General features: G+C 44.0%; 1 protein-coding gene across 1 annotated transcript; it reads right to left on the bottom strand.

Moving 5' to 3' along the window:
- Nucleotides 1-23138: 23138 nt before the first annotated feature.
- On the bottom strand, nucleotides 23139-65448 carry rtn4r (reticulon 4 receptor). The gene is made up of 2 exons (XM_084550810.1): nucleotides 64874-65448; nucleotides 23139-25164 (listed from the first exon to the last, which is right to left on the bottom strand). The coding sequence occupies exons 1-2, from the start codon at nucleotides 64893-64895 to the stop codon at nucleotides 23780-23782; spliced, it is 1407 nt and encodes a 468-aa protein (XP_084406936.1). The 5' UTR covers nucleotides 64896-65448; the 3' UTR covers nucleotides 23139-23779.
- Nucleotides 65449-72089: the final 6641 nt, after the last annotated feature.

Raw genomic sequence — 72089 nt, 5'->3', positions numbered from 1 at the left:
TCTACTCGACCGGCCTCAAGCAGATGGCTCCTTGCCACTGTCACTTTTGCTCTGGGGGTTTCAGGCTCTGGGTTCTGTAAAGCGTCTCGTGATGGATTGTATTCGATGCTATGTAAATACACAAATAGCATTATTCCATGTGGCAAGGAGGGAGAAAGGGAAAACATGTTGAAAGCATTATGCAAAAACTGCAGCTTCAACACGTTTTCCCAGAGATGCACATTTTGCATGAAGCTGCGAAACACTGTCACGTTCGGCCTTATTTATTGCCCATATGTCTAAGACATATTGAAGCATTCATGAATATCACAAATAAGTTAAGCAGGCCAGACACAATTTGTGCAAATAAATACATTTTAAAAAAAAGTCAACACTAATTCTTGCACAGCATGAACTGTGGATGCAATTACTGCACGTGACGAAATGTTAAAATGCAGCCGGTTGCAAAGAGTCTTCGTGAAATGACTCCAAATAAATCGTATTCAAATGCTAATGGCATTTAAACCGCGTCAGGTGAATGTGTAAATAAATAGTTTGCTAAAGTGTTGTACAAAACACAGAGCGTGTCAGTCTTCCTGTTTTCAGCTCGCTTCTCCGTGAAACGAAAACAAAACAAAGGAATTAATGCAGCTTTAAAGTAACGCTGAGGTTTCTGATCACGGTGTTAAACATGCTAATGTGGACAGCAGGTGGTCCAGCACCTCCTGTTCTTTTCTAAGTTCACTCTTGCCTTCTGTTTAGAATTTGTTACACACTAATAGGCAAGCTTGAACTAAATAGTTCTTCATTCAGAGAGTATTGCTTAGATAAAAAAAAACAAAAAAAACGCATGCATAGGTTCAGTGCAAAGGGCTTTAAAATGAAAATGTTGTACAACAGCTCATGGCTTAGCAGTTTAATTGATGTGCCGTGAGTAACTGGCAGAAAATGTCTTGAAGGCAATGTTTTACTTGTTGGGGAGATTTCCACCTGATGGTGCTGCGGTGCTGCCTGTTTTTATACCGGCTATACATATCTGCAGCTCACAGTATGTAGCACATGAGCTGTCTGTTCTCAGCATATGTATTCAGGTCAAGAATATAGTTTTCATTAATTTCTACTGTGTTTTTATTAGTGACGTCATTAGAGACTAGTCGGTGTCGACTTTCATCACATAACAGTCAACTTTAAAAAACCTGAACTCATGCAACCCCTAAAACATACTCACCAAATTAACCAGCTCTTAATCTCTGCAGCAAAATGTTGTTGTACAACAGCCCATGGCTTTGCGGCTAAATTGATGTGCTGTGTTGAGTAACTGACAGAAAATGTCTTGAAGGCAATGATGTACTTGTTGGAGAGATTTCCAGCTGATGGTGCTGAGGTGCTGCATGTTTTTATACCGGCTATACATATCTGGAGCTCACAGTATGTAGCACATGAGCTGTCTGTTCTCAGCATATGTATTCAGGTCTAGAATATAGATTTCATTACTTTCTACAGTGTTTTTATTAGTGACGTCATCAGAGTAGGTGTCCACTTGACTTTCATCACATAACAGTCGACTTTAAAAAATCTGAACTCGTGCAACCCCTAAAACATGCTCGCCAAATTAACCAGCTCTTAATCTCTGCTGTACAACAGCTCATGGCTTTGCGGTTAAACTGATGTGCTGTGCTGACTAACTGACAGAAAATATCTTGAAGGCAATGTTTTACTTGTTAGGGAGATTTCCTTTGTCACCTCTGTGTAAAGCGGGGACCAATCGCGCAGTTGTGCTGACATACAGTGATATTTCAGCCTCCAGCATGAAAATAGCAAATCTCCTCCGTGAGTCGAGGCTCATCCGTCTTTAATGCCTTCTAGTCCGAGATGTGCTGGTGGGGTGAGCGCCTCTCGGATGACCTCCGCGAGCTGATGAATTCATCCACAAAAACACCCGGTGGTAATGCGACAGCACTCGGCGCAGTCATATTGAAAAGTCATGTTCTGTCGGGTGCAAGTTAAGCTATCATCCATTTAGTTTTTATAAAAAAATGACCTCTCTGTCTTGGGTTTAATGGAAATCTGGGACAGTAATATAATGCTGTCTCTCTCTGAAATAGAGGATTGTTGATTCCTGTTCAGTGTGAGCGGTATTTACAGGGCACAACCATTTACACTGTGCATTATATACAGTGGGGACCAGTAGAAGAATAAATTTCCCCCAAGCTTTACATAAAACATGTGTAGCAAACCAATTGCAGGCTTCATTTTTTCTTGCTTTTCAAGAGTCAGACATTGACAGATGTGCTGTTGGAATCTTCTGCATGTATACACTACAGTCAACTAAAACTGAGCCAATCCGATATGGCATCTGTGACCCGTTGACGTGCAGCATGCATCCATATGGTTTGTTTTTATCAGCTTACCGAGGTGGTAGATGGAGCTTGGCAGGGTGTAATGGAACTCCCACAGTACCCCTCATCCCAGGGGTTGAGATCTGTCTGATACTATTAATAATGACATTCTGCTCCGAGCCAATTAATCAGCAGCTGCGGCGGAAAATAGATGCGCTTTGCCGAAACATGGGCGGACGAGGAGAGTTGCTTATGTTGCACAATGCACTTCATAGATTCAATAGAGAGCTGGCAGTCCAGATGAGGAGGAGACAAATGGAGGCTGTAAAGTTCAACGGCGCTATTGTTGGAAGGTTACAACCCGAACGAGATCAATTGTGTTTCTGCCTGTACAATTACTTATTTCAGAGCCACGGCTAAGATTTAGTTTTTTATGAGCAGCTGTTCTGTCATTTATTTTTAAATAAAGAAACATTCGGTCTATTAAATGTAAGAAAATACTGAAAAATAGCAAGTTAATGCCTTTTAAATGCTTGTTTTGATTAGTAAAACAACCAGTCTAGTAATATTATGCACGTTACGATGACAGACAACAGAATAGAACAGAGAACATGCACCGCTGTGGACATGGAAACAGGCTTTTTTTATATATTTTTTTTTATATTTTTGCATGACAATCTATTAATCAGCCTAAAGACTTGAGGATCAATACTAACTAATGGACTCATCGACTTTGTGTTTCAGCAGAACCTAACCGTTTCATAAAAAAAACGAACCTGGGTGCTGCTAAATCACCATTTAAAACGCTAAAACCACAGGAGTATGATAAAGTTTCCATGCTTACTTGCAGCATTCATCAATTCCTTCACTGACACGTGCTATCCGATGTGATATCATGAATTTACCGTACCCAGTGGGAACTGCTCGTGTGCACGTGCAGCCCGTTGGCAACGCAACGCACTTGTCCTGCCAATCGTTTCAGGCTGTTCAAGTAATATACAGGCGGTGGAGGAATGCCAAGATACATAGAAATGCCCAAGCAAATGCAAGGAATGAGAAGGTTTCAAGCTTGCTAACCTGCTTTTAGAGTATTTTGGCAAATACATAATGAAGGTTTGTTGCAGGTCTAGCAGCTGTAAAATGTTTCCGACCTGCTTTGTCGCCTGTTAATCATCTTTCCTACATGCGAATAAATACATTATGCAAAACGGGTTTGCTAGCAATTGTTACAGCAACGTGCCTTTACAGTAGCTGTTGCCCTGGGCATGCACCTCCCTGGGGCACCTTGCAGGCTGCCCATTGCTCCCAGTGCGCTCACTACTGTATACAAATGAATGGATTAAATGCAGAGAATGAATTCCTTGTAAACGCACATATATATATATATATATATATATATATATATATATATATATATATAGTGTACAGTGCACCGCCAATAAAGGGGATTTATTTATTTATAGATTTTTCCTTGGGTACCACATGCACAGCTCAGAGTTGTCCTTCTCTTAACTTCACCGTTTAGACAGCAGCTAACATCCTAAGTGCCCCGTAATGATTTTCAAACTACTGTAATGTTTGGGCACAAAGATAAAGGACTCGTCTTACTGCTGAGTGGAGCATAGTGGTGATATGAGGAGGTTCTATTATGATTTAAATCCCAGCTTTGAATTAGAACTTAATTTAAAACTGCAGTTTTAGCAGAAATTGCAGAAACTTAAAAGGGAGCCAGATACCAGCATCGTATAAAAGGCAAAAACTCTCCTCCTGCAGTACAGTTCGCTCTATTAACACGTTTAAGAATGAGACATTAAATGCATTGTAAATAAATGCAGTCCGGGGGGGGGTTTGTGTTTTATTTCTCTGTTTTTATTCCTATTGTGGAGGGCCAGAGCCCGGTAACCTTTAGTCTTTAGTATTGATCAACTACCTCGTTAGTGTTATCGCCTTCAACATATATTACAAACATTTGGTGCAATGGGGCAATAAAAGTTGTACTCATCAGCACTGAAGGGTCCCTGAAATGGGACTTTTACTGGTGACAAAGCTTGCAAATTAAATAACCGCTCACTAAAATTATGTTCTCTGGAAAATAAAGATCTGAAACGCAGGCTCTGTGTTAATGGAAAGTTGGCGAGCTAACGGGCCGCCCCTGAAAATGAACTCCTGCATAAGGCTCTTGTCCTCAGAAATGTGAGGCAAAATTCATCCTGTCAGGACGCTGTACCCCCCCTCCACCCCCACACCACTCTGAACTCTGAGGCCACGTTAAAGGACGGGGATGATGATGGCTGTGATATTTTGAGCCTATTCTAATATTTCCAGTTTTTCCCTGTCAGCTATCATCACTAACGTTTATGAGGACGATGGAACATGACAGTTGTTCTTTTTTTATTTCGGCCCCTGACAAACCATTCTGTCACGCATATTGTCTGAGCAGGACTCGGGACATTTAACATCATGTCTGTCACTTGAGCATTTTTGCAGGGAACGTCTCGCACGGCCTGCTTCACTTGCATAAAGAAATCCACTGATCCAGCCGTGTTTTTCTTCACAATCCCTCCGATATGAGCCTGGCTTATGCCGCTGTAGCTGTCTGTGTGTAATAGCTCAGGCTCAAATAGGGGCAATATATGCATGCCTCTGAAACAATCAGTCTTGTTTATCCAGAGCCCTTGAACCTCCAGGATCAGAAAGTTTCTGCAATGAATTCTGATTTGCCAAATCCCTGTCCAATAAATTGCCTCAACTCTGCACAAACATCAAAACAACTCTCTTCCTTTTTTTTTTTTTTTTTTTTTGGTGCCACCAGCTGTTAGATCTGGGTGAGAATAACAGAAAGGAAAGATTGGATGATAGAGACATGGAGGATTCACAATTTGTTTATTAATGTCTCTTTCCATTTCACCCTGAGTCTGCCTCCTTCCCCTTCATTTCCTATTTCAGCAGCGCTTCCTAACCGTGAGGGAACAGTAAAATTTGGATAGACATCTTGCTGGGTGCCTTAGCAGGTGGATTCATTTGAAAGTTTCCTAAGTCGAGTCTCAAAGTACAGTCAAGAGTTATATTTGGGGTTGGTGAAATTCTGTTTCCTGCATATCTGTGAAGTTGTTATGAGGCGACGACGCACGGGAGCATGAATGCATAATTTCGTATCTCAGGTGCTCATTGAAGTGCACTCACTTGGCTGGAGTGGCAGCATTGCCCAAAGTGTAAAATCTCACTTTATGGCGCAGCTGTCCTTTTACAGCTTTGACGGAAATAGAAGGACATGGAATTAAAAGTGTCAGATTTAGCACTCACAGCGCGATTCATCGCTCAGGCTCCCAGCGGACGTTTGGATGTTCGCTTCCTTATCATTGTCTCTAATTAAAATGATAAACAGTCAGTCATGCGCAACTATTTCCCTTTAGATTTGGGGAGGGTAGTGCAACAATATTTTCCAGAGATGTAGCCTGGTGATCTGTGTAAGATGAAATAAACCCCTGATCAGAAATGTTTGGTCTTACTTACTAGCATTTACATGTGCTAAATGCTAACACGACCATGCTACCATATAGCGATGCAAAGCAGGTGAACTACATATCATGTTCAAATCCCATTCTAGGATGCTCTACAGCACCATGTTGTGATGTTGAGTGATCACAAAAGTTGCTGTGAACTGGGAACATTAACGTCTGTACCAGATGTTACGTCATCCCATCTAGTTGTTAACATATTTCACAAAAAAAAAGTGAAGGTTTTGACCTTCTAGTGGCTCCAGGGAAAAGGCCAAAGTGATTTATAAAATGTCAGTTATGCCAGATGAGATATCACAATGGTGGTTTAAGCCCATGGCCCACTGATGACTCAGAGCATTGCAGCACTTTATTAAAAACTGGGTGTTTGAGAGGACATTCCCAGGGAGAAGACCTTTATATGGGCTTTATATAAATGGACGTCTAGACCTGAACGCACAATGCTAAATCAGATGCTAGCTGACAGGTTCAGAAGCTGCTACTAATGCAAACCAAGAATTTCCTATTGCTGTGAATTCATATTAAAAGAACTTTAACCAAAAGAAACATCGGGTAACTTTGATCATGGTGCAGTTGCAGAAACAGATTTTAAAGAGGCTGCACACCTCCAACTTGTCAGCCGCATAGACTGTATATAAATATGGACGACGTGTCCCCACTTCCTTGCACTGGCCAAACTGATGCTATCTTGCAACCTTGGAGGCAGAGTCTGGTCCGAGAGTGGAGCCACGTCGAGGCGCATCATCAGTGACCCGACCATGCTTCCTCTAGATTTACGTTTAAATAAAGCGCATTTTAGTTTAATTAATTCTTTGCTCTACCAGTTACAAGGAAATGTTGGATTGTCCACTGTCACCATTATGTCACATCTGGTTTCTATAGCATCAAATAACAAATTAGGTGTATTTTAATGTTTTAGTTTGGCCCAAGTCCCACCCACTAACATAGAGGGGGCGGTGCTTATGACCTGTACTGCAGCCAGCCACCAGGGGGAGCTCTACCTGCTTTTGCTTCACTGTTGAGGAGCAGTTCCTCCATCCATCTTTATACTGTCTATGGTCAGCCGGGTAACCATCTCCTTTCACTATGCTCTGCTGTTAGCAGATGTTGTGTGCAGCATAAAATCCTAAAATTGTGAGAAATGCCAAATACTGACATACGTCTTTACTAAAACTGCAATACTTTGTTTTGCTGCACTCAGAGCTCTGAAATCTGTTTTATGAAACTGGATTCACTGTTACCAAAATTAATTGTAGATCTTGCCAAATCAGCCAAGACTGAAATGTACAAACACTGCCGCTTTAAAAAAATATAAAATGTTCATATTTAGTACACAGCATGCTATGTAAACTCTGCTAATGCTCCCTTTAACTTTCAATAACGGTCCGTCCCTGCAAGAACATTTTAACAAGCTTGAATTCTCCATTTGGTGTCGGGTTTGATCTTTTGCCAGATCCCAGGCGTCAGATGCTTTTGGACGAGATTCAACAGTCTTTTTGATCTGAAGATGGCTATGGCTGCACATCACCTAGAAAATTCAGAAGAAGCATCTCATTCTTCCTCTCATCGCAGCTTCAGTGTTTTAACTTCCAGAAGGGTTATTTGCATTTTTTCTTGCATCTAGTAGACAAGATCATTCGGAGGGAGAAAAAAAAATGCAGCCAAGAGGAGAAACTCTGGCTGTGAAGTGATATACTGAATATCAGTCTATACGGACCTCTCAGATTACGCTTTTTAATCACATATCCACACCAGCAGGGCATTAGGAGGTGGATCTCATTGCAATGACGAAGCATTACATTAGGACTTCAGTTGCATCGGATATTCCATCACTGAATTTCCCCACGGCTGTCCAGAAGCCTGCGCTGTTGCCGAGTTTATCATAACAGCTTGAGAGTAGATGACCCGCCAGATGTTTGTAATCTCACACCGAGGAGCTTGTGGCTGGGGTCACGATCAGATAAGGGAACATAGGAAGGGATTATAAATGGTGACAGTCGGGAAAAGGCTATAGATTCCACTATAATCACTGATAGGTGGCGGATGCCCTACTTTTTTTATTTTTTTGTCCTTAAAGGGCTCACTGTTTTTACACCGACCCAATAACTGCAAAATTCATGAGACCATGGCTTTTGTTTCTCCTACTGTCTTTAAAAAGTCCAAAATTATGATGGAAAGAGATCATGTGTTTTTTTTATCACTACATCTTTACATTACCGTAATAACAAGAATATTGGATTTAGCATCAAACAGCGGCAGCATGTGCACTTCATATACAAGAATACTAAACAAAATGCTGTTGAGACGTGGCATTCTATGTGCAAATGTGTGTAAGACTGAATAAAGTGTCAGCGAATAAATCCAATTTATAGTAAACAAATAAAGTAGTAAAAATTAAGCTAGTCCAACTTAGGTCTGGAGTTGTTTCCTTTGGGTTTTGACCAACTCTCTTTAAATAAGTGTAAATCTCCATGGTCTAAAAAAATCAAGAGCACAAACATCGTGTTCTAAAAAGTGGATGTATTTTTATTAGTAGCAATAATAATAAAAATAATAATAATACGTTTTATCTATAGGCGCCTTCCTAAACATCCAAGGACGGCGTACAGAGTAACACAGGGTTTAAAATACGTAACAGACATCGAAAGCAGTATAAGACACTGAAAAGATAAGATGAAAAGATAAAAGATTTGGTTAGAAAAGGATTAAAAATAATCTGGAGGAAAGGAAGTGCTGGGTGTTGTCCGCATAGCAGTGAAAGTGAATATTGTATTTAAGGAATATGTGACCAAATGGAAGGAGGTAGATGATAAAGAGCAGTGGACCGAGGACAGAGCCTTGGGGTACACCAGAGGAGATGGGAGACGGCTGAGATGCAACAGTTTTTAATTGAATGAACTGAGTTCGGCCAGTGAGATAAGCGGAACCAGTCCAGATGTGTGCCAGATAATCCAGTGGATGCCAGTCTATGGAGAAGGATGGAGTGGGAGATAGTATCAAGAGCTGCGATCAGGTCAAGGAGGATGAGAATAGATAAGAGTCGGCTGCCAGGAGGACATCGTTGGTTTCTTTAACTAAAGCTGTTTCAGTGCTGTGATGAGGATAGAAACCGGACTGGAACTGGGATCTGGACCAGGTTTCTTGAGAATTGTAGTTCTATTGAACATCACAAGTAGCTTCTCATGCTACGTGAGTTGTCTGATACGTTTTCTCCGTCAGGTTAAATTCAGAACAGAGCAGGTCAGCAACTGGTCTATGTGTGGAGGGGGGAGGCGGGAGGGAGATATGCTTTCAGAAGCAATAGGAAAAACCACGCAAGCTCAATGTTGTTTGAAACGTGCAAAAATATTTCCTATTCGTTATGAGACCATGGAATAAATTAGTCCCTGGTGGGCCGCCATAGTGTTAACATTATAGGGGAAACACTGACTGAAAGCGTAGGCCTGTTTGCTTTACAGTACCTAAAAGGACAGTCTTGACGCTCAAGCTGCGAAATAAAGCGAGTGAATTTCAAACAGAGGGTGCAAGCTCATTTCTTTTTGCTTGTTTGTAAGGCCCCATTGAGAGTATACGGTTGTGTGGGCAGGTTAATGATATCAGCTTGAGAGTGGTTTTTAATCACGAACAGACTAATGAGATAGGCCGGGCTGGAGTTACCCCAGCAATAAACGGCATCACAAGTCACTCCCTCCCTCCCCTGCCCTTCTCTCTCTCTCTCTCTCTCTCTCTGCTCCCCCATTTTTCTCCCCGCTTTCTTCACTGTCTAAACCCGAGAATGAAGAGGCTTAAGAGAACCCGAGCGATGAATGAGTACACAATGGTGCGGATTAAAAGGAATCAGTCATATTTACAGGAGTGAACAGCAGGACAGATTCAGTCCTGTGGAGAGGCACTGGCAGGTTACTGGCAGTGGAGGATTAGAACTGAGAGCCAACCCTGGTGAGAAATAGAAAATTATAATTACAAACAGGCTCTGATTGATAGAAAGAGGTCCTTGTTTACATATCCTACAAGGTGTAAGATATGGTTGTGAACCGGAGAAATAAAGTAAAGATCTGGTTAAATCACTTCGGTAGGTTGGTCTTTAATCATATAATTATCCACATTAAACAGACTCTTACTGTTTTATGACTCCATACAGTGCTGCAGTGCTGTAGGCAACAGTAGCTCCACTTTTTTTTTTTTTTTTTTTTTTTGAACTCCTTAGTACTGAAACATGTTTCACTCCATTAGAGAGTGAAAATTGGAGCCATGGAAGTGTAAAGAATTGGACATCAGTCCCCCTAAGCCCCCGAGGTACATCAAGAAATGTTGGCTTGCCAAGCTCTCCCAGTTAAGAGCATGTTCTGCCCGTGAAGATGGCTTAGCAGCAGAGAGTACATTAATGCAACATGTAGCTCCGCGCTGGCTGACTCATGTGGTTATGTTTCATTCTGTAAGTTATGGATTTGGGTGGTGGCCGGTCTTAATGAAAGAACTCACACTCCCACGGCTCTCCCAAGTTCTATTTAAAAAGATGATCCGTGAGATTTTCACATAAATAAATTATATTTTCACTACTTGATGAGACTTAAACATTCGGCATATATCTAGCTTATGAATGAATAAGCATTCAAAGACGGTGGTTTGGAGCAAGTTTTATTTTACTGTAAATCAAGAAGAAGAAGAACCGTTTTAGGAAAGAAGAAGGACAATGTGGCTGATTTATTCATAGTTTGTACCACAAAAACCATCGTGGAGAAAAGCTCAGAGCACTGAGTAAAAATAAAGTGTGGCTGTGACCTTCTGTGGCATGAACGGAACATGGCCTCTCTGCTTCTGATGCTTCGCAAGTTTCCACTTGAAAGTCCACAAAAAAAAAAAAAAGAGCTAAGGCCATGGATAATTTTCTAGTTTTACAGGACTTCTACTCCCGGATCTGCCAAGTCACTGGCCAGTTATTCTTTTTTTATGTATATCCCCCTATTATATTTTATTAAATGTAGGTAGTTTTAGTTCATTATTTACTTGGCAATTACGCCGATCAGGCATAACATCATGACCACCTTCCTAATATTGTGCAGGTCTCCCTTGTGGTGACTCATCAGAGAATGGACATGGGCCTTCTGAGGGTGTCCTGTGGTGTCTGGCAACAGAATGTTGTTAGTGGGGGGGCCTTTGAAGGGAGGGGCCTCTGTGGATCATCCCACAGATACTTGATCAGTTTGGGATCTAGTGAATTTGGAGGCCAGGTCAACACCTTGTGCTGTTCTTCATGTTTTTTTTTTTTAGTTGTTCCTAAAGTGTTTTTGTGTGTGTGTCTGTGTCAGGCTGCATCCTGCTGGGGATGGCTGCTGCCATCAAGGAGTGTCATTGCTATGGGGTGGGGGTGCCTGGTCTGGTCTAGGCGGGTGCTACATGTCTAAGTAACATCCACACCAATGAATGCCAGGTCCAGAAGTTTCCCAGCAGAACATCGAATTGTCACAAGATGGTCGATGTTATTTACCTGTCAGTGGTCATAATGTTGTGGCTGATCTGTGTCTGAAGCGCCGAAGGGAAAACAGCACGTAACTGTGCTGTCTGGGCTGAATTCTGAGCAGACAGAAAAAAAGGACCACCTCTTCCACTGAGCCTGCATCAACAGTGCCTGAGTGACAAGTCTTTGTGTTTTTCCTTTTTTTTTTTTCTGTGCAACCACCCACACAACAGTTACTGACAGCAGAGATTGGTGAAGGAAATTAAGACGAAAAGAAGAGAAACTCTCCACGCAGTAAATAAACTGAATTTGCAGAATATCATCTCACATCCATTCCGACTGATTTTGTGCTTGTGTGTTACGTCACAGTGTTTTTTTATTTATTTATTTTATCAGCAGGCACGGTGTGAGCTCTGCTGTCTGACTGTGGACATTTGGTTTGGAGCAGATTAAAGGACTCTGCGTGTGCTGCTGGCCTTGTAAGTATAACCTCACATCAGCGCAGATTGCCACACCAACATGGCATGGAACTGGGTAATGTGAAAGGCCTCCTGGTAATGCACCGTGTGTGTGTGTGTGTGACAGAGAGAGGGGAAATGGGAGCATGTGTATACGGGTGGCTTTATTCTTTTTAATCATATTACGTTGGATCATTAGATGGACCCATTTACACAGTGCTTTCATGAGGTGTGCGGGACCAAATCCGATTGGATATCAGCCTAATCTACTGCAAAAGCTCTGCGGCTTCCAGTTCCAGCTTTGGCGGGGACTCGGTGTCCCATGCTCCGGGCCTGCGCATGAACATACGTGCGGCATTAATTTGGCTGAACTAGGATTGGAAACAAATTGCCACTCTGCGTTCTCAAATCCAGGCATAATTGAGAAATAATGAGCAGCTCAGCTCACATAAATGGTTCACAAGATTATCCCCCTTTGAATTATACAGCTCACCTCTGTCCTGGCCAGTGGCATGGTTTCGCAATGTACAGAAATCAGAAATACCATGGAGATAACACGCTGGTGTAAAGACAAGTCCTCGGCATTGACGTCAGTGTACCTATAGTTCTTCTGTTTTCCCTATCTATAATAAATGTATATTTGAGAAATGTTTTCCAGATCCTGGCTCAATTTAACTTCAAATATCGTGATAGCGCCCGTCGGCTTTGACCTTCCCTGGACGTTGAAAGCCTCATTTTCAGTTCACCCCCATCTGAAAAGCTCGAAGATTATCCCTTTTGGAGCATCGCATGCTATGATAGCACTAATGGCAAAAATAGAACCACAATCCTCATCGTTTAAAAGAGGATCAGGATGAAGGTCCTGCTGACATGACCTTTAGAGTGGGCTCCGGGGGCTAAAGCCAATACAGTCACAATTCTAAAGTGGACTCAGGAGACCACTGGAGCTGATGAAGGGCAGTTGAATTACATGATCCCATTCACGAATAATGGATGGGATTCAGTATTCCACTGGGATGGCAAAACCTCTGGATCAGAGGCACATGCAGTAGCTAACAGAATGGGTTCATATAATGTCTGGCCTAACCTGAACTTAACCGAATACCACACACAGGCACACTCCACCCACATACATATAAGCATGTGCAAGGTAGCTTAGCGTAATATGAGTCTGGCAACACGCCGTTTGGATTTCATTATGGGTCATGGGTTCATTGTGGGTCACACTTTGGCACAGTCCAACAACCAATCAGAGCCTTTTTGAAGTTAACTAATTTAACTCCAGGGCACTTAAAGGCTGTTACGTACTCTGTCATTTTGTTCTTGCAGCCCTTGTTTTCTCATACGGTGCCCGACAACTATTCCGTGATTGGTCAGAAATTGGAAGTGGGCGTGGTTTATGCAGAAAAGCAGAAATGCTAGCGATCACTCTGTATACTGTAATATTCGCAGTGTGACTGCTAATCTCTCTTGGACTGAGATCGGGACACTGGGTGCACGCTGAATGAACGGCGTGATCCGACAGACACGGTCGTCAAAACGACTGGCCGACATCTGAAAAATAATAAGAAAAGTGCCTCTCGTCGCCCATCTCATGCATTTCCCACAATGCTTAGCGCTGCAGTGGGAGGGGCCTATGAGGACGTCCCCTGGAGTTTGGCACTTGAGTTTCTCATGTCTCAGTATAAATGACCTGAACTTTGTTCGTTCTGGTCAGGTGTGATCTTTACCAGAATATAATCAGTTCCCAATGGAGTGAAGAATTATTCCTTTATTGATCCTTCATAGGGAAATTATTTCTCTGCATTTGACCCCACACAGTAGTGTGTACTGTGTGGGGTCAAATGCTAGGGCCTCTTGTGTAGCGCCCAGGAAGCTACTTGGGGGTTAGGTGCTTGCTCAAGGCACCTTAGCCATGGTCACAGGAGGGATGCAAATATGGGACCCTTCAGTCCCCAGCTGCTTCTCTAACCACTACGCCACAGCTCCCCCAATGAAGCCGTTTACGCCCAGTTTCAGACTGGGGAGGCGTAGGTAATAACCACTACGCTAGGAAAAGCCTTGTGAAACCAAACTGCATTGGATTCAAAGGAGAGTGACTTTTATTTAAATGTTCATTTACAATTTTTGCTACCCACTTCTCAGCAACTTTAGCAGGGAGGATACTGATTGACAGATACAGTACGAAAAAAAATTCCTTTATTCGTCTTTCCTTCACACATGGAGGGTGAAGCAGTCTGTCACTGAAGCTGCTACTCAGTCCCGTCAGGTCACCGTGCAGGGGGTGGGACTCATTGTCCAGCATGGAGGACAGTTTACTGAGTCCAAGGGGCAGCCCAGGACAGAGCTGGACTTCCTGATGATCTTATCCAGCTTCTTCCTCTCCCTCTCTGTGATGCCATTGCTCCTCCAGCAGAGCACTCCATACAAGATGGCTAATGCCACTACAGAGTCATAGAAGGTCTTCAGGAGTGCCCCTTTCACTCCAAAAGACCTCAGTCTCCTCAGAAGGTAGAGCCTTCTCTGTCCCTTCCTATAGAGTGCATCCGTGTGGTGAGACCAGTCCAGTTTGGTGTTGAGGTGAACACCCAGGTACTTATAAGAGTCCACTTGCTCAATGTCCATTCCCTGGATGCTCACTGGTGAGGGGAGGGCAGAACGACGTGTACGGAAATCCACCACCATCTCCTTGGTTTTCACCGTGTTGATAAGGAGACGATGGGACAACTTTTTGCTTAAATGATAAGTTGACCGTGCATGCTATTGGTGAAAGTAAGGATTCTTTGCATAATTTGAGAACGTTTGTATCCAGCCCATGGACATCCTTGGCTTTAGAGTTCTTTAGTGAGCCAGCGATGTTAGCAACTTCCAGCTCTGCTAATTCTCGTAGAGGAAAAAAACAGGCTGTGCAGGATTGATGGGCCTGGCAGTAAGAATAGACGGTGGAAACATTTCCGTTATCTCCCTGACTGAGTTAAGGAAAAAAAAACAGTTAAATTCATTAGCTAGGACAGTTGGATTCGTTGCCATTGCATTGTTAATTTTGAGCTCAATATTTTTGCTTGAGTCTTTCATTTATTCGCCAGTTAATTTATTAAGATTTTGCCAGATCTTTTTGGCGTTCCACTTTGCTTCGACAATAATATCCATGAAAGATTTTGCTTTAGCCCTTTGGAGACTTTGGGTTACTTTATTTCTTAAAAATGTGAAGACCAGTGAGACCAGTTTTCAGTGATTTCATGTGCGTATGAGTCAGTCAGTAGATGTGCCTGACTCATCTCGACCTTTCCTCCTTTCAGTGCATAACCCAGGCCGGCATTAATGTAAACCTGCAGCATGATGTAAACATTTCACACAGCGTGATTTCCTTGGTAATGTTTTCGTCTCATTACATTTGAATGAGCTGCTCAGTTAGCTTCAAACATTTTCTTGTAGATAATTTCACATTTTCCGACCTTACAAACCCCCCCGAACACATCAAACACTCATCTGAATGGTCGGTTCTTTAGATGTTGTAATTCAAAGAGATTTATCAAACATGAATTATATAGCTGATGTATGCCGGTGGTGAAAGGTGAGAGGGAGGTGGGCGGGTGAGGAGATTATGGGGAGTGACAGAAGCAAATACACAATAGCAACAGAGAGGGGAGTGAGATTTGATAGAAAGCGACTGTGACGGTTTTGGAGCGTTTGGTATGCGCAACGCGGCTCAAACCAGCTTTAGCCCCTCCGTCGAAGTCTGGGGCTCCTCTGCAGCGAGCTGCCCGAACCTTTTCATATGAGCCTTCGCCTCGAGCCACGATCTCAAACATTTCAGTCACATTTGCTGAAGCTCAGGAAAAAAGAAGAAGAAGAAGAAAAAAAAAACATCTTATTACTTATGATCAAAGGTTGGTGTTTTCTAGAGGAGACATAGAGTGTCTGCTGGAATTTGCATTAGCGGTTGAAGGCGGGTCATTTTCAGTGAATAAAGAGACATCCAGAACCAGGCGGGGATTGGTTGTTTTTGCAGCTTTTTAAAGTTGCTTCCTTTGAAGAAAGTTTACACGGGTAATCACTGCTGAGTGAAACCTAAATATGAGCTTTAGAAATGAAAAGATATGTTTAAGACACAAAAAGCTTTCCAAGTAATAAAGCAGACTTTTTATTTGGCAACACATTCGCTGCAAATGCTCACAATGCAGCCAAATACAGAAACACAATACAAATAGCCCAAACATCAATCAATATACATCTCCTATATATCTCCAGTTGACTCCAAAAGGTGATGAAACGGGTCAAAATGAATGTTAAATAAATTAAAAGGACTTATAGGCTTATAAGGACTCATACGATCAGGATCTTGAATTAAAAAAAAACACAAGTACAACACGTGAAGAACTCGTAAAGATTTTAAATAACAAGCAGGCCCCAGCTAGGTTGATTGGTTAGATTGGTTCCAGTGGAAAAAAAGAAAAATCTGTTTCTCCTTCTTAAAGCCTTTTTTTGTGTGTGTGTATTTGCAGGTGTTGTGGGTAGACCTCTGGGCACAACGCTATCGCATCTGACTCCAGTGGTGTAGTGGTTAGAGAAGCAGCTTGGGACCGTTGTCCATGGCTGAGGTGCTTTTAGCAAGCACCTAACCCCCAAATTGCTCCCCAGGCGCTAGCTGAGTGGCAGCCGACTGCTCTGAGCGTACACATGGACGGGTCAAGTGCAGGGAAAGGATTACCCAAGAGGGATCGATAAAGGAATAATTCTAATCTATTTGCATGTGTTTTATTGGTTGCAATGCTTTCCCTGTACTGTACCTCAGATGTGACTCCTATCCATGCAAACAATTTTTTTGAACTGCATTTCCTTATGGTATTGTCTCATACTTCTGTCCAGATTTTGGCCCGTCCTCCCAAAAAAAACTACACATTTTGTCCGGTGACGTTGTAGAATCTATGCAAGGAGGGAGAGGTCATGCAGGATAAGTTGTGCACTGGTTTGGCTATTTATAAATTAACCTGTAGTCAAGTATGCAAAAAGTCAGGACTCAGAACTCAGGTGGTGGATGGAAGGTCTTTGTCTCAGCCTACTTTTGGAAGTCCAAATATAATGAGGGAAATAAGGTGCAAAGCATACAAGAAAAAGACTAGAACAATACTGGGATGGGGTACAATGATGAACTGGCAAAGGAGGAAGGAAACACGGAGGCCAAATGGGAGGGAACAATGAGGCACAGGTGAGACACATCAGGGCGGGGCTAATAATCAGGACCAGCAACCACACGGGGGAAATGAAGACATCTGGTGTCATGGTTCTGTGTTTAAAGTTATTCTAAGTTCTTCCTTGGTTTCCTGTTTAGTGTTACTCCCTGTGTTTTTCCCTTTTGATTGTTGGATTGGTTTCTCCTTGTGGCTCCGCCCTCATCAGTTTCACCTGTTTCTCGTCACCCCTCTGCCCAGGTGTGTGTATATATAGCCCTGCCTTTCTCTTTGCTCTCTGTCGTGTCGTCTGTAATCCTCTCATGTTGTGTAGAACTTCTGTCCTGTTATCCTTCCCCGTATGCTTCTTCGGTCCTTCTCTGTTTTTCAGTTCTTTCCTGTTTTTTGTATTTGAGTTTTTGGATTATCATTAAAGCGGTTTTGTTTCTAACTTCTGCTTCATCTCCTTATGTCCTGTGTTTTAGTGATGTGTCATGCACAAAAGAGCCGATTCCCATCGAGCGAGAGCCGGCTCCCCGCTGTTTTTTTTTTTTTTTGCCTTTTGCCTTTTGCTCGTTTTTCTCCGCTCGGGTGAAGACAGGGGTCGAACTTTGTTTTGATGGGCACGCCATGTGGCTAACAAACACAGTAGTTACGAGTGACACCAGTAAAGGAAGCAGCATCTGGCTAAAATTTAAAGACACTGGGAATGGCAGAGCAGAGTGTCCTCGCTGCAAAATGAAAATATATTAAGAGCAGGTTCCACCACAGACCTGCACAAGGACATTTATACCGTTTTTTTACTGAGTTTGGTTCTGTTTGATTGCAGTGTTTTGTTCATTTGAAACATTGAATGCAATTTGTATTTGCTATGTAGGGCTAAAACATTAGGCTATGAATGATATTAAATAAAGAACCGTTCAGGAGCAGAAAGAGCCGCCTCTTCTTCGGGACCCGTGGCAAAGGAGCCGGCTCTCAGAAAAGAGCCGAACTTCCCATCATTATTGTGTTTGGGTCCTACCTCAACACCGAAAACCCTGACATCTGGAATGATAGAGAGTTAGTGACGTACAAAATAAAACAGGAAATGCCCAAACCCAGGAACATGACGTAACATCCCAACCCCTCTTTCCCCAAACCTATACAAACCATAATCATGGCAAAGGTAAAGATTTGGCACCGATTCCTCATCCTCAACTGTCATTCGGGAAGGCAGCTACAGCTCACAGGTGTTGTGATAGAATTTGAATTTCTTATTAGATGTCCATGAGGCAGGCACATCCATCAAAAGGCTCTGAATCTTTTCATTCCAGCTCCCAGCACAGCCAGTAGCATCCACAGATAAGCCATAAAATGCACCATATACGGCTAATTTCACCCAAATTATGTCGACCACGCCTTTAGTTTGTCCTCTGCAGTCCTCCCCCCTCCCCCCTCCCCTCAGCCAACCACATACCCCCAGTGAACTCACGTTAACTTGTGCAAGCAAAGAACTTCTCTCCACCCTCTTATTTTCTTTTTGCCCTTCTAGTTACAATGAAGATAATAAAGAAATAACATTTGAGCTGAGTGTGAATAATTTATTGAATTATTTCATCATTTAATGGTTAATATTTAAATACGCCTGTATTAACATGAATATTTTACAGTGTTTTATTTATGTATTTAATGTAGGCTATTTTGGAGTTTCAGCAGCCAGCCTTGTGCACGCTGGTAATGTTGGTTTCTGAGCAGACTGCAGCAGGGAGCGTACGGCTTTTCTCGCCGCTTCACAAAAGTCTTTGGGTTTTCCTTTCACAAATGCACCACTGCTCAGCTTACTTCAACTTGAAGTGGCAGTCGGTAACATCTGCCTCGCCCCAACTAGGCGGCTTGAGGATTTTTAGCAGCTTTCTAAATCTGCTTGGAGGCTCTCTGACAAAATCCAAGGGAGTCAAACACTTTGGAGTGATTCAGTTCCATGATGTCAATAGTTTCTAACAATTAAATTTAAAACGAAATCAGGTGAAATGATGAACAGGTTGTGTTTCATCTTTTGCCATGCTTAGTAAGATGACAGCCGACGGGGGTTTCTTTCATCCCAGACTATTTGCATTCAAACCCATAATTCACGTGGCTGCAGAACACCAGCTAAATGCAACATTTTGCTTTGCAGATTGTTTTCCTTCACCACAATTTATTCCATAGCCTGTAGACATTTTTGTTCCCTGCCAAGATGCTAATCTACGTTGCATCCGGACCCTCGCTGCAGACGGAGTGCCTATAATTAGCTTCATTTCCCTTCATCAGTGCAAAAGGAGGGTAAGAATATAAGACCCAGAAATCAACTTTGACTGAAGGGTAGATTTCGGCTGTCGCACCATCGGATGAGAAAGTTTTTGACATCCTGCAGCAGCCTCCGGGCTCAGGTCAGCGTGTTTCGAGGCGCTGGTAAATGGACTTGGGGGTCCCCACGTGGCACAGTTGTCAGACCTCACAGCCACCTCTGGGAACGTTTGGGACTGGTAAAGAGGCCAAAGCTGATGGGTTTTTAGTCTCTTTGGAGGACGGCTGGTAAAAAAAAAATAATGGAATGAGTCTGTGTTGTGTGTGTGTGTGTTAGCGTGTGTCTGCATGGCGGACATGCTTACCAGCTACAGAGGACGTGTATATATGTGCAATGAGGTTACATTAAGAAGACACAATATGCTTTATGCATTATCCTCTTGCCATGTACTGCATATACTCCAGCATGTATATGGACAGAAGACATGCATGCATTTCTGTTTATGTTCCGTGCTTGCATGAAATTCTGCACAAGTGAACTTTTCTCACATGCAAAGAAGTCGAGCTTCACAGCCGTAAAGGCCCATTTCTGCTAATGTGGCAAAAGATCTCCAAAACAGTAAGATATGTTCATCAAATTAAAGACAAACCTTTCTGCTAAAATAACAACAGTAATCAAAAAATGTTAAATAAATCCCTCAGCATTATCCAGAGAGACCTGGAGTATGGGATCAAGAATTGAGAGCTTGAGAAACCATGAAATTCAGTTATTATGTATGTGTCAGTGTGAATGAGATTGACTGTATTTGTAAGGGTAAATCCTTGTATCTCGCCAAATGTTCCACATTTCATGGGACTCTTGTTAAAGCCTAAATTCCAAACGCCTTGTGTTTGTGAGTATTGATATGCCTCTGATGATCAAGCACATTTAAAGGTGCACTGTTAACGTCGAGACATATAAGAGTCAGGAAAGTAGTAGCGAGTCCTTCTACTGTGTGGGAAACGTTTCACGGTTGCAAAAGCACAAACACTGATTTTTATTAAATAACAATGAGCAGCAGTGGTTTGTCTAAAATTAACTGAAGGATAAACATGTCAGCATGTGATACGCCGTCATAGCTGAATCATAGCTGAATCACAGATAGCAGGCAAACATGGAACCAGCATTAGTCATTTAAGCCTTAAATACTGGAGATAGATTTTCCAAATATGTTGATCGGTGACGCATGCATGTCTAAAATCAGACCTTTTTTAAGCCTTATTTGAACATGGAAGTTAAAATGACAGATTTTCAAATTAGCCCATACGTTTGTGGTTTGTACCTCGTTGAAAAACTGCTTGTGCAATAATAGGTGTTTAGAAGAACATAATCTGAATGCACATTCTGATCTGGATTTAAATCTGGGGACAGTGTGATCAGAGCACCCATGTACGTTACTTGGTTGGCTTACGGGTGAGCTAACAAGTGGCGTGCATGGAAAAAACCACAACGACCTTGCACCAAACATTTAACGTCAGATCAGGAGAACTTTGTTTATCATTGTCTTGGCAGATATACAGGACAGGTTAGACGGAGTCATGCAGAATTACTTGTATCCTTTCAGCATGCCCTGCTTGTGTATCAGCAAAAGCGTAGCAGGACTCTGCTGGGAGGGCATTGTTGATTTTCCCTGTTGATTTCTAGTCAAGATCAATAACTTCTCAGGTCCCCTCCAGTCCTCTTACTTTCCAGGGTTAATCGACAACAAAGACAAGCTGCAGGGATTTGTGGAGACCCTGCCTTCTAATCCTTTCACTTTGTGCGAGATAAATTGAGAGCTGCTGAAAGGAGCCCGGCTTAATTTGGTGCAGAATATATCTTTACATTAGCCTGGCCCGTGGGCGTGCCAGTGCGGATGGAGCCACTATGTCCCATGTCCCAGCAGAGCTGTGAGCTGACAAGGAGGCATTTTTAAAGCTTAAATTATTTTATATTTAAATAATCCCATAATGTGTTTTCCATGTCAAGAAAGCAAAACAGTTCCTAATATGGTTCCCTGAGGGCCCCCTACTCTCTTAAACTTAAGGCTGTGATGTAAGAAGTCACAAATATTCCTACACTTTTTAATAATTCACTCAAAATCATGAAATATGTGGAGATTTCTATGTACAAAACTGGGTTTAATCATATGCTGAATTTTACTGAGCTGCCTGAGGCACTTCATTCACTTAAGACATGTAAATATCCTGCATGGGTGGATGTTGATGTTGGATGTTGACCTTGCTTTAAATTGCAAATTAGAGCATAATCATCGATTTATTTGATCTTTCTCAAAGCCTCGAGAAAATGTTCCGAGAACAGACGCTGTAACTAATGAAGATCAAACACTGGCCTGGTCATTTCATTCCACCGAGACTTCTTTTTGGATTAATGATTCTTTAACCACTGTAAGATTTAAAAAAGCAAACAAACAAAAAAAAAAAAAACTGCCGGTCAGAAGTTCACATGTATCGGTCAAATGGAGGTTTATGTGTTTTAAATTCTTTTCTTTATTCCACTCCAGCTCTAACAGGTTTAGTTTGGCGTGTGGTCATGCACCACAATGCCAACATCCTTAAGAGGCCGGGGGAGAAAACAACCGAAATCTGGACGCCCAGGGCTTGGGACGAGGCCAGGTTTGACAAAAGCAGTCAGCCATCACTCTCCCAACAGTCCCGAGAACAATGAACATGCCACAGTGGACCCACCATCTGTTTGGGGGACGGAGTGTTGTTTGGCTCTCAGAGTGGTTAGTGAGACATAATATGAGCTGCTGTTATTGCCTAACCTCAAGTGTACGTTGTAAATTCAAATGCATTTGGTTCTCATTTAGAGCAGTTTTGCTGACATGTTTTTTTTTTTTATAATAAAACCCCTTCTAATTTAGCTTTTTGGCACCTCATTAAAATAGTACTGCAGCAATGGAGCAGAACAGAACTTTGTGAGTGCAAGGAGTCCAGTAATTAGTAATCTTCCTGCAGTAAGAGCAGAAAAAAATGATTATTTTCATTAATTAGTAATCTATATATGCATTTTTTATTATTATTATGATTTAGTCAATGCAACGTCTAAATAGCCAAAAGTGTTAGGGTTAGGAAAAGGTCGTCCAAATTTCAAAAGTTTAGAAATATCCTGCTAAACTGCAGCGCAAAAACTAATGAAATAACAAACATTTTATGTATAGGCCCTATAATGGGGAAATGGCTAATTTGAGTGAACACTAAAAATGACAAATTTTACTATTTTTCTCAAAAATTTAACTTTATTATTGCAGAATGAATTATTATATTGTGCCATGGCTGCCAGATTTTAAAAAAAAGTTATAATGGGAATCAATGGGACATTTTTGTCCACTAATGACTTAAGGGGGTAGTAAATTTTAAATCAGATGCTACACAAAAACAGATAATGGATCCAAGTCAATATTTTGGATAATCTTGGTCATATCTCAGACTGATCTGAAAAAAAAAAAAAAAAAAAATATGCCCCAGCCCCAACATTAGTTTTATGGAAAAGAACAGATTTTCTTTTGTGTTTTACGTAAAAAAAAAAAAACAACAACAGTGACTTTGAGCAACCACACTGGCATTTAAAAGGTTAAAATCCTCAAACTATTTTTTGTAGTTTTGTAAAGTGCTGAAGTGGTTTAAGAAAAAAGCAGAAAAAAATATCAGTTAAGTTTTCAAACACAGCCAAAATTCTGGCAAGATGAAGAGGAAAACTTCTTCTTCGTCTTTAGGAAAACCTAAAAGTAACTCTCAGGTCTTTGAAGCAGAGAAAGGCTCCAGATCTTAGCTCATGAGAAGCTGGACAATTCTGTCCTTATGAAAAACACCACACGGTATCCACAGGTTCTACGAAATAAGAACTTTTATTCATAATATATTCATACTTGTACACAAGTAAAATAAAATGCATATCTATGGTTCCATTGCAATCTCCAAGAACAAACCGACAGCATTATTTTGGTCAATGCTACCCATAAATCCTTTCTGTCATGAAAATAGAACTAAAATCAGGGGGAGGTTAAACAATTTTTTATAAACATAAAAAAACCAAAACATTACCCAACAAATGCATGACTTTGAATAAATAATGAGGGGAGATAGTTTATCTTCATTAAACAGACCAAACATTCTTTGTGTGCGTTCTGTCTCTGGGTCCCAGTTTTTGTTTGTTTCTTTTTTTATTTTTTTGTGTCTCTTCTTTCCTTTTTCTTTTTCTTTTTTCTCGTCTCTTTCGGTGGTCTGTCTAAGCAGTAAAAGCTTTTGAGAAGGAAAAGGGAGGAGTCTCCAAAGTGTAGCTTAGACACAGTACAGTTGAGTACATAGAGAACAAACAATTCTGGGCACCAATTCGTTATTTACATTAGATCTGTAGTGTTCTGTAAAGGCATCCATTTTGTTAAATGTACTCTGTCGTCGTCATTATTGTTTGTCCTCTGCAACGTCGGGGTCGACGTGACTCCTCGCTTTTCAGTCACTGCCTGTTGTAGATGTCGCTGCATCTTCTGTATCATTGTCATGAGCATCAACATTCTTGAGTCCTGTGTTTGGAGAGGGATCAGGAGTCCTAGGACATGGCTAGAGATATCCAGGTCATGGGAATGAAGAGAAAGGGCAGCACTTGCAAAGCGGAACCCCGGCCTTTGATGCAGTGGGCGTCTGATTTGGGCTTTTTGGAGCACTTCTTTTTTTTATTTTTGCTTGACGCTGTAGACGACTCCATATTGTCTATAAGGTCAGGGTTTAGGTTTTCCAAAGACTTGTCCAGGGTGTTGGACAAGGTTCCCAGTGGTCCATCGTTCTGCTTGTTCTGGGTCTCATTTTTTGTTCTTTCTGGGTCCTTAAACTTAGTTTTGGACATGTTCTCCTTTTCCTTGAGGGGGTTGTTAGTGATTTGGCGGCTCTTTCCAGACAGGATGGAGGACTTGTCATTGTCTCCAAGGCAACACCTGGGGATGGTGTCCCCCAAAGGGCTTTCAGTGGAAGAGAACTTCCCTGATTGTGCCTTGGCGCTGAAGAGACTGGTCTGGATTTGAGGCGTTTCCACACATCCCTCCAAGTCTTCACTCTTCAGTCGTTTCAGGTCCTTCCCCGCCAGGAACTCAGGAACGTTGCACTCCAGCTCAGAGCTGGAACCTTTGAAGCGTTTGAACCATTCCCACAAGGTCCTTGCTCGGCAGTCACAGATCCACTGGTTTCCATTTAAACGCAAATACTGGAGAGAAGTGAGAGGGTCCATGGTCTCACCCGTCAAGACTGTGAGATTGTTGAAGAACAGGAACAGGGATTTAAGTTTACCAAGATCATTAAAAGCCCTGGGCTGGACATAGATAACCCGATTTTGGTGTAGCAGCAGCCGGTCCAGATTGACTAAGCCTCGAAACATGTTGTCTGTTACTATCTTGATCTTGTTATTGTGCAGGTAGAGATAGGTGAGGTTGGCAAGGTCCAGAAAAGTGTCATCATGCAGGGTTAAAATGTTATTGTCCTGCAGGTAAAGGTACTGTAGAGAGAACATTCCTCTGAACACCCCAACAGGGAGTTCTGACAGGCCACACCTGTGCAGATGGAGGGTGTGCAGCTTAGTTAAGCCCCGGAAGGCAGTTGGGCTGATGGTTCGGAGATTGCTGTTGTCTCCAATGTCCAGTTCTTCCAGTCTTTCCAGGCCGTAGAAGGCTCCAGCTTCGATGTAGCTGATGTTGTTGGAGTAGAGCCAGAGAACCGTGAGGTTGTGGCAGGAGCTGAAACTGGTGGATCTCACCACTGTCAGCTTGTTGCTCTGGAGGAATATCCGTTGGCTCCGCACGGGGATCTCGGTAGGGATGGAAAACAGTCCTTGTTGTTGGCAGGCCACAGTGGGCCTGGGCTCACTGTAGCACACACACTTGGCAGGGCAGCTGTCAGTTTGAGGCACAAGGTTCAGCCAGATCACCAGGAAAAGGAGTCGCACCCCTGCGAAGAGAAAGAAAAGACATCGGGGGATTAATAAACAAGCTACGTAAATGCTGAAAGTCTGAAAGAAGATGAATCTGGGTCAGGACGTAAGAAGGAGTACATCCTTGAGACAGAAGTATACATTTAGACTGCAAATTTAAGCCTGATATTATGCATCAGAAACTGTGGGGGGAAAAAAAATAAATGTGTTGTTTCTTGTTTTGATTGTTATGCTTGGATAAAAAAGTGAAGATGCCACCGTGAGTAATATATAACCGCTGAGCCGCTGCAGCAAAATGCAAAACAATCTATTGCATGAAGCATCATGTTCAACACATCAGCACATTACTACAGAATAGTTAATCCTCTTTATAGTAGTGGTGCAGCAGGCATTTTTACTCTGATGTTATTTGCCCCTCCCCCACCCGCCTCTGATGACGTTAAGAACTTACGGCAGGCTCAGTTAAAATCAGGTGGGTGGCTTTTATATGGAATTAGCCTGCTCTAATAGGGCGGACATAACTAATGGTGTTTTTGACGTTCCTGAGGTTGACATTTAGCCTGACAGTGGGAGATAAGCTTTCATGCCAACCTAAGAGATTGATGCCTGGGGCCAAGGTGGAATGAGGGCTCCAGAGGTCTTAGTAGACTTTTCAGTCATGACTGCAGCATGAAGACGAGATACGAAGGAGGTGTGGCAGCGCTCAGAGCGAGGCATGTAAAGATCCTTGTGCGTGTGTGTTTGCCCCGAAGGCATCCGTGTTTAAAATAAGGCATATTCCGCTTTTGCTGGCATTAATTATTTCTGCTTGTCCTCTGCCAGAGTTCATATGAGCTGCTGCACACTGGCACGATAATTGAAATGGGCTGGATTACCATTATGTGAACAACCTCATTTGACATTTAACAGTTGCAGGTGCAGCCGAGGTAAAAAATAAAGCGTATCTACTGGGGCTCATGCATCCTTCATGTGGAGATGAAGGTGTCAAGGTGTCACAAGCATGTCTAGTGTCCTCATATGATGGCGGCTACACCAGCAAATCTCTGAATCCTCCTCAGCTCCTGCCCCGCGCTGAGGATTTCCAATCTCTGCGCCTGTGCACATGTTAGGAGTCCCAGGCTTGCAGGCATGACAGGTAGTGAGGCTCTGGAAAAATGCATGAGCCTCGCTCAGCCCTCCCTCCCTCCGTCCGTGCCCCCCCTCTCCCTCTTCTCATTCCCCTGCAATGTGTTGTGGTGCAGCTCATCTCTGGACCTTGTTAAACGGAGCTCTGGTGTGGCCTGACAGCAGCCCTCTGCTGCACTTTCCTTCCAATCTCCCTGCTCAGCCGTCAGACTGCCACCGGAAAGCTGTCAAGACTTTCCACTCTTTCTGCATCGCAGCACTTTTCCTTCAGCACTGCCTAACAATAGCAATACTTTATCGCCCGGCACACTTCTTGTATCTCCTCTGCCGTCTTCATATTACCCCCCCTCTGCTGTCTATTCATTAACAGGCTATTTCCACCCACGCATTCCGTGTCAAAGCCTGGTTTCCTCGGCTCTCGGCATAATACGTCTCGTCTTTGTTAGCATCTGGTGAATGACAGCATAAGACCCCCCCCCCCCAATGTCCTCAACTACGAGCCAATATTTCTTGCCAGCACCATCTTTGCACCTGCATCACACTAATTGCATTGTCATCCACATCTGGCAGCCATGGCGTGCTTGCATTATTTCACTCTTTCATAATCAAATCTCCGTCACACACGTCTCACCTTTCCCTCTGGAGACATGTGCGGCACGGTTAATGCCAGTGTAAGAGTCATGTTCACACTATTGATTGGTCAACAATGCTCGTCTTTCCCCTCTCAGTTTTATCACTGCTTTGTTGTCTCCCCTTCAAATCTAAGCCGTAGCAAAGATTACACACACACACACACACACAAAAAGAAACTAATGCTCCACAGTTTATCCTGATAGTTGCTGATGAGTTGTTGACACAAACAAAATACCACAAGGTTATGGAGGAAAAAAAAAAATCCATTCCTTATCATCTTCTGCCAGCTTTGGTTTCAACACTTAATCTTCCCCTATCTCCTGTGTCAAAACATGGCTCAGAGCGCCGCTTTGCTGCCTTCAGACCCTGCCAGCGTCCTCCTTCCTGAGAGCTACAGTATTGCACAATGGCAATCTCGACTCCGTTAAAGAGCAGACAAGCTTCTTTGTCTTCTCCTGAGTGACACCGCTAGTCCCTTTAGCTTCGAGTAAAGAACATGATTTCACCTCCTCCCTCTCCTTAAAAACAAGCACTTCTACCAACGACAGGAGCCTGGCGATATACAGAACTGCACATGACCAGTAGTCACTGGTGACACGGCCACTAATTAAACTGTCGTAATAAGATTACCATGTGAGGGCCTTCTGTTTAGGATAGCAGTGGCCTAATATAGTTCTTCTTTCAAAAACAAAATATCTTGGAAAGAAACGACCTTATTCACCCAGGTGAAGAGTCTGTAACACAGCCTTAACGACCCATCTAGTTTTTCGAGGAGCTGCAGCACAGTTTGTGATATTGTGCATGGACTGTAGGGCGTGAGTGGGCGTGGCGTATGCAATCATTCAAGAAATGCAGAGACGTAGCTGTGACGTACTGTTTATGAGCAATTTAATAATAATATTACCATTATTATAGCGCCACCTTGTGGTTCCATTTCAACCATCCGTGCAGGATATACTCTTCTATTAAAATCTGAGCTTTGCACCCTCTACAGTGCACTCCCCAGGGCTACATTTAGAAACGGAAGAAGAATAAAAATAATAAAAATAATAAAAATCCGAACAGAAACAGTAGGGTCCAAGCACTGAAAGTGTTCGGAATTTTATTAACGACTTCAGTTCAATTCAGTCTTATTTATGTAGCGTCAGTAACAATACAAATTGTCTCAAGAAACTTTACAAAACCTGGCCTGAAACCCACAGAGCGAGGTGATTGAGGCAAGGAAGAACTCCCTTTTAACAGGAAGAAACCTTGAGCAGAACCTTAAGCTCATATGGAGGGACCCATCTGCCTAAGACCGGCCAGGAGAGAGAGGGACACATGGCAGTTAACATGCTATACAGTTGTAGCACAGAATTGCATGACTAGTAACAGAGAAGAAATTAGAGGATAGGAGCTCGGTGCGAGAGAGAATAGAGTAGAGGAAATGTGCTCAGTGCATCGTCCTCCAGCAGCCTAGGCCTATTGCAGCATAACTAAGGGATGGTTCAGTCCAGCTCTAACTATAAGTTTGATCGAAAAGGAAAGTCTTAAGCCTGACCTTAAAGGTAGAGAGGATGTCTCCCTCCCGAACCCAAATTGGGAGCTGGTTCCACAGGAGAGGAGCCTGATAACTGAAAGCTCTACCTCCCATTCTATTTTTTTGAAATTCTAGGAACCACAAGCAGGCCCGCACTTTGAGATCGAAGTGAGATTTAAACACGAGTTCAGTTGAATGGTCAAAAAGGAAAATGTAATACTCGGAAGGGAAAACTACATTACAGCAATTCGTGTTTATGGAGAATGTAATGTCAGAAAATAGCAGCTTCAGCTCAAAACTACAGTTATCGGTGCAGCTGCAGCTCGAGGACACGACATTCAGCTGCAAAAACAGAGAGATGTCCACAGGAGTGGTATGAGCAGAGGTTATTTCACTTTTAGCACCAGCGCATCAATTTCCTAGATTCCTCACTCATTTGCACACGTCCCTGTCATTCGTGGAGCTCTAACGTTGCACTCTTTTTGTCCTACGGTGAAAAATACAACACGCGTTTAGACGCTTTCTTGTGCCTAGGAGCACAGAGGGCACGCTGGGACAGCGCATTTAGCGGGCCTCCAATTCATCATGGTGGCTTTACTTTGAAGGGCTGGGGATTGGGTAGGGACAGCTAACATGACAGTCTTATCCCCTTGGCCCAGAGTGGAAGTGATGTCTCTGTCAGAGATGAATCACAGCGGTTCTCTAGAGGGACCTCCTGGCCTCCTTCTGAAATTATACATTATTGTGTTGCTCAGAGGCCGGCCTGCATTTAATATAGTCATGATCCCTCCCATTCATACATAAATTGTTTTCATATCTGGCTGAAATGAATAACTTTGAGAAAAACCGCATAGGCGAGGGCAGTTGCACAAAGCCCAATTTTAGCTCGGCCACTGCAGCCATAAAAGACTTTCAGAGCTGAGAGCAATAAAGGGGCAATAACTCGCTGCATCAAAGACTCGCAAAGTCACAAACACAAAGTAGTGAACACATAAAGTTTAAATTCTGCAACTAACGCCGGATTACGACTCCTTTTGTTTTAGAAAGACCCACTTTTTATACCGTTTTTAAATCATTTTTTTTTTGCAACTCATGCAAGTTGGTGTATATAATATAAACTTATAGCGCCGCTTCTTTCTGCGGTCAGTTTATCATCAGTGGCTGCCTTTAAAAAAGTTCCCCAATCACATTCACCAAGGATATGAGTGCTTGCATCAAAGTTTGCACCAACCACAGGACTAGGCCGGTTACATGACATGCAGTATAACGCTATGGTTTCTGCACCTTTGCTTCTCTTGGTTATATGAGACTTCATCCGTTGTATGAAGCGACACAATACAGCACTTTTTCAACAAACATGGGGAAACTTGACATATGTTTCATGTAAAGCAAGCAATTCATCTTTAAACTTTTTTTTTTATATATATATTCTAAAATTTGCACTTCCACTTTTACTCACACAAGGTTTTTGGATAAAGCAATGCAGCGCGGCCTGCAGCCATACTGTCATGGCTGACCAGGAGAATATTTCATTTAAGTTTGCTTTGAACCTCTTTTCCTTCATAAGCCTGTGAAAAGTTTTATTACAGAGAAGAATCGGGCACACTGAATTGCAGAGGGATTGGTCGGCGTGCGATATTCATGTGGGAAAGGTTGTAATCAGAAGGCCACATTGACCTTTTTGTGCCGCATTTACCCTGTTATTGAGAGAGCAGTTATCAAAAGTTCATCCTTTCTTCCTCGTCTCTCTCTCTTGGTTTTCACAGCAATCAATCTCACTTTAAAGTCGTGCAACATTTTTTCAGCGGTAAAACTTACTTGATGCTGTTTTGCAAGTGTTTCAATAGTTAACCTTGGAGTTAAAATGAAGAGTGACATTCGCTTTTGTCTTGGATAATACATTGATTTAGTGTTTTCTTTTTCTAATTGAAAAATGTGGCCATGTCACCCCATGTCTCCGTTTCTCAATGAGGTTCTGTTTTGTTTCCCCAGAAGAAAGGTCGCACATGCACGCGCGAAACAGATACGCTGACAAACAGACAAAGACAGACTTGTCCGTGCAATATTCATGAACCAGATGTTGAGATCTTAAATAAAGATGCACACATCAGATCAAACAGGTTATTCAGGACACGACGGACCGGAGAGTTGAACCGGGGTCCCTCGGCTAAGCGCGGAGTGTTGCGGGGGCATCGGTGGCGACTTCAGAGCGCAGACGAGGACACAATTAGAAGACGAACGGGGTGGTGGTGGTGGTGGTGGTGGGGGGGACAGATGAGGTCCTGTTTGACACACATCTGACACAGGACTTGCCCAAGCAGATGGCTCATGAATAACTGAAGGAACCGGAGGTCGGCAGGCGGAACAGAGGCATGCAGCGTGTGTTAACTAAGGGGTCTGTAAAGATTTCTGCATAGATTTACATGCATGTCCGTGTTCATACATGTGAGCCTGCAAGGAGGGGTATAATCAATAGCGACGCATACGGTGGAGGCGTCTCGCTGAGCATAACTGCGGTAGGCAGATAGGTGGCTGTGTCACGCTACGGAGAAGTGACAGCAGTAACAATAGGGAGTGGGCCGGCAGCATCCTGACAGTGAGAGAATGAGCCTGCAATCAGAGGGCTGTCGGATCGAATCCCCGCTCGACTGGCGAGCGACGGGAAGGGGAAAGCGAAGAGTCGTCTTTGTCAGCCGCCCTCAAAATTGCCATTGATGGCGCACTGTCCTCCCCGAGATCAAACCGGCGCTCAGCGGGATATCATTCGAGACCGGTGTTGTAAAGATTTGCAAATAGTCCTCGGTGGCGCTTTCATTGTGTGTCGTTTTAGATTTCTACTTCAGCTTCCAGAAGTATTGCACATTTGGCTCCGAACAATAACAACAACAGCAAAAAAAAATGTATTTTACACACTTTGCCTCACCAGCCCAAAGAATATCATTTTGCGACGTGCTCACACCGGCGCCCTCACCCCTGCCAACATGTTAGCATTATTTCCTCTCAGCTACGCACATGCATGTGACTGAATCCTTCACACCTGTCTTTCAAACAAACAGACAGACGCATGAACACCTCACGAGGTGAAAACACGGACTGATGCTATCATGACTGGTAATTAAATGATCTAATAATACAGCCTAATGTGAGACTAACACCCCAAAGCCATAAGACAGGTTTCTTGTGTTTTTCTCAGGCTGTATTGTACTCGTGAATAGCCTGACATGCAGTTGGTGGAGTGTCCCATGTGTTCCTAAGCGCTATAAATGATGGAGTGTGTATAGGGCAGCACGCCTACAACAATCAATCAGTTCAGTTCCTAAAATTGCAGAGATTTTTCTTCGAAGATGCATTAATGTTAGCTAAAATTGAGTTAGGTAGGCTTAAAGGCCACTAAAGTGGATTAATTGTAGTGCGGTGGCGTGGTGCCACTGGATAAGGGGACAAAAATGGCATATTCCTCACAACTCTATTGTATAGTTGGCAGCAACCCAAGCGGTCCGGAGCGCCGCTGCCGCTGCAGCTCAGCGGGAAATGTTCCTGAGAAGGCGTCGAGGAGGGAGCGAGGTCTACCCCGTGAGGTTTTGCAGAGTGGCTCAAATCCAGCTTCACGCTCCCGCCTCCACGTGTCACAGACATGGGCCATTTTCACATGCGAAGCCGTGTACAATGCATAATTCAAGCGATGTAAGCTGAAAATAATGCCGAGCTCCTCCCGAGCACGAGTGCGCGGGGGTGTCCAGATGCACACCCCGAGCTACAGAAGGCCCGGTGGTAAACGTGGAATGCTCTACTTTGGGTGCAGCACTCGGGCTGCCAGTTGTGCAGCCAAGCATTTCTTTTGCTTAACACAGTGTATAGGGCTTTATCTTATCTGCACACGGCTGGGAAGAAAATAAATGAGGGTAGATGCTACAACACATGCCCCGTGTGTCTCGGTGTCGCTGAGCTCTCAGGCGCCGACTTTAGCACAGGTGTTAACGGCATTTTAGGATGCATGCTCGCGTTTTGTTTAGTTTCTTTCTTCTTCTTTTTTTTTTCCTGGAAACGGAGCATGGAATAAAGAACTGTAGAGCATTTGTGTGAAAACCTGTGCAGCTAAGAATGAAATCCACCACAATGAGGAATCAGAATTATGTCTGAACTCCGAGCAGCTGTACATACGTTTTAGCAAGTTGTGCCAATTCCTGCATCAGTATTTCCAAGACAGGTTTTTTTTTGTTTGGCCTGTGAGACACAATTAATTCTTTCCACAAATAGAAGCTTTCGACAACACACAGTTAACTGCTTATGAATGGATGAATGGACAGAGGAGAATGCCACACATTCGGTAATATGAGATATTTTATGGTTAATAATGACAGAATCTGCTCTGCTCTATTTCTCTTATTTATTTTTTTTTTTTGAAGTTTTGTCATTTTGATTTGCAAAAGTTTCTATCATATAAAGGATTCATGTTACCTCGGAAGCACTGACGCCTCCCAGCAAGAAGGTTCTGGGTTCTAATCTATCTGTTTCCTTTCTCTGTGGAGTTTGCATGTTCTCCCTGTGTCTGCGTGGGTTCTCTCCAGGTTCTCCAGCTTCCTCCCACCGTCCAAAGACATGCTGGTTAGGTTCATTGGCACCCGCGACGGTCGACTTGCTTACCTGTAATTTGCTACTGCTAGTTTTTTGCAACGTGGCTGAATATTTTTCCGGTTCTGAGGTTGTGGACGAACCATAGCAGTAGCAAATTACATCATCCAGGGTCTGTAGGTCAATCTACAGACCCCGAATGATGATGACAGGAAATTCTGGACTCAACGGGGAATAGAACTAGCGTATCATAACAAAATATTGGTGAAATGAACAAGTTTCGCTGCAGATAATGTGTTATTTAGAGGCTACGTTTCAGTGCTCCAGTCACTCCCACTATATGAATATACGCTGATCTAATTATCTCCTGAAGGAATACAAATTACACAAAAGTTATATGGGTGAGTAAACGACCGTATTTTATGCCAGAAATAAGGTCCAGGTTGTAAAAAACAGTAGTTCCCCTTTAACTTGGACTTTTCCTGAGGCCTGTTTTCCCTCCAATACTTGTTTGCATTATGACATTTCTACATCCACACTCACTGTGATGCTATAGACTGAAATATGAATTTATTGTCAACATAAATTTGTGTCACTGGAATTAAGTGGCGTTGATCCAACCAGCGTTTGTATCGTGTCAAGTGGGTAGGGGGTGTATCATGTTTTGCATGAGGTCCTTACATTTCACCGTTCTAAACAAACATAAAGTCTGACTCATGATTTTCACGAGGCTCTGGAGCTCTCATGTCAATTGAATTTGAAGCTAGTGAGAACGGCGAGCCCCTCGCGGTAAATACGTCGCACGGAAAGCAGCCGAAGCCTAATGAACAACCGCTTTATTGTCTGAAAAGGATAACAGCGCCGGTAAACATCGGATGAAAGCTTTCGGATAATGTTAACTCCTCCTCGTGTTGAGTGTCAGCTGGAGAGTGAGAGAGCAGCGACGGCACCCACAGGCAGGAGGATGAGAAAACGAGCAGAGGTGGCCTGGGCGCCGAACATAATGTAATGAGCGGTTAAACAGTGCCGTGCCAGTTTTAATGTCATTGCAGCCTGCCTTTGCTCCGGGGCACAGTCGAGCTCCCAAAGAGTAGTATGCTCTCGTTTCCAGGCCTGGAAGTGAAGTGGCGGCAAACATTATCCACTCCAAATCTTTCTGACAGCTTCATTACTGCAAGATTCCTGTGTTTGGCAGCGGCCCTCTTAGACTGGCACTTGTTGTGCTTGTCGTAGAGAAACTAAGTCTGAGATGAAGTGTTTGTGTTTGTGTGAGTTGCAGTTGAAGGAAAAAAAATACACCAAACGAGCACTTAATCTTTGGCCGGTCTAGACTAAACCAAAGTCATTCAGTGAGTAATCCATTTAGTTGTTTGGGAGAATTTCTGCGCAGGAACGATTAGCTGCAGGGGGAGGCCAACAAGCATTTCTAAATTGCTAGCCTCTTTTCTGCATTGTTCTTGAATTGTTCCCCCAATTTCACCTTGGGAAGCCCTTGCACCCGGGATAGAAAGTGTATCAAGAACGCGCATTACTCACTCAGACATTATGCATAGGTGCACGTACTGTACGGCCGCGGTATTTTCAGAAGGCTTATTTCTCATTCACATGGAAATGCAACGGACGGCACGAGTATTTCCACCGCCTGACGAAGAGAGGGGGATGGAAATGAGCCCAAGGAGACTTTCACAAGGCAAACCATTATTGACACCCTTTTTAGTGCCATAATGTGTCATCTAACCTTCCTCGGTCTTCTCCGGTTTTGCAGTATTGCACTCTGCTGGTTTTGGCCAGCTGACTATGCAGACTGGCTGCAAATATGTCGTCTGCAATCACTTCTGACTGACTGAGACGAGGCAAGATAAAGGGAGGGGCGCGCTCGCACCAGCAAAGCGTGGCTTCAAACGCTCAGTGGACTCACATGGATGCAATGCATACTATACGCCTGTATGAATGCATGAAAATTAAATTTGTGGTTGCAAAAAAATTAATTAAAAACATTTAGTCAAATAGTTACTATATAGGTCCCTCAGCTCTACAGAGCTTTGTAGCATTTTTCTCTCCTCAACGGATTCCAATTGTTCTGGTTTTACAGTTTGAAAATCAACGTTTTTTGTTCAGTCTCACTTCGCTCATCAGCATTGTTTTCAGCCACTGCAGGCAGCTAAGGGAACACTATAGAGCATTGATCAGTTGGAGAGAGAGACCGGCTTCTTTCTCTATCGGGAGATTGTGTGGAGCACAGCAGAGATAAAGGGGAGCACAATAACCAGACTCACAATCGCACAAACGATACCTAATGTTTCTGTTGAATGTGCATAAACCGAGATGTTTACCAAGGCTTTAACGTCTGGGTGGAAAAGAGCAAAGTTATCAGTATGTCAAGAAGAAAGCAAAGAGAAATCCAAATGTAGTCTGTAGTCAACCTATGACCACCTTCCTAATATTGTGTAGGTCTCCCTTGTGGTGACTCATCAGAGAATGGACATGGGCCTTCTGAGGGTGTCCTGTGGTGTCTGGCAACAGAAAGTTGTCAGATACTTGATCAGTTTGGGATCTAGTGAATTTGGAGGCCAGGTCAACACCTTGTGCTGTTCTTCATGTTTTTTTTTTAGTTGTTCCTAAAGTGTTTTTGTGTGTGTGTCTGTGTCAGGCTGCATCCTGCTGGGGATGGCTGCTGCCATCAAGGAGTGTCATTGCTATGGGGTGGGGGTGTCTGGTCTGGTCTAGGTGGGTGCTACATGTCTAAGTAACATCCACACCAATGAATGCCAGGTCCAGAAGTTTCCCTGCAGAACAATGAATTGTCCTCTAGCTTCTTCTGTGAGTGGTTTTAATGTTGTGGCTGATGACTGCAGCAGTTGATTCTTGACTTTTACTAGGTGTGCACTTATCTGGTAGGTTTTAATCCAACCAATCTGTTCTTGTTCTCATTCTTGCCATTGCTGCTGTTGCAACATTTACGTAACATTGTGTTATGGAACTTTATTTTGAAATTCCTGCGTTGAAAGCGGAGCATCCTAAACCCTTACATGTCTCATCCACATGCAGAGGTGTCTGGTCCTATTTGGATAACTGATAAAAGGACATTAAAAATTCATATTTCACCCATTTCTCATAACACTCTGCTTGAACGAGGTGCACACTCTCCCATCGGTTATTTTTCCATCTAAAAAAACCGCAGACAGACGTGTCAAACAGAGCGGTGCTCATCCAGCTGCTGCCTGCACTAGCCACACAGTTTAGTGACGCCCTGGCATCTGGGAGAGGACTCATTTGAAGGCCATGATGAGGGAATCAAACGGGATGTGTACGGCCCACGCCGCTCCAAAAGCCCGGGACGTTTTAATGATGTGTGAATGACAGAGAGCGACTGGACTGCCACCTAAGAAAGAGAAATCAATGAGATCTCAAAGAAGAAGAAGATGAATGAGACAACAGGGATGAGGTGGGCAGGTGGTGCCCAGCGACCGGCTGGCTTGTTGTGAATGCGACGCTGGTATTTACATGCTCTGCTCCGTCACATTAGGATGTCAGCAGGATTAATCTCTCAGCTCGTATCTACAGCAGGTTCAATTATCGCATTTCACATGTGTCATCTCCTTAAGAGACATATACTCTCATAAGGTAGCCATTAGTCCTCCTTTATTTCAAACAACGGCTGTTTAATTCATTTTTAGCCTCCGTGCATGAGTCATCAGACACACAGCGGAAGGAATACAGAGAGGCAACATGCCCACAAGCATCTATAAAATAAAAAAATAAAGAAATCGCCAGAGGAAGGAAGGAGAGATGTCCTAAGACTAGCAGAAAATGAAAAGAATAAATAAATGTGGTGGATATTGTGCGAGCGTTAACTAATTCCGTCCAGCTTTCTTGTAGATCCATCTATTTTGGATGTGCAGGCGGCCCTGGAGGCATGTTGACCTGAAAAAGACAAACCTCTTCCTTCCTTTCATCTTTTGAGTCGGTTCCTGCAAGCAAATGTATTAGGGCCAATATCACGAGGCCTACTTCTGCTGTTCTGCCCCGTAACAGGCAGACGCGCCGTTCTCGGCAGTGCTTCGCTCCCATCGCGTCGAATTTTCCACCGCTTCTAAAGCAGTGTTGTCAGAGGAACGCGTCGGGATTTCGTTGCGCAGTGAAAACTATTGAAAATCCGGTAAATATTTGCGGGGGCTGCCGTACTCTTTGTGAGCACATGTAGGTGGGTTTTTTTTGACATTAGCGCGGTATAGGATCTCATTTCTTCCCCGGCCTCCGCAGGCATCTGATTCATTCTCCATCCTAGACCTTCCACTTAAACCACGAGCGTGAGCGAACCGGAGCTTTGAAACTGAATTTGGCCGCCCTCCGTTGACTCACGGAGAACGGCGACGTTCGAGCGCAGCAGAAAGGTTTCCGTTCTCCGGCAGCCATTGCAGCGTCTCGTCTGTAAACGCAGAACTGGATCTGAATAAGAGGTGAAGGATGCAAACATCTTCATTTAAAGGTCCGTCATAATGACGCTTATATTACATGGCAGACTAAGTGCTGGTCGTTCTACGTCAAGGTTACAGCTCTGCCTGTGAGCTGAGCAAGCTCTGCAAACGCGAATTTCCTCAAACGTTGCTCTGAACTCGGCCATCTGCTGCTGCTCTTTTTTTTTTTTTTATATGTAAATGCTTCGACTAGCAAAATAAAACACTGTCTGAGAATTCACCAGCCGTCTTTTCTTGTATTGCCAGGGAGCAGGTACAAGACGCCTGTAGTAATTCTGCAGTGCACCACGGCAAAGGCACTTAGTGGCTTCTCCCATTTGGATTCTTCTTTTAGATTCAGTGGATAAGGGTTGAGAGAGAGAGATATAGTATTGCATTTATTTATTTATCTTTTATTTATTTATTTATTTATTTAAATGGACATTCTTACTTTTTTCCTCACCTTGACCCCCAAAAATGGAAATAAATGACTGCGGCCCGGTCGGTTTAATAAGCCCACTTCAGAGAGAGTGTCTTAAAGTGAGCACTCCCTCCTTCGGAAGAATGAAAGGAGAAAGACTTGTGCATTATTTACCAGCCGCCTAAGCAGCACCGCACCCTGCGCAGACAAAGCGGTCTGCAGCAGGAAAATGGATTTTTCTGCAGAGGAGCTATGATAAGAAGTATAAAGGGAAGAAAGGATAGAAAACAGAAAAGGAGTTGGGGGAGGGGGGGTTAGAGAGACATTAGCCCAGAATCAGTTAAATTTCTTCCCATCAGCCTGTCAACTACCTCCTCCTCCACCTTCTCCCTGTTGGCCTGATAAGGGCAGCTCTTTACATCAGAGGCCTCCACGGATCAGTCACCTTTTTTACCGGGAAAGGTCGAGCGCCGGCCCAGAGCTCAGATCACGCGGGGAAGTCATCACTCCTGCACTTTATCTCCCAGGTGAGGGCGGGATCCAAGGCCGGGTGTCACGCCAGCCTGCTCCCAATATGCCCCCTAACCCTTAAACCTTCCCGGGCTGCACCCGGACCGAGAGAGAGAGAAGAGATTCAGAACGCCTCACGGCAACAGCGGCCATCAGATAAGACCGGAGTGGAGAAGATCCAGTAGGGGTAATCCCACAGCGGCGCTGCAGCGTCTGAGTGATGGGTTGGTGGGGCTATCTCCCAGCATCCCTCACTTCTAAACAAGTCACACGATTAGGAGAAGGGATAAACAACCCAGCATATGGCGACCACCTGAGACTTCACCCCGCCTTCCCAGAAAACAAAAACCTCACACGGTCTGCAGTGCAACGCAAGTGCATGTGTGTGTGTGTTTATGCCAAGTTACTGACAAAAATATGTGTGCACGGCTGTTGTCCCAGTCCTAAAATTACTGTAGCATTGTAAATGATGAGCTGGCGTAATTTGCGTGTCACTGTACTGTGGGACGACCCGACTGACAAGACTCCCTGCTTTGCTGCCTGGGTAATGAGTCATTCCAGCCCTGGAGAAAAACAATCTGGTATTTTTAAACTGCATCCTTCAGCTGTTCCTTTCTCCCTGGAGCTCCAGCGCGTAAGTTCTTGGTGGCTGGTTATATGAATGCCATTTCCAGTGCTTGTGCTAATGGGCCTGATATGTCTGAATAATATAAATGCATTACGGAGCTTTTAATGGTGCTCTTGGTCCATCCATAGCCCGCTGATTAAGACTTAACGCTCGGCACAATGCAACAAAATGCCGTCGACGTGTGAGCTCAACCGCTAACCGAGCAGACTGCCGCTTTTGGTGCGTTGTTGTGTTCTGAATGTTAAACAAGGGAGGGGGAAAACGCTGTGTGTATTATTCAAGTGCAAGAAAGCATCCTTCACATCTGCCCGAGAGTCTCAGTCTCAGGAGCTACCACTCAACGGGCATGTGAATATTGATTCATAGCAAGAGGAAATAGCCTGAAGACATTCTGTCCCCGTTACTGTTACGAAGCACAGCAACGATCGAAGGTTCAAGGCTCGTAAAGATTACAAGAAAGTTAAGCTATCTTCAAATACAGAGACAATCAAGAATCATAAAAAAAATATGTTTATATCTTTTTCTTTCCTGCACATTTTGCTTTGTCTCCTTTCATTTTGTCATGTGCTGTAAGACACTCTTTGGTCATCTGTTTTATGTGAGCCTTAGGGCTAAATAATATGTTCAGAGTGGAGTTTACTATGCTATCTGCTATTAGCAGTGTTATACTGTAGATATACGTTCATGTAGCCTGGGAACCAGAATAACTTCCCTGCCTTTGTGGTGGTCTGGAGTTGCTCTGTTGAGAATTGAATATTCATTCATCTTCTGTAACCGCTTGTCCTGTGAAGGGTCGCTGGGGGGCTGGAGCCTATCCCAGCTGTCTTAGGGAGAGAGGTGTGGTACACCCTGGACAGGTCTCCAGAAATACTCACACCTACGGCCAATTTAGAATCACCAATGAACCTAACCAGCATGTCTTTGGACGGTGGGAGGAAGCTGGAGAACCTGGAGAGAACCCACGCAGACACAGGGAGAACATGCAAACTCCACACAGAAAGGCCCCAGTTGGCCCATAGATTTGAACCCGGGACCTCGCTGTGAGGCATCAGTGCTAACCACCTCACCACTGTGCCGCCCACCACACCAAGAACTGACTATGCTAAATAAACAAAATGGCTGGAGAAGTGAAATGTTAAGCATCTGTTGTATTGATAGCGATTCAGGCTTAAACCTTCGTTGCTTAATGTTGCATACGTCTTTGCTCTAATTGGTTGCAGGACTATCCAGTTGTGTTATTTTTTTTTTCCTTTTCTCTGTATCAGCTGAAACAATCCTCATAATGAAATCTAGATGTGCTGAGTGTTACCAGATTCATCTTCTCATAAGAAATGACTCTTTCCATGCCAGGCTAGAGTTGGATAGTCAGTCTGGAGATGTGTTCAAATACCAAAACTGAGGACTGAACGTATTCCTCGATGCTTTTTGCCTTTTCCGCCATCTCCATTGACAATCTGACGTGATTAAAGTTTTATTTACTTCGTCTAGTCAGTACATTCACGTTATCTTATAGCACGCGCAATGTTAGCTAGCTGCACCGTTATCCACACTAAAAACAACAGACACACACAGTTACCTTGAATAAAACCTGATTTTTTTGGGTTCGGGTGTTTTTGCAGACATTTTTTATTTAAATGTTTTACTCAAATTTAACACAGTTAAAACGGGGTTGTGCAGTGGCAGCGTGGAGGGGGGTGACTCCAGGACGCTGGAAGTCACTGTTAAGCCTTCTTGAGGTGTCGTGGGCCTAACTTAACGAAACATCGGTGAAGGGAGGTGCCTACTTGAAAACCCCAATGACATGCTGCATACTGCTGTTGACTAGGCCAGGTTCCTGATGTCTTCATATTGCTTGGTAGCTATGGTTAGGTTAGCTTATATTTCACAAGGTTTGAATTATCCTCTGCTGCTCTGTGGGCCTACAAGCCAGTAGCATTTACTTAATTTATTTAGATTGTAGGTTAAGCTAGCCAGCAGCATTTGGTTAGCTTATATTTCACAAGGTTTGAGTTAGCGTCTGCTGCTGAGCGGGCCATACAAGCAAGCAGCATTTACTTAGTTCATTTAGATTGTAGGTTAAGCGTCATATCACATGACTATAGGTTTGTTAGGGTTTCTCAGTTGGACAGGGCCATTAAATGTGTTTTGCCTGGGATTTTGGCACAAGGGATTGTAACATCTAATCCTGTGTATTAATGTATGAATGTTTTATTTTTGACATCAGTCTCAGAAATCCGTCTCAGATTCCCACAGTAAAAACTGAGCTGAAGCTAAATTTCAGTTGTCTTGAAATGGAACGTGTGAGTTCACGTGCTAAAGCATGGGAAGTCGTTAGAACACCGAAGACACAGTTTAGCTAACAGCCGGATAACGCAACACTGCACACGTGAAGGCAAATCACGAAATTACAAAGAACCTCTAGAACGCCTCTAAATGACAAACAGTCACAAATGGTGATGATAAACATCCCAACTCCTGAACCAGGACCATGATAAACACCAGTTTTGCACATCAAGCCTCCATCAGCTGACTCAAAATCTTTAAATGTTTACCACAGCTGTCATCATAAAATCATCGTGGATTATACAACAGTGCTGTTTGACTGAGCAGATGTTCTTGGTTTTCTTTACGTAAGCCCCCCGGGAGAATATTTTGATCTTTAAATCATTATGACATGTGTGAAAATGAAGATACAAAGGTCCACGGACGACTGAGACACCTGCTGTTATCTCAAGTATTCACACTCTTGGTCTGAGCTAATACCTCTGAGATACTGCTCACTTGGCATGAACACATCTAAGGCTCTGCTTTTAAGAAGCCACGATGTCTTTCAGGTTAATCCTCTTTTCCCTTTAACATGATTCGATTGTTTATTCCAACATATATGGAAGGATGTGCACCCTTCTGTCCTGGAGATACATTTGTACTAGCCGGCGGTGCGCACAGGTGCCTCTTCACGTTATGCACACGTCTGCAGGCTGCACGATGAAAAAGGAAACAGACGCCACCGGACGAAATCCCTCCTGATCCCCTCTCATGTGAAAACACCTCGAGTCTTCTCTTGCTCCGTCTGCATTCTGCTCAGAGAGCCTCCAGCGCTGCGCCTGATCACGGGAGCAGCCATCGCCCGACAGCAAGGGTTTTCAATCATTCGTGCTGAGCTCGTATCCCCGTCTCCCCCGCCGCCTCCCGCCCCGCACTCCCGTCGCCGCCACCTGCCACTGTCATGCTAATTTACAAGTCCACGCTGATGCGAGCACTCACATTTTAGGGCTTTCTCGCAGACCCCATCATCGGCTGGCAATTAAAGTTATGCACGATTCGAAACGGGAGCACAAAAGGCAATCATTTGGTTCTCTCCTGGGGAAAATCCGCTAAATCAAAGGTCATAAGACAACAGCACGGTTCCAGATACGTTCACCAATGAGGAAAATTGCTTTGATGAGAAAGAAAACACGGGGCTGGTGTATATGTAGCTTCACAGGTATACTGGTGCATCTTCCTACAGGGCATTTAGAAATAGCAGCGACTGCAGTGGTTAACAATAGATTATGTTTACTCTTCCACTTTTTGTGGCTATATCGATGGTAAACTGCCTCCGGTGAAGAAGAGTAAACAAGAAAATTCATTCTCTGTGTCTGCTGTGAACAACAAACCATGCTCCCACTGATAATCATTACTCACCAGCCAGCAAAATGCAAGAGTCAAACTAGGAAGATTTATTTATTCATTTTTAATTTACCTTTCTTTCTGCTTAAGGTAATCAACAGAACAGCAGAGCCAATCTTCATGCAACATCCAAGAGTGTCTGCATGGGCTTTTCGGAAAACAAAGATTCAGAGCTCATCGGGAACCGTATGGCGCTTCCACACTTCATCATGAACATGACATGCCATTTATGATTAATAGCATCACCGGCAGGGCCGAGATAAGAGCTCAATTAGCTGTGTGGGCAAGGACCTTGACTCTATCTCCAATGACTAATCCCACGGCTTTTGTTATGATTAGCAAGAGCACAAATTTTAATCTTGGCTTCCGAGTGCCTGGCAATGGCCCCGACGCAGCCCATTCATTAGCGGTTAAAAACGCACGTCCGCTCGACGGCGGCTGCACGGACGCGAAGATCACCCCCCATCCGCCGAGCTCCGCCGTATCAGTGGCAGCATCCATTGGCGGGGAAATTAAATTAAGCCTTTTAAGTGGAATAAATTCATCCACCTTGTTAATATTTTAGCAAGAGCTGTCTCCTGAGAGGTACCATCCATGCTAAGCCCACTCATCCTCCCAGGGGGATGTCGTGCCTACATGCTTGAAGAGATGCTGGTTTCCTACAAATATATTTCTAGCTGCAGCAGCAGCAGCAGCAGTGCCCAGGGAGATCTGCTGAAGCCCATGATCTCCGCAGAACTCAGGAACTGTCAAACGACTGTGCATCTCAGACTGCTGTAGCACAAAGATGTTCCCAAACAAGGCGTTTAATAATTCACCAGTTGTGTGTTGAAAGCAGTCGAGGGACAATCATTCCAGTCTTACAGATTTTTAACTTTGCGTTTTCAGAGGACTGGTAGAAATGCTACAGTATGCAAGGAAGTACAGAGAGAGCATAAAAACCTAATCTGGTAGTATTTATTTGTGCTGATATGACACGCAAAGTAGAAGAGATTTCTGCAGTAAAACCCATCTTGCACGATGCTGCACTTTGTAGCACTCACCCTCTGCAGGGGGAAACGTAGCGCGCCATCTGTTCCCCAATCCCAGGCAACAAACAACAGACAGACCAGCACAGCAGACAGACCAGAAGACACACGAGGCCACCACACTTTGCACCAGCAAAGAATTGTGGGAAACGGGGAGGCTGCTGCTGCTGCACAAACAACGCAGGGCAGCTGAATACGGGATGAAAGCAAGTCATCAGCAGCTCCGATTTGATCAGGAGGCCTGAGCTGACACCGCGCACCCAGGAATGATGCAAATTGAGGCAGACACTGCAAAGGAGCCGCCGTGCAACGAGAGAGAGACTCGTGATGGCGAAGGAGCGGGGGGAAAGGGGAGCCGAGGGGTTGAGACAGGAGGAGAGGGAGAATCTGGAAACCTCGACGCCGAGCATAAAAGCCGAGGAGAATAAAGAGGGAAATGCTCGTGTATCTGAAGAGACAGTTTGCAACGACGCAGACTTGACAGTAGTTTGTAAGGGGGCACAGCGAGGGAGAAAGAAAGAGGGCGGGGGACGAAAGACGGGGGGGGGGGAGGATTTGTGGATGCAATCCATTTTTAATCCAAAATGCCAGAAGTCCAAACAACACGCCTCAATCGGAATACTAAGCGCCCCTCATTACCGCTCATGAATATTATTGTTAGATTACGATGAACGTGGGTGGGTGGCTCGCCACACGCAGGCCGACACCCAAACAAATATGAGGGAGAACGTGTGAGCTCGCAGTCTGTCACGGGCGCGCGGCACAGTGTGGGAAACGCACACAGAGTCTGAAGTGTTAAAGGACGGGAAGGGGGGAAGAGGAGAACCAATTGCTTAAATATGCTATGGATAAGTGAGAAAGGCTTAAGCTTGCCCCCTAGTGTTCATCCCACTCCCTCATGGCATCAGAACAACACAGTGCAAAGTACCGTTCATCTTAAAATATAAGTATTAAGTCTCTTATTATGTCCTAAAATATGATTTTCCTAAAAACAAGCACAAAGAAATCTTCAAAGAAAGAGTATTACACATTCTGTGTCGCATAAAAATATTATAATGGTGTCATTCTGTTATTGCTGTGCCTTTTATAGATGGATAGATAGAATCATATGTTCGTCAGTCTGGGTGTCACATACGCTGATGAATATTAAAGGAGCCTGGCATCAAAGGCTACGGAAGGAAACCCATGTGCCAGAGTGGGAAAAAAATAAATTAAAAAAGACCAAACACGGCGAGAAGAAGTCGACAGCTTCACGACTAACGGCGTACGCGCCTGCAGATCGACATCAAAGTCAACACTGCATTAATAGAAAGGTTCATTATTTGAAAAGATAAAAAAAGAACGCAATCCATTAACGAGACCTTCTTCCGCCCGACTTTCGGGGGAGAATTTTTTGCCGTTTTGTACCGCCGGCAGCGGATTTGATTTAATAGCGTGTGATGATTCAACAGTGAAATGCCAGCGCCAGGGAAGCCAAATGAAGAAAACACACACACACACGCGGAGTCATTCACACTGAACATGCACAAACACGAAAACGAAAGACATAAAGTTGTTTAATGGAAACTGGATGGAGATACTGCGTGATTCAACGGCTCGACGCTTCATTAAAAGAATGAATTTTAATTGAACTGGCGTCCTATAAAAAACATCTGCATGGACTGTGATGGTGTCTACTGCAGAGCAGCATCTGCAGCGCTCTTCGTCTGCGCTTGCTTCATTCCCGTCTTTGTTAACCTTTTCCAGATGTCAGATGTTCACAATCTCACATTACTCTTTTGGGCCAGAATGGTGCAACCACTGTGTTACTCAGAGCTGTTTTCATTTCTTCTTCGTCCTGTATTCCGGGAATCGTAAAACTAGAAACTCCCCCCCGACTGTTTACGATACCGGCTCCCACTCAAAATGTTTCGCCCCGCGTGGGCTGACTCTTGGTCCGGGGCAGGAAACGCCCACGTGCAACAAGCTGCTTGTTATGTTTGGTATCATTGCACAATTAAAAAGCCTGCAATTCAAAGCAATGGGTTAAACGAAAGAAAGACGTCCTTTAATGAGGCAAAAAGAAAAAGCAGCGCCACGAATACGGGACGGAAGTATGATGGACTGCCATGGCAACAGCATTAAAACAGACAGCCTTGGTGGCATAATGTGATAGAAGGCCGTGTCCTCAGAACTCTGGACGCAGAGTTGCTTCCAACTTTTAGATTTAGCAAGAAAAAACAAAACAATGCTGACAACCCCCCCCCCCCGTGATATTTGGACCTATTATCTAAGCACTTTTGCTCGCCTCAGTGGAAACACATTTCTTGTCTAAAACCACGGCTCCATTACGCAACGCGAGATACAAAAGGGGAAGAGGGCATCGGGAGAAAAACAAGACTCTCGCGAAAGAAAACATCTCATTCTGAGATCTCTGCACAGTGTCCTCTCTGTCCTTTTATTTTTTTATTTTTTGTTCTCCTGCAGAGATAGTTGGTCGGCACTGAACTGCACATTGGGGTTGCGCCCTAATGTCTGTTCACCAGATCAGCCCGACCAAAGGATCTTATACGGACAAGATAAGCGCCTGCCCTTTTATAAGTGTAAAGGCCTATTACACAGGGGCTCTACAATCTCCCCTGTGAATGCTGCCCTCTGATGCAGCTGGGAGAGCTTAGGAGTTGGAAATGCAAAACCACCACCTTATTGCAAGGAAGGATAGACTTTGTGGATTACAGTTTTATTTTATTTTTTATTTTTTTCCCGCCCCTATACTGAAGCGCAGAGCAGGGATAAGCAAACAACAGCAGGAAATCCACGTTTAAGTGTATTATCCGTCTTGTTTGTGTTTAACATGCTTAGTGTTTCCATATGTGCGTATGGAAAAAAAAGAATGTTATTTAGATGAAAACATATTGGCGCTCGCCACATGATGACCAGCTGGATAATACTAGCAGCAGAATGGGGCCAGTAGTCCCCTGATGAATAAGAAAAACTCAAGAGAGAGCATTAATGGAAATTCGTCACCTCAGCAAATGTCATTATTCAGTCGCTAGTTTTTCCTCTTCCGTCAATAAGATCTGGCACGGAGAGCCAACTGTCACAGCTGGTTTCCACCTTATCTTCGAGACTAATATCCCACCAGGAGAACTTATCTGATGGAACCGCACACTCGAATCGACACATCGAGGATCAGGGCCGGGGGTCACCGTTCGGAGTCTATTCCCTAAAAGAGCTTTCTTGTGAGCGGGGGAGGGAGACTCGACACACTCTCACCAAAAAACGAAGTCGATAAAGTATCTGCTCATCAGGAGAGCGTGACAGCCTGAGAGATGAGGCCGCATCAATCATGCGGACTCCAATAGCCGCTCTTTGGCTCGGATTAAAATAAGGAGTGCAGACTGGCGGCTCCTTAAATAGGCACCTGGAGGAGCCAACTGGAGACCCGCTCCATCTCTCCGATTTGGAGAGGTCAAAAGGTCTTTATTCCAGCAAGGAGTGTTGAACTTCTCACTTCTGCTGAAAACCAAACGTTTCCTGAATTCCCATATTCGTTTTCCCCTTAACGTCGAGCAGATTTTTAAGAAGCTGAAGCTCATAAAAAAGAAATCAAATGCCATGCAGAGACCTGAATAAAAAGAAGCATTCACCTCCTCTAATGTAGCTTCTACATTCCCTCAGACTTTTCATTGTCACATCTCATTTATAGTAGAAGAAAATCGCAGGAATAAAAAGACAAGACGTGTGAGGAGCCTAAACCTTCGCTGGCGTTAGGCTCCCCGGAGCAACTTCAGAGCAAGTAGGAAGCAGCTGCCGCGTTTTGGCACCTGTTGACGACGAATGTCACCCAAAATCAGAACACGTGTCCGTGAGCCTCTTAGAAACACACAGCCTTTTATACTGCGGAGCTTGTTTTGAGGCTTTGTTTTGGCGGTGTGAATGGATTTAGACAGAGGTCCCATGCCAGCTTCCCGCTTGCTTTTCTTTTTCCGGACCGTATTTTGACATTTTCGGTGCGGCGTCCAGCCCCGCGGTTAAACAGTGCCATTTGGTATTTTTAACACGAGTCAGGTCGAATCATTTTCACACCGCGCTCATTTTAAGAAATACCACCGGGCTGCGGCAGGCAGGCATGCATTCTTTCCAGCTTTCAAATAGCCAAAGGATTTGGAGGTGGACAAAAAGTTAGTGAAAATGAGGAATAAAATCCGGCATTTACTCTCAGCATGTGAAAACACTTTAATGATGTATTCTGTGGCTCAAAAGCCTGTAGAAACATGCCAGCAGAGTTATTTCTGCTTCTGCTTCAAGGCTGCAGGATTATGACAGAAATCCTGTCTCACAAGCTGCAAGTGTAGAGTTGAAAGTCAGGGGACATGGGTCACAATTTGCCACTTTTCATTTTTTTAGTGCAATTTTCTTTCTTGCTACTATGATTTCTTGTGTTTTGGAAAACTTATGAGTCTTTCATATTGTCTAAACAGCCATATTTGTACACTAACCCAGGGTAGACCAAATCAAACCAAACACTGGCTCTGGAGAGGGCCTTTTGAGTTTTTGCATTTAAGTGTTGACCACTGTAGGTTCTCCTCTTTCACAAACGTGCCATGAAGTCACCAGTAGTCACCCCGAAGAGCAGCTTCACAGCTCAGTGTGGTTGTTTTTCCAGCCGTTGCCATCTTGACTAACTACGCCTAACTCGGAAATGAGCAAAGAGAAAAATTACGGCAAAAGATAAGCGGTGGCACGTGAGTGGGGATGAGGCTAGTGAATTACGCATCCATTGGAAGCAGTGAGGGAGGGGTAATTTATTTGGCTGCAGTCTGCACTTTCACCACTAGATGCCACTACATCCTAAACAGTGGTCCTTTAATATCTGAATGCGTTTATTTCTGAGCTCTATGCAATTGTGATCAGACTTTTTTTTTTTTTTTGGTTCCAATTTACAGACCAACTACTCATCAACATAATGTGCATTAAAGTTGTCATTAGAGGCAAGATTGATGGCCACAATTAACGTGTATTTGCACATGCGTAAGGCTGCATGGGCTTTTGCAAATCACACGTTCTCTCCGCCTCTCCTCCAAGAAAGATAGTCGGTGTCACTTTCAAAAGCCTGTAGAAACATCCCAGCGGAGTTATTTCTGCTTGCGCTTCGAGACTACGGAATTATGACAGAAATCCTCTCTTACGAGCTTCAGGTGTAGAGTTGAAAGTCAGGGGACATGGGTCACAATTTGCTGCATTTAATTTTCTTAAAGGATCAGTGTGTAGGATTTAAGGGGCTGTAATAAGCAAGAAGTGGAATTTACTGTACATCATGTCATTTCTGTTAGTGTACAATCACTTGTAACTATGATTTCTTGTGTTTTTGAAAACTCATGAGTCCTTCATATCTTTGAAAGAGCCATATTTGTACACTAACCTGAGAAATCAAACCAAACACTGGCTCCAGAGAGGCATTTTTGAGTTTTTTCGTTGACCAATTTAGGTTCTTCTGCTGTGAAGTCACCTGTAGACGTCCTGAAGGGCAGTTTCATAGCTAATCTTGTCTAACTGTGCCTAACTGACGGCTAATTCGGAAATGAGCTTTCAAAATGGGAAAAGCCAGCAAATTATGCATCTAGTCAGACAGACAGCAGTCTGCAATGGCATCTACCTTTCATTCAAGGCACATATTTGTTGGGTTCATTTTAAAGAAGCTTGGAAGCAGTGAGGGAGGGGTATTTATTTGGTTGCAATCTGCACTCTCACCACTAGATGCCACTACATCCTACACAGTGGTCCTTTAATATTAGCAAGCTCTGTGCAATTGTGATCAGATTTTTTTAATGATTTATTTTTTTTTGTTCCAATTTACAGACCAACTATTCATCAACATAATATGCATTAATAATGTCATTAGAGTCTAGATTGATGGCCACAATTACCGTGTATTTCAACATACCGGGGCTGCGTAAGGCCACAGGGGCATTTGCAAATCACCTGTTCTCTCCGCCTCTCCTCCAAGAGGGATAGTCGGCGTCACTTTCATCTGTTTTCATCACCTTTTCTCAGACAGATAACCCATCTAGGCACCTCCTCAGGTAGTCACTCTGGTACAGTATGTGCCTAATGACACAAATACACTACAGACACCCGGCCATTTATCTTCTCGCTGCCATCATTTCTGAGTCAATTAGCCCAGTCAATATGCTGTGTCAGTTATTATCCACTTTGTACCATAGGTAAATTACTTCTGTGCAGTGCCGACACCCCTTTTCAGGTTGACACCAAGGCACAGGCAATTGCACGGGATTTAGCGTGACAGATTGATGCGCAGAATGGAAACAACCTCGGCTTCGTGACTTAAATAAGCGCCATTTGGGGAGTTATATGGAAATATTGTGTAGGAGGCGTCGTTGAATAATGAAATCTAAAAGCCGAAGTAAAGATCCCTATGCAAAGCCATGAAAGGGAAACACGAATGCAGAGGGCAGCATTAGTATGCATGCTTTCCTCTCTTTTCACCGTCTTCCTCAGTTCCCAGAGTTCTCTGCTGCAGTCTGATCTTCTGTGCCATCACCAGCCCTGCTACATCGTCTTCCAAGATCCCCTATCCCCCGTTTTATCTTAAACACGCAATGTCTGTGACAGCGATGTCGCACGGGGGAAGGAGCAGCTGAAATCTTCTTTTGAGAAGCTCAGGAAGCTGTTGTGACACTCGATCTCTAACGTTGTGCTGCCGGCTGGCTCCGCAGAGAAGGGAGAAGGATGTGCGTGCGCTCCTGCCGAGGGGACGCGGTTAAGATTTACTCCAAGTTTTGAGACGCAAACACAGCAGGAAAAGAAACTTTCAAATAAAACTCTCACAGCAACGCAAGGCGGGTGAAATATATACATATATATATATATATATGTGTGTAGCAGGGGTGACAGAGGGAATGAGGGTTTTGTCTTGCCGTCGCACCGCCAGATGTAGGTTTTGTTTTGTTTCCTTTTCCCCGCTGATCTCTGCAGCCTGTAGGAAGCACGCGCTCACGGACATGAACTTTGTTTAAGAGCCCTGTTTGGTATTCACACCAAGTTCCTTAACTCCATTTTAATTTCCACACCACATTTGGGAGGAAGCGTTGCCTCATCAGAAGCTCATTTTTTAACAAACCGAGTAGAAAACAGCTGCAAGTCTGGAGTTTTATTTATTTATTTTTTTTATTTTTTTTGTTGCCGACTCGGAAAACAGTCATTAAAGCGTTTTTCTCTTTAAAGAGTGTTTGCGGAGCTCATTTTGTGTACCGATGAAATAGCTCCGTCACCCAGGAATCAAATAAATTTAAATATAAAAAAATAAAAAAGCTCAGTAAATATTAAAATTCTGTGTTAGCACAGTCGTAATAGTGTCCTATTTAGCATTAGCACGACATTTCTTATTGCAGCTGAATGCTAATGCACCTGGTAGCTCCGGTACTAAATGATTCAGCATGAAGTATTTTATATTCACACTAAAAGAGTATCATCTGAAGTGACATAAAGAATGGAATGCTGGACCAGTTAATGAGAGATATATTGTCTTGCGAGAAGATCGCTGCTTCTAACCTGCGCGTCTCACTTTTTTCCATTCTCCTCTCCTTCCTTTGTGTCTCTGACGTTTTAGGTTTATTTCAGTCGCATTGCGTTTTAATTTGGGCCGGCATCCTTGAAATTAAAGGAAGATAAAAGGGAAACTGGCGCTATGTTAATATCTCTTTGAAGATGGAGTCAATCTGGCAACAGAATGCCTAGCTCCTATTTTCCCTTCCCTTTCCTCCCTTCCTGGATTCAGCACAGTGGATAAGAGATAACTGCAGACTCAGCTCACCAACAGCTTACCTCAGGTGGAGGAACTCTGAGGGCCCTCTCCTTTCATCTCGCTCCTTGTGGCAGAAACCGTGGCTTTGTTTTGTTTTTTTAATCTGGACACTGAATATTTATCTGTGTAATTTCTGCTTATTTGTACATCCTGTCCTGCAGAGAGACACAAACTGCATTTGTCTGTCTGGATTCTCCAAAGGTGTATATTAACCTCCTCCACGGCTTTGTGAGGCGACGCGCGTATATCAAGTAGAGGAAATAAAACACTTTCTGTGCTCACAGGCTGCGGGCTGATGGAACGCCTGCACGGAGGACCGCGGCGGCCGTGTGTGCACAGTGAAAGGCAAGCGCCGTTCATGCACTTAACTCGCATAATCTTCCATTAGAATTGCAGATAATGAAAGCGTTATAAAGTGGAAGCATCTTGGCGCGCCGTGGCGCAAAACACACCAGACGATTATATGTAAATGTCGATGATGTAACCTGTAATTTTTCCCCAAGAGTTACTCTTGACAACCGGTCCAGAGTGAAGCGTGGTTCCAGGAAATAATGCAATACGAACGAGTGCCTGCATAAGCAACGGTTGCATGTGTAGATATAATACATTTGCAATCAGATTTCTCATCTCTTCCAGAAGCGTATTATTTTGCCTCTTCTTCTTGCAATCTTTGTATTTATATCTAAACATTTTCTTGTCTCCTTTACTAGCCTGGAATAAAGTGAAAATATGGTTCAGATGCAGATGCATGGAAACTGGTTCACCACAGAAGCCGCTCATCTAATACTCTCATTAGCAAAACATTTGATGCATGTCTCCGTTTCATTATAGACATGATTATTTTTTCCTTCTTCAGTGTATCCACCAGCAGAGCTTTGGAGCTGAAAGTGTCAGGAGTGAGAAGCGATCCGTTACGGTCTCGGTGACGCCCGTATCAGCGCCCTGCACCCAAGCCACCATCTTGACTGGTCTCAAAACACGTCACGCTGCGACTTTAATACGCAGTTAATTACTCTCATCTTGACCTGCCGGTAAAATGAGCCCCGGCTGCCACTGCCACCCGTGTTTCCGTTATCTGTGCAAAAATGCATTAGCGCGTGCCCCCTTTAATGGCTTTAATTAGTCGTAAACTGAGCTGATTCTCCTGTTAAGTGGGCGAGGAGTCGATACTGTAATACAGTCCCAATATGCGCTGCTCCGATTGAGGAGGTGGTGCACGGGAGGAATGGCTCGCGCTGAAATGGCAGAGGGCACGCTGGATCAACTCATTCAGGGATAAAGACGGAGCGGCGATATTCACACACACACTGTCCTGATATGAAAAAAGACATCATTAGCGTGCTGTACTGACAGAGCGATCCTCATAGAGGAGCTGGTTCAGTGTCGGTTACATAATGTGGAAAAAGTTTCCCCTTGGAGAAGATGAAAAATCTGCAGGGCCTATTATCAGGAGAATAAAAGAGAACCATCTTCTTGTCATTATAGACATATCGTTTGGACGGCGTGAAAGAATTTGGGACGCAGCAGAGTTGTAAACAGTGACAAGAGCTAATAATAGTCTGTCTTTTCAGTCTTTCAAATGGGAATGATGTCAACACAAACAATGTCATTTCTGGCAATTTCTTCCCGATAAAAGCTCATCCGCTAAGAAGAAGAAGAAGAAAAAAAAGAAACTCCTGCAGATTCAGTAAATGACGCTGCTTTGAGGAAATGAAGTCCGTGTCATGTAAACTATATCTCCTTTCACCCGCTCATCCGCACTAAAGTTTCCAGTCTCCAGTCACTCCATTTGCTGAGTAGTGCCCGTGTTGAGGTTCAGTGCTCTCACTCTGGAGGAAGCTAATGGCTGTTTATGGTTTCTAATGCATGATGTTATAGCTTCTGAAAGAACGGGTCTCTATTACAGCGCTGTGCGTGGATAGAATCCACTGACAGGAAGCACTGTGATACCACAAGTGACCCCGCGGAGTTTCTAAACCTACGCGTCTTGACCTATTTATGCATCATAATGGAACAGTACATCTGCAGGGCCGCTTAGAAGTATTTGACTTTAAGAGTCTTTTTTTTTTTTTTTTTTTTGCAGAAATGTAGAAAATCATTGTGCAGAGGATTTGAGACAAACAAATGAAAGGACAAAGACACTACTCTCCCCCCTAACTGCAGTTTGCTCAACATTACGTGGACAAGACAGAAGACTATCGGGACAATTTGTAGTGGACAGATGAGACCAAAGTAGAACAGTTTGGTTTAAATGAGATGAAACAACACTGCATCATTCCAGCATCAGAACCTCATCCCTCCATCAAACATGGGGGTGCTAATGTCCTGGTTTGGGCCTGTTCTACTGCATCTGGACCAGGACGGCTTGTCATCATTGATGGACAAATGAATTCTGAATTCTACCAGTGAACTCTAAAAGAAAATGTCAGGACATCTGTCCATGAGCTGAATGTGAAGAGAAACTGGGTCATGCAGCAAGACAACGAGAACCAAGAACACAAAAGAACAGCTAAAGAAGAACAAGATGAATGTTTAGGAACGGCCAAGTCAAAGTCCTGACCTTAATCCAATAGAAATGTTGTGGGAGGACCTGAAGCAAGCAGTTGATGTGAGGAAACTAATCGCTCTATAATTGCATTAAAAAAGTTATCTGGTGTCTATCTGTCTGCATTAGCTACGACCCAACAGTTAACAAGAAATCCTTAAACAATGTGATTAAAATGCAAACATTTAAATAACTAACAAGCATCTGAATCGCATCTCAACCTATTTAAAATGTTGTTACGGTCTTATGATTTTATATATTCATGAGTTGAGCAGAAAATCAATTACAATGCAGCACTAATCACAAGTAAACACACAACGTGTTTCCACTAATGCTGCATCCTTTCAGTGTTGAGCACAAAATATCTGCTGAGGAGATTTTTAAGACGATGGAAGTGTGGAATTTAGTTTTTGTTCTCCAAAGAATCCAACAATTACAGCTGAGAAGCAACATGACATCCCAAAGAATGTCCCTCTTATTTAAGTGACTGAGGCTAATTCAAAAACCACACTATCAACGGCTGCTCCATTTTTGTTTTTTCTTCTTCTCCTTTTGAAGATGGAGATCACTAAGAACTAAGGTTTTAATCATTTCTCTCCACCGCACACTGTTTTGTTTTGTCTAAATTATGGAATTTTGCATTTGTTTTGAAAAGGTTCAGACAAAAGCAAGATTTCAATTGGATTTTTTTTTCCCCCTCCACAGATCTGGTTAGCGGTGCATCAGTCAGTTGAAGTCAGCGGTCTCTATGGATCGTCTTAATTGTTTTACTGTTTATTGGGGAACTCTGGGAGCAGACGTCGTCCTCATATACAGGACTCATTTCATCTGTTCTCTGAGGGCTTCATCTCAGCATAGCCAGACAAATCAAAGAGAAATGTATGTGCTTTTGTGTTTGTTTATTCAAGAAAATAAATCATTTGTTCGTATCTGAAGTGTTTCCAGTATCTGCTGTGACCTCCGTGTACAGCAGTTACCCGTAACTAAACATTTCCGGTAACTGCTGATCAGTGGTCTACAGCAGCTTGGAGGAATTTTAGCCCATTCCTCAGAACAGAACCACTTCAGTTCTGAGATGTTTGTGGGTTTAGTTATTTATTGTAGTTGTGTGGATAGGGAACTCGCAAAGTAAGAATTTTGTGGCTCTGTGTATATGATAGTAAACTTCTTGAACCTTAGCTTCTTTCTACATTCTCCACGTATTCGTGGATTACTTTAACTGATTTGGATGATTATGTATTATAGGGTCTGAGTACTTTTGGGTTTCAAGTTTGGATTTATACTCAAATAAACTCTTGATCTATTTTATTTTTTTTTAGTTTGATTTTCATTTTGAAAAGGATTTACCTTTCATCCTTTAATATAATAAGTTTAAAGAAAACTAAATGAGAAAACGGTCGTTATTTAATTCATATAAAACCAAGAAGTTTTTGTAGTTGAGGAAGAAGAAGTTGTTTCCAGCAGTCAATGGAAAAACTTTTCTGTTGGTCAAAACAGAGCACCCGGTATGTCATCTGAATTTATCCCAGAGTGTTTGTCTTCTGAATCTGAGTAGAACAAGGTTTATTTTATTTTTTTTTGGGAAACATCCAGAAATGTGATGCTGAACATGAACCACGTAATGACCCATGCCTGTGAGAGCTGTCTAGAGATGTTCCAGGTTTCACTGAAGGAAAATACAGCAGTTTTTTTTTGTTGCATTTTTATTTTTTAGAGTAGAAAGTAGTCTAGTATTAACTTTATCTTTTTTGCTTTGCAGAATAAAAGATGATTTTTTTTTCTCCCCGGTTTTCATATCTCCTTCTAAAAGCAAACTTGAAATACCACAAGAAAATGCACGGCTCATTATATAAAGTACAATAGCTTATGTAATTTAGATCAAGTTTGGTTTTCCACGTAGAAGAAGAGCACAGAGAGGGCAGTTACATGGAGGCTATCAATACAGCTTCTTTCTTCTCTCATTCTGGTGTTAATCTATGAGAAGGGAAACCCTGGGAATCAATGCTTCTCAAAGAAATAAACACTGCACGAGATCACGAATAATGCATTAGCTTACTCAGAAACATATTGTATAATACACCGGGATGATGATGATATTAGATATTCCCTCTTTTATCGACGTTGAGAAGAGAAGTACTTTGATTCGTGCGTTTCTCCGGCATCCCAGCGGTTGAATTTCTAGGTGTGATTTTGAGCCGCTGATCAGATTGTGTGCAGAGCTTCTATCACCGATTTCGCTGTCACGGTAGAGTGAGCAACAATAAACGCGGGGGAAAAAACCTGGGGAGGCCCAGATGTCTTTAACTTGGGCGGAGGAGGCGCAACTATTTCATGGCTGTTTCTCCAAAGTTTAACTGTGGGAACTGTAACATGTGCCACCCCACCCTGAAAATATGGTCTGCCATCTAAGCCTTGTGTGTGTCAGCAATCAAGCAGCCACTGTGTGTGTGTGTGTGTGTACCTGTAGGGGTGCGGATGTCAAGCCTGTCCTGCTGAAGTGAGTATGAGCTGAGAGGAAAAGTGGAGGAAGAGTGCGCTCTCCCATCTGTCTCATATTTCTCCGCGGTGTAATGTGCCGCCTATTCATGCGATGCCTTTTAAAGGCATGGTGGGAATCGCTTCACAGTTGGGCACGAAACTCAATATGCTAATGCCTTCTGAGGGAGCGAAGGAGGGGGAGAAAACATAACCTGTCAATTACCTAGGGCAGCAGAAAAACCACCAGAAATGTCCCTGAGACAAAAGAGACAGATCAAAACACAAACCGCCGCGCGCTTGGCCAATTATGAGATGATGTCGGTAAATTCAACCTCATGACTTACTGCCATCGGGTTTGAATTACATAATAATAATTAGGGAAGGCATGGCAATTGCATCTCCATCATTTACTTGTTGAAAGAGCCAGGTGGAACACACAAAAGACTCATTATACAAAGCGTAAATAAAGCTTGGGACACATCACTGATGCACCATACGTCCGAGAAACCGCTATAACAGCTAGTTTCCTTTCCGTGATGACTCAGTTTCCCCACCCGTGAGTGTCTGCTGGTCGGGGACCCGAGGCGGCGCAGTGGGACCCCCGGAATTGGTTTCAGACTATTTTGTTTCCCACGCAGACACCGCCAAGACCCCCTCTGCATAATTTGTTTACAGCTCGGAGATGGGAGGCGTTGGCAGTTGCTCATCTTTCTCCCAGGAATAATTGCTGTGATGATAGGCTTTGCCGGGAAGCACGTACAGGCATGTGAAAACAAGCACCGCTTCAGATTAGAGCGGGCGGGAAAGGGCGCCAAGTCGACGCTCCCCGCTACATCGCCGGTACAATCTCTTCCGCACATCGGATCAATTCTTCATTCGCGCCCTCCGATCCTCGGGCGTGAAGCGATTCCATACATGACTTGTTTTTCCTGCTTCCTCGAGAGTCACGTTAAAATGCGCCACCGCGGGATGTAAATGTTGTCTTTTCAGTCGGGCACGGCGCCCGGTTCTAATCAGCCACAGTTTGTCATCCTGCGAGTCTATCGCCAAATTTTAATATATACACAGAAAAGAGAATAAACACATGTATTCGCTGTCTTGAAAAAAAAAAAAATCATCTGTGGATAAGGAAGCGATGCATTTTTTTGGGGCTCTGGCAGCAGCGCCGGTTGCAGCGAAGACACAAATCGGGTAGTTATCAGGATGACAGATTGCCACCGTATGGTTGAACAGACAAAGATCATCAGTGAAACAGAGACTTCACAAGTGAAAGGATTAAGTTGTGAAACTACAATTCATGGTGCAGAAACAGCGACAAGGAACAATTTGCACAAAAACACAAAGAGAGGCTGGAATAAAGGGGAAAACTAACTTGACATGATGGTGCATGCATTCAATGCCTCAGTCTAGGATGTACAGCGCGGGTACAGTCTTGGATGAATCTCTGGTTCTCAAGACTCGAACCGATGGACGCCATATGGTCCACTTGAACGTCATCAGCTGCTAAAATCCCTGTTCCCGACATTCCTGCCAGCCACCGGATCCATACTGAATCCCCCTCCATCATCATCCTCATCCTCCTCCCCTCCCCTCCATCCCCTCTGCTTCCCCTGAGCCCAGCAGATTACAGATATCATTATAATGGACGTCCTAGCAGGCTAGCTGCGGTCACATTTAATTTGCCGTGGCCCGATATCTACACAAGATAATCAGCATTTACACCTGAGAGTGAAGACGGAGAGGTGAGTGACAGCGTGTGTGGGTAAGACAATAATAGAATTAGAGGAAGAAGAATGACCAACACACGGTGAGAGGCCCGCTTGAAAGCGAAGAATCGCTAGCGCTATGTATTCAGCACCCACTCCCCGGGGACAAAAGGAGAGCACTGATGTAGCACACTTGTCAGATTTGCATTTTAATAAGAATAACCTGCTTTAAGCCCCCGAGATGACTGAGAGCCAGCCCTGATTCACTTGGACATCCCAAAACACAGACCTTCCATCTTCGCTTGGAGGGAGTTGCCTTTCATTCCCGGTGCGCTTTGTTCTGCGAGGGCAGACCTGTCCAATTACATGCAGATAAACAGGAGTGTTGTTCTTTTCAAAGCGAAGGTCACGGGGTGCACCCGTTGTAGCAGACGAGTGGGATCTTCATTGACTTCCACTTCGCCGCTCAAGTGCGTTCAGAGGCTCTCACTTTCCTCCAGGAGCAGCTGCAGGATTATGCATTTTCCCGCTCTCAAAATCCTTTTACTCGCACCTGGCGCCAAGGACACGGATTTGTGTATGAAAGAAAGTTATCAGCCACCCGAACTGTTGCACATTACATATGTCGAGCGCTAACAGAATGAGCTTTCACATTTATAACAGAGCAGTTTCCCTTGAGCTGAGGAGGGGCGACCTAGTTCTTCTGGGGGCTCCTCGTGAATATTTCAGCTACCAAGCTAAGGGGAAGACACGTTACTATTGTGTTTGCCGTTATTTCCTGAATAATTTGGCGAAAAGCCAGGTCAAGGACATCCTCGGTGTTAGCTAGTAGCGGTTGCCGCTCCTCCTCCACCGGGGAAAGGTCAGACAAGCTAGCAGTAGCTTCTGGTTTCTTCGTCTTGGTCGATTTTCTACTTTCTTTTGGTAGCGTCTTGTCCTAGCGTCTCATAAAATACTTCATATTAAAATACACGACATGGAATTTGTCGCGAATAATAAATTGGGCGGGGTTATGTAGGAAATACTCAACCCCTCTCTACGCCGCCATCTTCCCCTCCCCCGCGTCACTATTGTGAATGTGTTGTAATTCGATTCAAAGTGCAATATCACAGAATTACTGAAAGGCATCTATCTATCTATCGAATTGGCCTTTGAAAGCTTGCTAATATATGCAGTCTTCAGCATCCTGTACTCTATGTCCTTCACATAAAACACCACCAAGTGATGCTCTGAGCCTTGCTTTGCATTAAGATAAAACAACCAGGACAACAGGAAAATCCAACGACGCATCCAGCAACGAAAGGTGACCCCGCCGGTTTAAGCGCCTCGCCGGTGCAGCTGCAGGGATCCAGCGAGGCGCCACATCAAAACACAGACTCCCATCTGCCGAGTTTGCAAACTAGCCATAACGACAGGCAGACGGGATGATCAGAGGGATTGGAGGGGAGCTCATTTCGCGTCACGAGCGCTAATGAGACCAAGACGGCTAAAAATACCAGAGAATATTTATCTATTTAAAGGAGGGGAGGAAGTAGAAGACTCTCCCTCAGGATATCCTCGGCTGAACATATTACAGTCATGCTGTAAATGCAGATTTCAGGTGAAGTCAGGAAAATGTTGCTAATCCTGTCAAAATGTATTTCGTGTTCTCTGAAGACAAGCACCGAGGGGCCGCCTGCTGCGCTAACCTCAAACTCTCGCTTCCAGATGTACGAGAGCTGAATTTTATTACCATTACGCCCCTTTTAGGTATTTTTATTGCTTCAAACGGGACTGATACAGAAGATTTAACATGGGAATGGCATCTCCGTGTATCTATGTTTGTTTTGTTGTTGATCTGTTACGCCAGCGGCATGCAGATTTGTGCATCTGCAGGCGAGTATATAATGGAGGCCCGGCGCCGATCACATCAGCCCGCCACTTTAAATGAAAGCCACTGTAGCCTGCGCGGAGAGGAGAGGAGCAGGGTTGACTTATAAGGCGGCCGACAACGGCTCCATTCATGCGTCTAATTTAAGACCAGCTTCTGCTCCGTCTAATTAACAATTTACTAGGCCATCAGTCAGCCGCCCCGTTGTGGTATAATCAGCGCCGCCTGACGTTCGGCTTTCGCTGCACGTGCAACGGAGCTAGAACGGCGGCCGTGCAACTTCCACGGGTGCACGGCAACAGAAGTGGGCACTGCGAGCTCCAAGGACGCGGCGAGCGCGGCCGTGACACCGCAGATCGAAAGATGACACCGTGCAGGGGACAGTGTGTTCGACAAATTAGCCAGCACTGTTTGTGCACACTTAGGGGCTGCAGCCGGTTAACGTTACTGAGGCTTTAGGGGAATCAACAGATGCATGTTTGGTCATTGAAGTGTGCCCTCGCTGGCTAGCTGCATATTGTGCGTGACTCGTCTGTTACAGGGTTGGGTTTAGGCATATTGGAGGATTTGAGCTGCTCTGTTATACGTAGGCACCTTTAAAGGATTATGATACAGTGTCAGAGAGGATTTCTGTTAAAAAAACAAAAAAAAAAATAGACATAAATAAATCCCTCTATAAAGACTCCACCCGGCTCACCACTCTCCACTCCAAAAGTTGCGTAACACCGATTCATCCGGTCCTCCCTCTGCTCCCTCACCCTCCTCAAGACGAGAGCCAACACGCGGTTTTATTTTTTAATTTCAGAAAAGGAGTGTAGGGAGTCGGGGGTTAGAATCAGCAGCGTGTTTTCTGCCCGTCCTCTCTCCAAATGTTCTGACAGTGCAATAATAACCCACAGAGAGGATTAAGGGCGGGTAATCTGAGGGAATAGAGTATTTCATTTTGACTGCTTTCTGTGTATTTGTGCCCCCTAGCTTCCTCTGGATAAACAAATAGAGTTTTACTCATTTATCCACTTAGTCCCTCTGTCTTGCTGATTAGCAGCGAAAAGGCTTGAGGGGGGGTGGGGGGTGGGGGATATCTGCGGCCAGCGTGCCCCCCGCGCGTGAATCAGTGGGAACCTGTCTCTGTCAACAAACGCAGCGCTGCTCAAAGGGCGCGGCCAATTAAAAGAAGCCCCCTGAAGGAGCGCGCTCATCGGGATGCAGCGGACATGGCAGATCCACTCCCGGATAGGCTGCTGCAGTTTGTCACTGTAGCTCAGGCGCTGATAGCACGAGATATCGACACCTTTCCCCCGTTAACACATGGAGGAATTGACAAGAAATGCAGCGCACGTGCAGCAGATCGAACACTGTTGATGTTTGCGTGCGCTTTGGCTGATAATTCAATTAGTCCTGCAAGAACTAGATATGGAGTCCTCATTAAAACGGCATTATAAGAGGACTAATTAAATGCAAAATCCTAATAGCATGTCCATAAAATGAACGATTAAGGCCAGATGTGACGTTATATTATTTCAGAGTAATGTGCACCGTTTTCAAATGAGCCGCCGTGCTTTACATAAAACTAAAGAAATTAATAATTAGATCCGGATCTTCATATTTTAATTTAACAAGAAATCCCCAAAGATGTTATTATATCACCCGACAGAGCGTTACATGAGGAGGACAATTGCAATTTTTTTTTGGACATAATTAAAGGGATTAAAAGGCTTTCCATCGAGATTTAAGTAATATCATGAAGGAGTCATTACATTATCTGTTACTCGGAAATGCTGAGGTTTAAATCTGGAGAAAGAAGGTGAGCGAGGAACTCAACGGGAACGTGGCTGAAACAAAGAGGTGCTGTGCTGTGTGGAAAAGATAAACACAAATGGAGCCAAGACTGAAGGCCTGCTCTGTTTGGAGCCCCACCGTGTCCGACAGCTGAACCCCCCGAGCAAACCCTTCAGTGTGATCCGGCTGCAGACAGAGCCCTTGCTGCACTCATCATGGCCCCGCTGACTCCACCTGACCCCCCAAATTTCATCACAAAGATGCAATAACCAATCCGTGACCTTTATTGACCTCTATTGGCGACCAGAAAGAACTGCAGAAGCATTAGGGGAACCGATATCCTCGTCTAGGAGCCGCTCAGGCCTCCAGCAAAGGAAGGTAATGACGCTTATTAGTCTTCAGAGGTCACAGGTCTGGCTCATAGCACCGTCTCCGACGTAAATAATAAATACTGATATTAATAAAAGGTGGAAATGGAAAGCAGAAATAGACATTTGTTAGAGTACTCAGCTGTATTGATTAACAGCCTTCCCAGCTACAGATATTAGTACATTGTGCTGTAAAGGTGTCAGTCTCCGCTCGAGGTATTCAACATGTAGGATTCTGTGGGTTTTTATCGGCGTCCTTGTTGACCAAGTCGAAGCAGAAAACATCTTTCTTCCCATTCACCGCCTTCTCCCGTCCTCACACTTCCCCGTAAAACTCTCAGAGCGCTGCACCCACCCACGCATTATCCCTCCCAGCCCTCCCTCCGCGCTTGTATAAACATCCATCCAAACACAAAGATGGATCAATTTCACATTCCCTTTCAGGATGCGGGAGATGCCTTGTCTCATTGTCAGTTCGTGGCATGATGTCTGATCCAGCCTAATGCAGTTATGCAAATCAGCCATTGTTATTCTTCTTTTTTTGCGTGCACCGTCTTTTTTTTCTCCTTCCTCTTCCTTCCCCCTTTCTTTACGGCTTAATACGCTCTAAACAATTATCTCCCCACCTCAGACGCTGCATCTCATGGCCTATTTTTTGAAAATGGGGCAGAGTTTTTTTTGGCAAAGCGCTGCCAAAAGACATATCCAAGTTAACTTTAATTGGAAACAACAAGAAAAAAAACCTCCCCTCATTGTGTGTCCGTGTAAGACTCCTGAAGAGAAAGCTCTCAGTTCCACCATAATGGTTTTATCCATTCATTTGGACTTTATTGGCTTTGCTTGGCAGCAGACAGGGAGCAACAGCACCCCCGAGCAACAGCTTCCCCACAGAGGCATTTGATCATATGCTGACTGGGTGAAAGGGAGTGTAAATTAAAGTCCCTCCTCACTCTGACACTTTAAACACAAGACACGACAGGCCATATTTTCTCAGCCAAATCAGGACCCTGAGAGATGGATACCAATTAGAAGTGCGGCATAAAAAATTATATATATATCAGACATAGGTATGTGTCAGGAGCCTGGTGCTAAATCACACCAATAGTTGGATGATGAAAAACTTGCCTGTAGAGTCTGAGGCACCCAGAGCCGTTCAGCGCCAAGGAAGCGGTGTGCACTTGAATTTGCATCACCACCCCGTGACATATCAAAGAGAATGCACGAGCAGATGCGCCTCTTTGATTGTGATAGTTGTGAAATGCAAAAGTTATTCTGCGGGGCGGTTCGCAATAATCTGCGGCTTTCTTGCCGTAATCCCGCCGTTTTAGCCAAGTAATGAACAACGTGAGGGGAAGAGGCAGCGTGTGCAGCGTGTTGCGTAAGCGGCGTGCGAGTGTTTGTGTGTTTGTGGCAGAGTGTGTGTTTGTGTCTAGGCAGGCGGGAGGGAGGGAGGGAGGGAGGGAGGGTGGGGCTGGATGGGAACGGGGGTTTTCCACAAGGTTTTGATGGAAAAAAACAAACTGGATGTCACATGCCTGCACTTATCTAATGCTGCTTCTCATCGAATGTCAGCCGTATCACTTGTGCACTGCATTTAACGAGATGTTTACGAGAATGAAATCAAAAAATAGAGCTTGGGTGCAATCAAGTGCAGGAACACACGCACTGACATGCCAGGTGCTACATCCTCCCTCCTTCCTTCCCTCCCTCCCTCCTTCCCTCCTTCCCTGCATGCCCCTCCCTCCACCTATCTGTGCGTGAGCCTACAGCAAACGCCTGCCAAGAAATTAAATTCTTAGCTATTTCTGGAGGGAATGGGAGAGAATTCCTGCCCTCATTAGAATAGCTCCAAGTCCAGTCAGCGAGAGCCACGAGGCCCAATTTCCTGTCACTTTGGAGGCGCCCTGAGTGGGACTATGCCACTTAAAGAAAGAAGAAAAAAGAAAAACACCAATTATAAGCCAAGGAGCTGGAGAGTGAATCGGTATGACTGGGCCGCCAAGCGGACCATCTGCAGACTTCATCAAAAGCTCAAGCCCACAGCGTCCAGACGGGCTGAAGCGGATGCCCGGGTTAAGTTGCAATATCATGCAGAGCATATTGACGAGCACAAACACTACACGGACCCTGGCTCACCCGCATGCACCCGCACTGACACGCACGCGCACAGAAAGAGAGAGAGAGAGGGAGAGGGAGAGAAAGAGAGAGAGGCAGGCACGCTCCAAATCTGCTCTGAATTATGACTCAATTAAGAGCTACTGAGTCAAGGTCGTTTACAGCCGCAATATCCATAACTGGTATTGGCGCTTCTAGTTCAAATTGTGTTACAGTACATATCAGGGCGTGTGTGTGTGTGTGTGTGTATATATGTGTGTGTTATTGTCAGACATGCATTAGTTTAACCAAACCGCAGGGGTGCCAGCGGAGTAAACTCCAATTAGGACACCTGATTTATCTTTGGTTGTGTCTGTTCCCCCACAGAGCGGTGACACTGCGCCCGATGTGGATTTTTTTTTATCAGTGCGCAGTAACAGTAGCAGCAGGAGGATCACCCTGTCTGCTTTATGTGGAAACTTTGCAAAGATGCCCCGCTGCCTAAACGCGTACTCACCGTCAACAATAACGGTCTTCATGATTTTGGATTGATTTGGATGGGAGGAGGAGGCGGGGGTGAAATCCAGCAGCTGTATAAATCCAAAGTCGAGCGAATCCCACCGCGCGGGGAGATAGATAAGATATCCGCCGTGCGCTGCAATTCGTTGGGTGATTGCAAATCCAAAAAAAAAAAAAAAAAAGAAAGAAAAAAAAACGCGAGGTGGGGTAAACGGGCAGACCAAAGCAACCCAGCACCCTTCAAACTTTAGCCGTAGGTCTTCCCAAGTGGGGAGCCACGTCTCCGGCTGCACCCTTGCTCAGTCATGTGGACGAGGGGACTCAAAAGCCAAAAGCAGTCAGCGATAAACATCCAAATTGGGATCAGACAAGACTCGACGCGCCAGCCGACGACACCTCCCCAAAATATAGGACGCGCGAACGGCTCAAAGTGTCAGCGCAGAAGTGGAGAATCAGCGGCGCAGCAGGAAAAAGAGTATTGGATCCATGTTTTTGGAATCGCAGCACATATCCGAGGTCCGATCACTTGGCCCGCGGCGTATTTCCCAAGTACACGGAGGAGAGAGAAAAAAAGTGTGTGGTGCATGAGCATGGATGTCGGCCGCACTGGTGCGCGTCAGTGTGCGTTTACCACGGAGAGGTGGAAAGAGAGGGCGGGGCGGCGAGGTGCGTTTGGCTGAAAGAGACAGAAAGAGAGAGAGGGTGAAAGAGAGAGAGAGAGAGAATTCGAAGATGAATATTTCATGGCTCTTTATTATGCTGCACAACACATTCCTCTTAATTGTGAAAGTGTGACTGTCAAGATGTAACCTACATGGCAAAAGGAAGTGGGAGCCGCCTTGTTTCTTTGAGAACATCCCTGATACAAAGACAACTGAACTGGAAAAATACCAAAAAGAAAAAAAAAAAAAAAAAAAAAGAACATTTTACATAACTGGTGGAAATTTCAAGGTTTTAAGAGTGAATATCTGAGGCTTAATGACTTATTCAGACAGACATTTCTTGCAGCGCTGGGCTGCGCTCTAATGAATGTTTTATGTGCAGGAGGGGTGGTGGGTGGTGGCGGTGGGTGGGTGAAAAGGGTGGGTTAGGAAGGTGACGTGAGGCGAATGTGTTTGGATCGGACACGGCCAGTGCGCGCACATGCATACAAAAACACCATGAAAAAAAAAAGAGAAGCCTGGTGGCTGGCGATGGGACCCTCCCTCCCTCCCTCCCTCCCCAAGACTGACAGATTTCAGCTGTGCTTGGTTAACAGGACATACACATTCTAAACCTGGAGACTCACCTGAGACACAACACTGTTGTTAAAATGTTTCCTTCTCAGCTAAAAAGTAATTTAAGACTTTACAACACCCTTTATTTCCCTCGTTAAAAGGAATAACAATAAAAAAAACATCTCATGCTATGAGATTATCCAGTAAACTCAACATACTTTCCGTTTGTACAAAGTGATTGGACTGTTGACCGGCGCAGACACGTTGTGCCAATGCTGATTGGACCGAAGAGCCAGTCACCGTGGCTCTGTTTTGTTTTATTTATTTATTTTTTAACTCAATACTGGATTTTACTGAAACTCATGAGGATTTGAGTCAAAACTAATATATCTGTAGGCTTCATGCGCCCCCTACCGGCTAATAGGAAAATGAGACTTTTCAGCACCATGGACAGAGACACAGGAGCTTCATCTCTGGATGATGGTTCCCACCTCTCCTGGAGATAACAAGTGAATGGGTTTGTAAGCTCTGGCAGACACATGATTGAGGATGCCATTTTCTACAAGAGTATCTGGAAGGAAGGGCTTGTTCACCCAGTATTTGCTGCTATGAATAGCAGTGATATTAAAATGGTAATACACACAAACACCACTAGCCTGTGCGTATTGTAAGGCTCACCGGCTCAAGATCAAATGCTTGCATTAATTATAATAAAGTGCATACATTGAGACATAAAAGAAAAAAAAAAAAGCCCAGAGATTACCACGGGGAGCAGGTGAGCGGAAACCAGAGCCAGGCGGGCGGTGTGTTTGAGTGAAATGGAGGCTGTACTAGGCTAATCCCGGGCTTACAACCACCACCAATATTGAATCACACCATCAGAATATGTCAGCGAGCCGCTCGTGTGGTATTTGCTCACAGCGGAGAGGCGGCGGGGCCAGATGGCCGGTAGAGACGCGGTCCAAGGCTGCCGCAGCAACCCGCTGAGAACGAGGTCACCCCGCGAGAAAGGAAGTGCTGTCACCTCTCGCAGCCGTCTCCGTCTCTCTCCTGCTCGAGCCCAGAGCGCCCGTGTGGACAAACACATGTAAAGTGTGTGCAATAATACTGACGTGCTTTTTTATGCGATATGTGTTTGTGTAACAAGAAGAAGGCTTTTTGTGAGAGCGATAAAATGATGATGAGGAGTCACCATATGCCCTTAAATTTAGCATTTTTCTACTTGAATATTTCACCTACTGCATCTTTATCCTGCCACATTACACGCCATACAAACTGCATTTCACAGTAACCCACTTCTGCAGACATGTTTACATACATGCTGTGATGTATTTTTACTTTCCTGTGTGTGTGGTTTGAGTCGTTCTCAGAACAAAACATCATTAAACCGATAAGAACGAGAGTTGCATGCACAAAAAGGATCTTAATTAAGTCATGGCATACAGTGTTGACATGATCACAAAAATCTGCCACAACAAGACATTCTCCCCTCCTAAATATATCCCTGGCAAAAAAAAAGAAGAAAAAAAAAAAGAAATACTCATTTGGCTCAGTGGTTTAGACGTGTCTGTGTGCCAGGAAGAGAGGGATGCTCTGCTGCTGATTACTATACCTCCCCTTGCTCATTATACAACAAGGCCCACTCACTGCTGAATCCTCCACTCATTCCATTATAGTGTATCACAATGATATGCGCCGGCAAGTGAAAAGGACACAGGTAAATTGTCATGGGAGCTCCGAGGCTGGAGGCCTCGCGCAACGAGCGACTGTAAATTAAGTAAGGGCGGATCATTGCCATGCGAATGGAAGGAAAGAAAAAGGAGATTGGGGATCTTTAATTCATGACAGTAATGAAATGAGTCAAGCTGTTGAGTCTCAAAGGCAGCGGATCCCAAGGCTGAGACTCTACTATTCTTTTCATCATAAGTCTGACAGATCAAAAGGAGAACAGGGGCATAAATGACTTCCTTTGGTAATGGGAAAGTTAGCTGTGTCCCACTGCCACAGGAACTTGCAGCAGGGCCACGGAAGCAGGCGACGAACGAGAGCTAAGACTAAGAGCTCTCACTCTATTTAAATCTGCAGAACGAACAGGTAGAGCATGATGTTATGGGTTCATGATGGAGGTTCCTTTGGGGCCGCTCATACATAAAGAACGTGGAATCCTCAAGTTTTCCCTCTTACTGAGCTTTGCTGCTTCTATCCCATGCACTCCTCCAAACTATGAAATATATATATATATATATATATATATATATTCAAGAATGGTGCAAAGACGCCTTCATAACACATTCTCTGCAGCATACGTCCAATACTAGTCTGTAACTGAGCTGGAATAGCGTATTTGTCACTTCGAGCAACACTGCCTTTTTTGGGATGGGATGGCTGGGATAAAAACGCTTGGGAAAAAGAAAAAAAACTAAATAAATAATAAAATGCAAATCCTCCACACAGAGGGAATCCCCGCTGGCTGAGTTTCACGGTACGTGTGAAATATGATAGGTAAAGCCAGTTTGAGACCATAGTGGTTTTATTTACACCAATCGTTGGAACACAAGTTCTTTTATTGGCTTCATAATTCTGCATTGTAATAAATAAATTGGTCGACACGTTTGCAAATAATAAAATAAAAGTTAAAGGATAAGGATGCATGCACGTATTTTTGCGCCGAGTGATGTAAAATCAGTAGAAATATTCTGGTATAATGTTCCCGACTCTAATCCCACAAGTAGTTTTTGTCTGTTTGCTCGTTTCCTTCATTATTATTTTGGGGATTACCTGTAGAAAGACTTCATTTCCTGTAAAATTTCAATATCAAATCCTGATTGACTGTTGGCAAACACACTATAGAACGCATGCAAATCCACTGGATTTAACCGTGTTTCACAGCTGTGACAAAAGCCCAAACAGATGCAACGCGTCATTTTCTGCAGCCACCAAAAAAACGGGATGAATTCTTTGTGAGCCACACAAAGAAAACATCAGTTTTTTTGGTATGTGTGCCCTGTCTGCAGCTCATAAAAAACATATATTTTGCTAAATGCATTTCGTTGTAAACTAATTAGGTTTTTAGCGCGCAACGAAATGCATTCGACGAAATTAGCTGTAAAACAAACAAAAGAAAAGAAAATGCATGAACAAAGCTGTGGAGGAAAGTGATGAGGATACAGGAAAACAACAACCAGATATGTGTAGTTTGCTTCCTGGACTGCTCCATCAGCTCAGACATAAAACAGCTGTCTAATGATTCCACACAGATCAGCCACAACATTAAAACCACTGACAGGAGAAGTGAATAACATCGACCATCTTGTGACAATGCAGTGCTGGGAAACTTCTGGACCTGGCATTCATTGGTGTGGATGTTACTTAGACATGTAGCACCCACCTAGACCAGACCAGGCACCCCTACCCCATAGCAATGACACTCCTTGATGGCAGCAGCCATCCCCAGCAGGATGCAGCCTGACACAGACACACACACAAAAACACTTTAGGAACAACTAAAAAAAAAAACATGAAGAACAGCACAGGGTGTTGACCTGGCCTCCAAATTCACTAGATCCCAAACTGATCAAGTATCTGTGGGATGATCCACAGAGGTCCCTCCCCTCAAAGGCCCCCCCACTAACAACATTCTGTTTCCAGACACCACAGGACACCCTCAGAAGGCCCATGTCCATTCTCTGATGAGTCACCATAAGAGAGACCTCCACAATATTAGGAAGGTGGTCATAATGTTATGCCTGATTGTGTGTACAATGCATGTGTTTTTCCAATGGCTGCCCAAAAAGAAGTTAAACTATAAAGTGTATTATAAGTCCGTAGATGCAGTGAAAGTCTCTGTAGTCATCTATATTAACGCTGCTACATAATCGTGCCTATTTATGCAGTTTTGCAGTGTAAAGTGAAGCACTTTGAGAATACTGTTAATTTCCCGATCATGGCACTGATGAGGCGTCTTTGAATTGAAATTGCCCTTGAGAACCAGAATCCAATCACAGCAACGTATCGCCTCACAAGTGCCACTGCTCCCCGCGCCATCCATTTCCTATTTGTATTTTTTATATATCTATTTTTCCCCGCCCTCTCTTTCTTTTCTTCTCCAAGCTTACAGGACAAAGAGTTCGCTCTGCTCCCCCAGCTCCCGCTCATTAGGCCTGGGAGTCAGATATTAATTCTGGTCTGGGTGAAAACCCTGTCGCCATTAAGATCGGGTGACAGCTCATTCTCCTTGGTGGCCCGCAGTAGACAATCGCAGTGATGGAATTGTTTTTTTCTTCCAGGCTGTAACCTCATTAACTCATTGGAATAAAGACAATGTGGACTTGTTTGCATTAAGCTGTAATTATGCTGATTCGCTCACTTCCTCCCTCTCTCGCCCGCCCTCTCTCTCTTCGCTTTCCAATTGCCATTTTAATTTGATTCTGGTTCGCTCAAACATTGGCTGCGTGGACTAGCTTTAGGATCATAAATTAGGCACCCACCTAGCCGTCACTTCCTATATGGATTTGAGTGTGAGCAAATGAAAGCAGAGGGGTAAAGGAAGGCAGACAGTGAAGGCTGGGGTGGGTGGGTGGGGCATGCAAACATGCCATGCATCTTCACTAGTCATATATTACCTGTCTTGACAAGGCTGGATTCCTTGAGACTGTCATTGGGTCGGAAAGGACAAGTATGTGGAAATTTATTCTCCTGCAACTTCACATGCTCAGCTGCCTGACCTTGATTTTCGCTCTCTTTCTTTTCAAGTGAGAGTTGCAGGGGCGGGGGTGGAGGGTGGGTGGCTGGGTGGTTGGGTGGGGGCGACAAAGAGTGATAGAGAGACAGAAAGAAAAGAGGGATGCTTGGATGAACACAAGCTTTGTGCATCTGTCTCATGTGGATTTGATTTGGTCTTGTCTACTGGTTGAGATGAGCACAGATAGCAGATGTCAGCCGTGACGTCTCTCCGCTGCCTTTTTCAGTCTGCAGCACTGTAACCGTATATAATCTCCCCGGGAAGTGAAGGAGTCTTTAAAAATCATGTAGGATGAAATCCCCAGCTTACTTACTTTAGAATGAGTTCATGAACGCACAGTTTTACGCGAAACACGGTTTTGCATGTGATGACAACTTTGGCACCAGGAGTAAGACGATTGCGGTTTAACTCGTAGATTTACTCGTCCGAGCTACAGAAGGACTTGGAAATGAAGTCTTTTGACTCTAGAGCGGATGAAATGAGAGCAGACTTTGAAAATGGAGTTTATAAAAACGTATCAAGAGATCATTTTTCAAAACCGGAACCATTCACTGTACGCTATATAATTGTGTTCCTGAAGAGAACTTTTTAAAACTTGTGGGGAATCAGTTGGCAAACTTTCATATATTTAATAGATTAAAAAGACTTACGGTCTAGCAGCTCCCAGAGTGTACAGTATTTTTTAACATCTCATGCAGAGGAGTTGGAATATTGGAAAAACACATTCATTATTTTGCTATTCTTACCTCGCCTAAAGGCTAAAAATAAGAAGATTCTCTTCAGGGTACGAGCTCCGAGGACGTGTGGTCATTAAAAACACGAGGCTATTCCCTCGAGGGGCATGAACGGACTTAGGAAACCGCACGGCATCCGTTTAGAGATAATGATCTCCAAGATAACTGTGTAATTGAACAAGAAGAAGAATGGCCTTTACATGCACTACGTTTAGGCCGATTTTGATATAGGTTGCGTGTTCATACCATAGACTGTATATAAAGATGGACGGCAGAACTGCTCCTCAAAAGTGAAGCCAAAGCAAATAGAGCCCCCCCTGGTGGCTGGCCGTGGAATAGGTCATAAGCCCCGCCCCTCCATGTTAGTGGGTAGGATTTGAGCCAAACTAAAATAAAGGTTGCATTTTTTATTTATTTTTTTTTCTGTGATGTTTTCTGTCATTTTAGGTAATCAATATGATGTCGATGCATGTTTTGTTTTAGTTAGCTATTTGACGCTATAGAAACAGGATGTGACATAAT

The sequence above is a fragment of the Chelon labrosus genome (assembly GCF_963514085.1).
Source record: "Chelon labrosus genome assembly, chromosome: 9".
NCBI classification, from domain to species: domain Eukaryota; kingdom Metazoa; phylum Chordata; class Actinopteri; order Mugiliformes; family Mugilidae; genus Chelon; species Chelon labrosus.
Note: the sequence above shows the minus strand (reverse complement) of the source record. Positions and strands in the feature narration are given on the sequence as shown.

Excerpts from the sequence above, each read along its gene's own strand:
- rtn4r (XM_084550810.1), bottom strand. The coding sequence starts at position 64,895 with ATGAAGACCGTTATTGTTGACG. Across the intron at positions 25,165-64,873 it reads GAAGACCGTTATTGTTGACG|GGGTGCGACTCCTTTTCCTG; the intron begins GTGAGTACGCGT and ends TTCTCTTCGCAG.